Raw genomic sequence first — 67904 nt, 5'->3', positions numbered from 1 at the left:
ATCCCTCTACAAGCCAGTGATGTTTGTGCTGCTGATGTGACCTCTCTCACTGGGACAGCTGGTAGTGTAGTGGTAAGAGCTACTGTTGTCGTTGCATGGAAAGATGGGAGGTTCAAATACCCCCTCCTGCTGTAGTACCCTTGAGAAAGGTACTTACCCTAAATTGCTCCAGTGAAATTACTCAGGTGTACAAGGAGGTAAATACCTTGTAGGTAGTTTTACACTGTTATTTCAGACAAAAATATGAGCTCAATGAATAAATGTAAAAACTAATTCCTTAAGTCCAGAAATGCAGGGTAGACATAACACATCTAAAAATCTGTACATTTTACTCCTCCTACTGAATCCTTTCATCCTTCTCAACTGCAGAGAAAAAAAAAAAAATCTAAATATTGCTGTAAGACATGAGCTCTCATCTTTCCATAAAAGTAGAAAAACTGAACAAAGCACAATTTCATGCTTTGATTCATTTGAAAATGTTGAAAATATGTTTTCGTTTAAGTTCATTACTACTTTGGAAATCTGTTAATTACTGTTTACTGGGTTATCTTGGTTCTCTTGAAATCTAATCCTCTATAATTTTATACAAGCACTTCTCCCCCTTAGAAAGTCACATTTTCCAGTTCATTTTAAATGGGTTTTCTTCAATTATCCATTTAAAATGCATTTTTGTTCCACTCAGTAGTAAAACGCACCCAACAGGAATACAAGTCTAACTCAGTTCCACAGTGTTTATAGTTGATGTCTGATGTTAATGTTGGAGAATGACAAATGTAATCAGCATTTAGCAGGTATTTATGGAGATATTTCATTTTCAGTCACTTTAATGTTATTTTTTTTCCAATGTAAAAGTTGTAATTTTAAATTAGCTATAGCTACAACAGATTTTTAAAAAAGCATTAGCTGACAAATAGATTGAGGGAGGTCTGTCTTCACCTTTTGAATTCACACAAACAGACTTCCAGTCCAAATCGTGCTTGTAAACTGAGGAGCCAATAAATTAGATCACATCACCTGGTGTTTAAGAAGTAAATCTGGAAAGAATCCACACTTTTTTCCCCGTTGATGACGTGAACAAGGGTGTGGACAAATATCCACAGACTTCTTTTCTTTTTTGAAATGATGACTTTGAATAAGAACTCAAAAAGCTGTATTAATAAATGGAATACAAATATTTTATAAATTATAATTCTACTGAATAATTCAATAGGTTTGACGGGTTTATTAGAATATGCAAAAGCTATGTTTAAAATTGCACAGAAATAAATTCATATTAAGATTACTTTTTGTATGTTTGCACACTCATTGATTGTAGTAACAATTCTGCAGTTTTCAAACTGTACAAAAATATATGTGAACAAACGCTGCATAAAAATTACTTCAAGGATATAAAAAAATTAAAAAAAAACCCACAAATGAAACCAGGGTCTGATTGTAGTGTACATGTACTTCATTTATTTCTAGCAGACCATTTACACACAAAACTCCCCTTTTAAGTTACTGTTGTACAAGGGCTCCTGACAAACAGTGCCCATGATCCACTTTTGCGTGGCTGGGGTTCCAGAATGAGAAAAACCATGGCTAAAGTTTAAAAAAAGAAAAAAAAAAAAAGAAAAGAAAAAAAAAACCCAAACAAAAGAAATAGCTAACATTCCAACACCGGTTCATCTTCGTTTTCCTTTCATAAATAAAAAGTGATGTTTACACATGTAAGTTTGCTACCTCTCAGTGCTTAATACTTCTTCATTTGAGACATCTGAAAAGTGTTGCTTGAAACCCTCTTGCTGGCCTTTGCACACCGTGCTAGTTCACTGATCTCCTTTACATGATCCGCAGCCCTTGGATGGAGGTCTCCAGAGTCTGGGAAGTAGAGTGGGATGACAGAGTTAAAAATAATAAAAGTTCCACAGTCTGGTAACTGAACACCAAGGAAAAAATTCCAGACATCAATTCATCACTGTGGGGGGGGGGGAGTATTGTCAGTAATCTGTTTACCTTGAAATCCCAAATGGTCATCGCTCCATCGATACCTGTAGTGCAGAATTTACGACAATCTCTTTTGTCTCCTTCAAATATAGACACTTGGCTGAAAGATTAAATAAACAAAACAAAAAAAAAAAAAACAAAAACAAATTTTCTGCTGTTAGTGAAGAAAATGCTATAATGTTTACTGCAGAAGTCTATGGGCATAATCGTTATAAGTTTATTTTTATAATATCCATAGTCATGTTTGACTACATTTGTGCTTTCAGATTTCTTTTAAACAAATGTTTATGGATAACACAAAAATAAGCAAAATGAGTAAACTGTGGTTGTTGATAACGTGCAGGGAGCCCTTACTATACAGTAACACATTAATGAATAAATGTACTTTTTCCAACCAGTGTGAAAACTACATTGTCAGACACCAGTGTCCTCAGATCACAAACTTTTCAATAAACATTAAATAAACACCTCAGTACTACTCTACACACCCACTTGGTAAAACACCTACCACACTTTTGTTTACCCACTTTAAATTTACCATTCTGTGAATTGGTGTAAAGTCCACTTAGTTGAAAGTTTACTGTTTTGTTTCTGCAAAAAGCACTTAGTGTCATTTTAATAATTATTATAATCAATACAATCATGGTAACCAGATGCAAGCACTAGTGTGTGTTGTTGTGTGTAGGCTCCCCCCCATGTGCCAGACAGGACCCATAACTATGTCATCAGCAAGTATTACTGATTGCAAAATTAACAGCACATGTAGGAGCTATTTCAGAGTGTTGTGGGTCTTACGTGATGCTGTTCTGGTGCAGTGTCTCCAGGGTAGTGTTCCGGTCCTCAGTGGTGGCTCTCTTGTCCATATTGCGAAAGCGCTCCATGGCGGAGATATTGCGCTGAATGCTTTGTTTCGGAAGGTCCAACTTCGAGACAAACGTTAGCGTCCCATGGTCATCACAGTGGAACAGCATCGGACAGCAGTCGTGACCCTGTGCAGAAAAGACGCCACGTGTGACTTGAGCGTACAGCTCTTTTCAAACAATCAATATTTGTAACGATGCTACAGCCAGTCCAAATGCCAACACTTCTTAAAAGAATTTCAGTTCAAGCACAATAAAATAAACAGGGTTTTTACAAATACATTCAATACAGTGCAAAACCACATTAACAGGATGACAGACGAAACGCAGGCCAACGGAGTCTAAGGATTCTTGTCCGTCAATGACTTAAAAGTGAAAACAAGGGACCAGGTTTGTCCCTGTATAACATTTCAAAACAAACCAAAAAGTAGGGCTTATGGGTATACTGGAATCCATAAATGTAGTGTTGCTGTACATTGCAGAAAAGAGCAGTACAAAAAAAAAAAAAAAAAACACACATATACAGGGTATATACAGACTATATATCCAGTAATAGATACTGTATATTTTAACAAGTCAGGGATTTAGAACAGGTCAAATGAAGGACCACTAATGCAAAAAAAAAAAAAAAAAAGCAAGTGAGAGACCAGGGATTTACATGGTTATGAAACACAGAACATTGCAGACAGTACGTGCCCAGAAAATAAATTATAAACTGAGCATTTTGATGGAGAATGTGTTTGCACATTTGGAAACCATCCTTGAGAATGGAAAAAAAGGTTCACAAATATCTTGTTTCTGAGTACTCTTTCTTTGGAAACTGGGTGTTGTCTTGGATTATTATGTTAAATAGAAAGATAATTCTTACATCATAAAAACTGGAACTCTCTCTTTTTTCTCACTCTCTCTCTCTCTTTTCAAAAAGATTTGCCTTGATCCAAGGTACCCTTCAAACTACCAGCAAAATAAAATCGATCATATCAACAGAATGATTCAAGGAAAATGTTAAATTTAAATATATTCTTACAGCTGCCACAATGCTGCTCTCCGAGACGAACACGACGCTCAGGAACGGAAGAAATTCTGTCTTTAACTGGGAAAGCCTACAAAATTAAAAAGACACAAACAAGCAGGCTTTTCAGATTTATTACACAATACTGTAAATTAATACAGTTTTACTATAAATTTTGGGCTACCACTTTAGTTACAACCAAGTAGTTTCTCCTCTATCACAAAACTGGAAAATAAAAATACCAAAAATCATGATGGTAATCATAAGCATAAAAAAATGTTATGGCAATTTGATTAATATCTCTCTCTCTCTCTCATATATATATATATATATATATACACACACACACACACACACACACACACACACACAGTATAAAAAAATATATAAAAACCAACTCCAGTACTAATTATCAGATAAACCTTACAACTATCTTGCCACTGTGTTTAATTTTTTTTTTTGCTTTTATCTGCACAAGGGACACAAGCAGGTTCACACTGAGCTGTACTCACGTGGACCCTTTGGTGGCGTCCACCAAGGTGACGGTGCTGTCGTGGCTGACCCAGGCCAGTCTGCTGCCGCTGGCAGAGAAGCAGACGCTGTGAACCCATCCACCACTACCTGCCCCTCCAAACTCTGCCATGACCTGTCCAAACGGCATCTTGGAGCCCCACGGAGTGGCTGCTGGCTTCTCGTCCACTTCCTTGATGTAAGCTGAAAATACCCTATTGAAAGGGGGTAAGGAAACATTAATCCACCTTAGACACTACTTTCATTCATAACCTCTTCCTCTTCTATTTACACTGATTTATTTGGAAGACACTTTTCCTAAAAGCAACTCACACTGAGAAGCTACTTACAATGATCTACCCACTTATCTACATTTATTCGTTTAGCTGATGCTCTTCTCCAAAGCGACTGACCACGTTAAGCTATTTACAATTATTTACCCATTTATAAAGCTAGGTCCTTTTTTCCTGGAGCAATTTAGGGTAAGTACCTTACTCAAGTGAACTACAGATAGAGGTGGGATTTGAACGTGTCTAACGTGCTCTAACCACTATGCCACCTGCTGCTACAATATTCACTGCATGCAACTGCACCACAAGCTTGATATTTAACAACACACAGCAGACCTGACATGACGTGTAGAAGAGTATTAGAAATAGATTCTTTCTTTTAGAATGGACCATTATGTGAGAATAACTGAAATGCACGTTAATTTATTAAAGGGAGCATCTGCGTTACAAGAATCGTCTGTAATCATTTTGTACTAGTTTTTCAACTGTAGGGGAAGAAAAAAAATTAATTTTGGCTACTTTTTTCAATTTTCAATTAATGTTTAATACATCGAATTCCCTCATACAGAAAGCTGCTCTCACCTGCATTTGAAGTCGCAGGACCCAGCAGCCAGGAGGACGTTGTTTGGATGCCAGTCTAAGCTCAGCACAGTCGAACGGATTGGTTTCTTGATGTGTTTGCTCACCCACCTGATGGGACGCATCAGCAATGATGGCTTCGTAACGGAGGAACGACTGACACAACTACCCCACTTAAAACAAAACAACAAAAAAAAAAAAAAAGAAACAAAACTTTTTTGGAAGCTGTACACCAGGGTTTTTTTTCCCTTCCACAAAGACTCACCAGTCATTCTCGGACTCAAAATAACAGACGGAGATGAGCCGAGCCCCACTGCCCACTGCAAATTTGTTCTCCAGAGGGGACCACTTCACGAAGGTGGCGGCACGGTTGATCCTCAGGATCACCAAGGTGGGCTTCCAGACGCCGTCCTTCTGGCTCCACACGTAGGCGTTGCGGTCGGCTCCGCACGTCACGATGCGGTCGCTCTTAGGCGCCCAGTCGATGCCTGGGAATCAAGAGGAGGTTTAGGCCGAGGTTAATTTCGCTCAAAAAAGTCCAAGGAAAAACAGAGGAACATGTGACAAGGTCACCGGGCTCTACTGCAGCAGCAGAGCGAGACTTCAAATACCCGTGATGTGTCCGTTGTGCTCCTTCAGTTCGTGGGTTTTCACCCACTGGTTTCCATTCTTTTTGTAGATATGGACCTCATGATTATTCGGGCTGATGGCGATTTCTGCGCAAAGGACAAGAAGCCAGAGACTGAGACGGAGACTCCGTGCACCGGGGGAGAGCAGGGGTCCTCCACGGCGCTTCACTTACGACTCCTGTCGCGGTTCCAGGCATGACAAGTGATGGGCTCCAGGAGGAACTGATGCAGAGACATCGCAGTGGTCAGGTGTCCTCCGGCAGGACTCTAGGGGAAAAAACACACGGTCACGGTGCGCGTACAGGCGGCGAGCGAGGACCGAGAACACACCAGGATGCACGCTCGCGCGGAGCCGATGAAGATCACGCCGAATTTCCTTTCCCGCGTGGTCGAAATTGCGCAGCCATTACTACCAGCTGCGCCAAACAAACCTCGCAGTCAGATTAGAATGAAAAAGCTCTATACACCATACGGCAGCACGTGTCATCCGGCTTAGAAGATGATCCTGGGTTTGAGGAGCAGGTACTTACCCTGGCTGGACTGATACAGTAAGAAGAGCCTGGTAGAAATGGGTAAATCATGATGACATCGATCAACCATCTCACACTAAGTGACTAAGTATGCCACAGGTGTCCTCTAAATAACAGCTATTAATAGTAACCACAACTATATTAATATCGAAATGTGTACAGTAACGGATGCTAGTTAGCTAGCTAAGCCTAAGGCGCTAAACTAGTTAAAATTGCTTTTTTTCACGAGTTATTTTGCGGATTTATAAAAGACCCACAACAGACAGAGTGTGTGGTAGTTGTGGTCAGTGAGTGAAGAAACCTGGTTGGCTAGTTAGTTGGTGAGTTAGTGGCTTGATTTACTAAATCATTTAGCAGTGCACGTAGGTGAGTGACATGATGATATTTATTTGTGTTCCCGGCGCTCGGTCCGTCCATGGCATGTGTGAGGGAGGCGGCGCTCGCTCGCTCGCCCTCTCTAACACACAGACACACACACATAATATATAACATACACACATGATACACACATTCGCGAAGCACAAGCAGCAACCCGCGCCGTTTCCCGTGAAGAAGCGCACTCCCCGCCGTGGGGACGCGGTACGGCCCAGTGCGCCGAGCCGGTCCCCTCCGCCTACACCACCACCACCACCAGGCCCTGTCCCCGCTTACCTGCGCTCAGCCTCGGTCGGTGCCGCGGCCCGGACGTGGCGTCCTTGGTCGGGTCGAACGCGCTCTCCTCGGTTCCGGCGGAACTGAATTCGCGGACTCTGGGCAGTCGACACGAATCCGCCGCGTGCGCTCACGACCGTCAGAGAATCCGGCGAACGGTGCGGAACATGGGTGCCGCGCCGACGGGAGCTGGCGCTGGCGCTCGAGCTGGGACGCGCCCGGGAACGCGCTCTGCACTGCGCAGGCGCACAGCGCTCCTCGCCCACAACCAGGACCGGCGGCACGTAGCTGTCCTCGCGCCTTTGAACGTATATTCATATTGTACTAATATTCGGTATTTCAGGGCTTTAGGAACGCCACTTAGCACCAGCCAAGTACATGAAGGCACAAGTAACGTTATTTCGCATTAAATTATAACATGGGAGAAGCAGTGCTGCGTGTTCGGCCAATCCAAATTGTTGAAACAAAAGCGAATTAACCCCTCCTGTCACGGAATTCGGAGTTTTAACCTTTTCTGCAGAATCCCAGTGGGATTAAGAAATAAGAGTATTCTGTAGTGAAATTAATCATTACCTGAATTATTAATTTAAGTGACAGTAAGTTAAATTTAAGCGGTTTTATACAGTGTTATATGGTAAGTAGTAGTAGAGGCCTACATGGTACGTTTCAGATTTGCTCATATTTTAGTGCTTCACAACACTTATTATATTAATCTATTGCTGTTCGCAACATCCAAAAGTGCTTTCGTCTTTGACAGTCACTTACCTAAGTGGTTTGGAGCCGAACTTACGCTTATGTTCCTGTCATTGTGGGGAACACACTGACTCGTTTAATTCAGTATTGGAGTCCTAACTGCTAATGACACAGGAAGTTTGATTTTAAAAGGTTTGCAACTAAGGGGGAGGTGCGATGGTGTGGCAGGTTTGAGTCCCGCTTGGGGTGCCTTGCGACGGACTGGCGTCCCGTCCTGGGTGTGTCCCCTCCAGACCCTTGACCTTGCGCCCTGTGTTGTCGGGTACGGCGCCGGCTTGCCGCGACCCCATATGGGACAAGCGGTTGGTGGTTCGTTGGGTGAGGTGGGGGATGTGGTGGTGCAGCGGGTTTGGCCGGGTCCTGCTCTCTGGTGGGTCTGAGGTTTGAGTCCCGCTTGGGGTGCCTTGCAATGGACTGGCGTCCCATCCTGGGTGTGTCCCCTCCCCCTCCAGCTTTACATCCTGTGTTGCCAGGTTAGGCTCCGGCTCGCCACGACCCCGTTTGGGACAAGCAGTTTCAGACTCTGTGTGTGTGTGTGTATGGTTGGGTTGGTATTAGTTTTCCAAAGAGGCCAACTTGAGGCATTTCACCTAGAGGAAATCTCCCCACGATGTTTCAGGTCTGGAAAACTCAACATTTTCATGTGCACACATGCACACAAAGGAGTAATTTTAATTCACTGATTTGCCTGAAGATCATGTCTTCTAAAGGAGGAAAGAAACCTCCACCAAAGGTAGCAGTTCATATTAACGTAATGGTCTTTATTTGCATAACCCTGTAGCTATAGTGCAACAGGACGATGCATTGAGCTAAAGTGACTGACCAGTTGCCTTACTTTAATATGCATCTGTGTGTGTATATAACATTTAATTTCTCAAATCTATATTTAAAAAGAAACACTGATACATGAACAAAAGAAGGAACCACATGAGCTTGCCTCATACTTTATTTAACACAAGAATATCATTACACAGCAGGGTGATACACTGTGGTGCGCTCTCCATCGTTGATATGAGAGCGAAGCCATCCCAATCACCTCCCATCATTTAAACCAATGCACAGATAATCACGCTTACTTGAAATTATAATACCCATATACATACAAACTTACAACAACATTTGCGCTTCAGTAGTACTTCAACATTGATTTTAAAGTTACATGTAAAACGCTTTTAACTTAGCATGTAAATTCACAAACACAACATCACATTCTGCATTTGTACGTAGCACACTGTTGTATATACACAGGCGCAAATCCAGTGGAGGACTGTTCAAGACATCTTCAGTACAATTTTCAGAATTTCTTAACTGTCCTTGAACCTTCTTTTTCAATGCAAGAACCCAGGTGGAACATGAGTGGGATGTTCTGTATGTCACCCTGGAACAACGAAAGAAAGCAAGTATTTTCAATTGCGCGTCTGGGGTCATTTTCTTTTATGATAGATGTACATGTTTTACCAAGATTTTTAAACTGATGATTTGAGAAAGTTATTAAGGAAATTTTCATTGAATGAAAAACAGGATGGTAGATAAGGACACTAGCCAAACTCCAGCTCACCAGCAATGTTCAGAACACTCTACTCCTCAGTGGTCGTCTTGGAGGAGGATGACTTGGACACCTGAATTATCTCCACGGAGGTAATGCCCTTCCCCACTGAGGCACGATTCCTCGTGCGGAGTTTATTCAGGGCAGCCTCTGCTATACCGGCCCTCTCCTCAGCATCGTCCAGCTCATTCACTGTCTTCCTGTACTTGGACAGGGTAACAGTGGCTTGCTCTTCCTAAAAGCACAGGATGCAGAAACAGAGCTGGGCTGTTAAATCTGAATTATGAAACAGAATCTGATATATGAAAATTACTGTGTATTTAGCAGCAATTGGCAATATTTATGAAGTTTTTCTTCTAAGTTCTATCTTTTTGTTTCGGGATTTTAACGCAACACTAAATGGTCCATTGTATGAAGCTCTACACTTCTGGGAAAGGCTCTGGGCCACCCCTGCCTTTGGAATAACATTTATCAAGTGTGTGAGTGATTGAGTATATGATCCATCATTGCTACATTATACTCACAGCCTCGTCAATCTGTCTCTTGTATGACTTTAGTTTGCTCTGCAGCTTCTCCACCAGCTCTTGCATGCGCTGGTTGGTCTTGTGTTCCTCCTCGGTTTGAAACACCAGCTCTTTAAGACGGCGGTCGTTCTTGTGCAGGGTCTTCGTGGTCTCGACATGACGTTTCTGCTCTGCATCCAGTTCACTTTCCAGTTCCTTTACCTGCACGTAGTAGAGAAAAGCCATTTAGGCCATGTGTGAGAATGTAGATACACAGGTGCTCACCAGAGGTGTGCAATGGCATGAACTCAAGTGCATGGGGAATGGTTAGGAATCTCACCTTAGTCTCCAGTTTCTGGATTGTGCGTTTCCCAGCCTTCAGTGCCAGCTGCTCAGCTTCCTCCACCTTGAGCTGCAAGTCTTTGATAACTATCTCATTGTTCTTCTTGACCTTCTCCAGGTGGAGGCAATGGTCCTGTTCCTGTCTTAGCTCCTCTGCCATGCGGGTAGCCTGAAGATGCAAGGAACCATCAGTCATACATTATTAAGTTTACCATACACACAACTGATATAGTAGAACCTTGCAGGGCAATGGCTACTCACATCAGTGACCGCCTTCTTAGCTCTTTCCTCAGCAGAACGGAATTCGCTGATGAGCTCTTCGTTTTCATTAATGATGCGTGTCATGTCTGACTCCATTTTTCGTTTGATGGTGATCAAATTGTGATTCTGATGAAAAAGAGCTTGTGTTAGTTCCACTAATACTTCAGTGCTCTTATTAAAGGTTACAGCTTTTGGTTTTTTCTTCTTCAGTAAAATTAAGTATACAAAGTTATTTCATATCAGTATGAAATATGTATCAATACAAAATATGAATTCAAGTAAACTGTACTTGTAATAAGCTTTGGCTCTAACACGCTTCCCAGACAAAGTGCATACCTGGATGTTGAGCTCACTGTGCCGCTCGGTAATCTCCACTAGGTCCTGCTCGATAACCTTGCGGGAGTGCTCGGAGGCCTCCAGCCCACTGCGCACCTCCGACAGCTCCGTCTGCAGTAAGCTGAGACGACGATCCTGCAAGGTATACTTCTCCCTCAGCTCCTCATGCTGGCGGGCGTCCTCGTCCATCTGCATCTGCATGTCCTGTTGGCCAAGGAAGGGGACCATTCACTAGGTCAGAAGACCCTAGCTTAGAATTAGCCTCTTTAGATGACAGCTGAATAGCTTTATTGAAGTATTGGCATACTTTGATCTGCTGCTGCAGCTTCTTGAGAGTCTTAACCAGTTCAGAGTTGTTCTTGTTGGCATGGTCCAGCTGGATCTCCATCTCATTAAGGTCAGACTCCATCTTCTTCTTCAGCCTCAGAGCCTCAGCCCGACCTTTGGCCTCTGCTTCCAGGCTAGCTTGGAGGGACTCCACAGCACGTTGGTGGTTTTTCCTGTGGTGTTATCAAGATTATTCTGACATCATCAAGGTATGCCCACAATCGAAGTTTTAATGGAGAAACAAAATTCTAATAGAATTTCTTGCATCACTTTTAATGTACATTCATTACTTTAACAACACATTAATTTATTTAGTCAAAGTCAACTTTATTGTCACTTCCACAATATGTTTAGAACATACATTGGAGTGAAATAGCATTATAATCCATAAAATAATAGTTTGCTTAGACTATAATACTTTTTTTTACCAAAGAAGGAGAGTTAATTCAGCTGAACTTTCGCTTAAATAATGAACATTAAGTAATGTACAGCACAATGTGTTTTCCTAGTATTTTAATCAACTGACTTTTGGCTCAGTGACTTAATCAGTACACCACTTGCTTTGTGCAAGGATGTAAAATAATTGTATTTAAATATTTTTGTTGTGAAAGTTCCTGACCTTGTCACTTCAAATTCTTCTTCCTTCTCATGAATTCTGCGATCAATGTCAGCTTTAACTTGAGCAAGCTCCAGCTGGATGCGAATGACTTTACCTTCTGAAACCTGGGAACACATAAGAACACGTGTTTATTCTGAAAGGATTTATGGTAATTGAATAGAATATGGTTTAAAAGTTTTAATTAAGTGCTTTTTGAACATCACTTTATAATATGATTTTGTGATACTTCAACAATTTTAACTTAAATTCTTTTATTGGCTTTCTTGAAGTATCCCAGAGGTTATCCATGTTACCTCATAAGAGGCTTCAGCCTCCTCTAGGGCCAGCTGCAGCTCATCCTTCTCAATTTCCAGCTTCTTCTTTGCCTTCTGCAGCTCATGGACACTTTTTCCACCTTCACCCAGCTGTTCCACTAAGTCCTTGATCTCATCTGCAGGGAACATATTATCACCGAGCCGTTCAGTCCAAACAGCATGGTCTTTGTCAAAGTTCAAGACAACTCATATGATGTTTACACATGAATCATCCTTAAACTGACTTATCAAGATTGAGTGAATATCAAAATTTTATTCTACTGAAATGTATAATTACGTGCACGCTTTGCAGAAAATTTATTGCAATTTATATGTGGTGCATATGATTAAAATGCACATTTAAAGTCCTAATGTGTGGGAAAGACTCCCTCTACATTTAGTTATCACACCTGAGAGGTTTTTATTCTCCTTCTTCACAGTCTCCAAGTGATCTACATTCTCTTCATAGACAGTTTTCAGTTTGTAGATTTCCGTCATTTGGGTACGACAGTCTTTTTGGGAGCTGTCCAGCTCTAACTGCAGTTCTTCACACTTCTGACTCCAGTCTGAGATCATTTTGTCAAAAGTGCGCTGCTTCTTGTCCAGGGCTGCAGCTGCAGCATTGGCCTACAGGGAGGAGCACATCTCTGTTACATGTCATCTCAGCATCACGTCAGATAAGTATGAATCAGGAAACCGCAGGATCAGCAGAAAGGTGCCAGATTGCCACTAAAAAGTACCTTCTCCAGGTCAATGGTGAGGTCCTCCACCTCTCCTTGCAGCCGCTGTTTGGCCTTTTCCAAACTGGCTGCTCGAGCCTGTGCTGCTTCCGCAGTCTCCTCTGCCTCCTGGAGCCTGGCAGCCAGTTTGCGCCTGCAAGGAAAATTGGTGAAGTTCATAACTCTGGTCTGATAAGGGGTCTCAGAATAATGTGCTAGTGAGGCACTTTTACCCTGTAACTGAAACGATTACAGACATGAGAATCCTGAGGCGGAGCTTGGTGGTTTACTCTAAATGTTTTCTTAAAGAATACAGGGGAGGCTTACTTTGTCTCTTCCAGTTCCTCAGTTTTCTGGATGGCATCTGTCTCATATTTGGTCCTCCAGGTGGTGACCTCGGAGTTGAGCTTGGAGATGAGACGTTGCATTTCAGCCTTACTCTCTTGCTCCTCCTCCAGCTGCTCCTTCATCAGGTCTAGGTCATGTCGGGCATTGGCAAGGCTGACCACTGCTGCACTGCGAGCCTACGAGTAGTAAAAGGAGCCTAAGATCAGTTATACTGTTCATAATATGAACTATTACCATAGATCTTTTGGTTTTTTTGGGTGAGTCACTGCTATAATATAAACACGAAAGATATAGCCAAGACTCACCTTAGACTCTTCATCCATCTGCCTCTTGAGTTCATCCGTCTGAGAAGTGAGTGTGGTCTTCACACGGACCATCTGGCTCAGTTTGCTCTGCAGGTCCTCCAGCTCACGGCTCTGATCGCTGTTCTCAGCTGTTCCACAGGATAAGAAGGTGTTTTTCATTAAAATGCTCACTGTTCCCTTGTTTGTAGCTTGACACCCATCATTTCAGTCTGTATTTTACCAGAGAGACGGATTTTGATGGCATTCAACTCTGTTTGGCTTCTCTCCATCTCTGCAATCCGGGCATTAGCCTCAGCTAGAGCATCTTCCAGCTTGCGAATGTGAGCTTCAGAATTTAACTGGATATAAATGAGAGTGTAGTATTCATTTAATGCATATAGATCTACAGTTCAAATTTCATTTTAACATTCAAATGTGAAATCAATATTAAGCATGAGTAAAGTCGCCCTTTCCACCCATTTTACCTTGGACTTCTGAACTGATTCAATAGTGGCATTGAGGTCATCGATCTCGGCCTTCATCGCTTGTTTGTCTTTTTCTAATTTGACCTTCACACGCTGTAGGTTGTCCACATGCTCTGCCATCTCAGCCATGGCATCAGAGTGCTTCTTACGCAGAGCAGAAACAGTGGCCTCTGACTGCAGGGCTGCCTCCTCCAGCTCGCGTCGCAGTTTGAGCAGTTCGGCTTCCCTTTTCCTGTTCTGCTCAATCTGGACATACGTGGCCAAAATTTGCATTAGGGCAAAAGCAGGTTGACCTGTAGAAGACCATCGGCGTGTGCTGTACAAAGGTTAATAAGCTCACCTGTGCAACAGTTGCACCACCTGCTTCTTCTAGTCTGTCTCCAAGGTCTTCCAGGTCTCGGGAGAGTTCAACCCGTTGTTTGTCCACCTGATCAGAGTAAAACAAACAGAATCATGTCAAAGATCTGCCTCAGATATGAAAACATTATTAAATAGCCCCTTACACTTGGACCCTGTTTGTAGTACCTTGGCTCTTGCAGCCCTCTCAGCTTCCAGCTCCTCTTCAAGCTCCTCAATGCGAGACTATAAGGCAGTAAAATAGGGTGAAAAGGTAATGAACAGATCAACAATAATACAACAGAAGACAATAAATAATGACTTCTACCCCTTCACCATGTTTCCTAGTACCTGGTGTTCTTTGAGCTTCCTCTGTAATGTGGAGTTCAGTGACTGTTCATCCTCCCACTTGGTATTCAAGCTGTTGATCTCAATATCTCTCCTAAAGAAATACACCGTTAACTCGATTAAGAAATTGATTTAGTTTAGTTCCACTTAGCTTGTGCTTAACTGTGTGTATACCGATAACTTGTATTTCTAATACAATATTAACAATTCTGTTTTGATAGCATTCAGTAATGTTTTCAGATTTCTTTGAAACTCTGCCTACTTTTTCACAATTTCCTCCAGATCAATTTTAGCCCTCTCCATCTCGTTGAGGTTTTCTATTGTCATTTTCAGGTCGGCCTCTGCCTTGCGGCGTGCTTTCTCCACCTCGGCACGAATTTTCTTCTCTTGCTCCCAGTTGTCCTCCAACTAAAAAAAAAGAGTAATCAGTAAGCAGAAAACCCTGCCTCAGCTAATGGAATCCCTAGAATACAATTATATATATCTTTTTTTTTTGACGTACACACTTTTTCCATACTCACCTCATGAATCTGAGTGGTAAGTTTGCTGTTGTTCTTGTTGAGATGGTTCACCTTATCTTCCTCAGCCTGAAGGTCATCTAAAGTTTTCTGTAGACAAAAATCCCATAAACTACATAGTAAACAGGGAGCCATGGTAATTATCCAAACCATTTCACATATTTATAGTTGACTATAGGTAGGGAAGAGTAAGTGCTGATAAGTCAAGGTCTACTTAGGCTCCTTTGACAGCTCAGTGTGAACAGTGGAGGACTGTAGTGCTGTACGCATGGCTGTTCTTAGGTCCCTGGTTCAAATTTGGTTTGAAAGAGAACCCATTATAGGGGACAGGAGATGGTATATTGGACATAATTTCCGCCTTCAGATCTAATGATTGTAGGTTTGAATCCCACTGTAGTATGCTTGGGCAATGTACTTACCCTAAATTGCTCCAGTAAAAATTGCCCAGCTGCATAACTAAGTAAATAACTGTAGGTAGATTAATATTGTAAGTTACGTTGGAGAAAGCCATCAGCTAAATTAATAAATGTACGCATGGCAACCACTCCTGTGATTTTCATGGTTAGGACAGGTGTGGAAGGCGTTTGCCATTGCCTTGTTCTGCGCATCTTTGGACTGCAGACGAAGGGAGAACATGCACATTCTGCATGCCCTGAGCTGGATTCAATTCTATGCCTGACAGCACAAGTTAAGCACTATGAAGTAGCAGTGTTACCCACCGTGCTGTCATTAGTCGACTGTAAAGAGTTCTGCATGCTTAAAAGAGCTCAGTAGGTCGTTACCTGATGGACCTCCTCCAAAGCCCTCTTCTCCTTTTGCAGCTTTGCAATGCTGTCATCCCTTTGGCCCAAGTCTACAGTTTGGCTGCGCACCTTGTGGTCCAGAGCCTGAGATTAAATGATGCAAAAATGTAATGTTAGCTTTCCACTGGATTTTGTCTTGTAATATTCAAAATTTCATTTTATACTACATTCACTGTATAAATTTCCTTTGTAATATTTTAGAGAGAGAGGGGGGAACATGGTGGTGCGGTGGGTTTGGCCGGGTCCCACTCTCTGGTGGGTGTGGGGTTTGAGTCCTGCTTGGGGTGCCTTGCGTCGGTGTCCCATCCTGAGTGTGTCCCTTCCCCCCTAGTCTTGCGCCCTGTGTTGCCGGGTTAGGCTCTGGTTCGCTGCGACCCCGCTTGGGACAAGCGGTGTCAGACTGTGAGTGTGTGTGTGTGTGTGTGTGTGCGTGTGTGTGTGTGTATTTTAGAAAGAGAGCAGATTTATCACATTAATGTTTGCTACATATGCTGCTTTTCTACTGATGTTATCCTTCACAGTTTAAAACACTTACAGTTTTGAAGCTCTGGTACTATGTAATGTGGGTCCGTCACCTGTTTTTCCTTCTCTGTCTTGGCGAGGGTAGATTCCAGAGCCTCAAGGTCCCTCTTGAGATCGTTAAGTTCCCCCTCCAGTTTGCGCTTATTTGCGCCCAAGCTGTTGGCTGCACTCTCTTCCTCCTCCAAGCGTTCTTTCATATCCTGGATCTCACTCTCCAAATTGACCTTCTGTTTCATCAGCTGTGTGCAGCGCTCTTCTGCGTCTGCTGTCGTGTCTTGCTCCTGTGGGACAGCAGAGAAAATGTTAAATGCTCGTTCTGCGAAGAAATAAATTGAAGACTTCTCAAGGTTTGTCACGTTGCATAAACTGAAAGTATTGTTGTCATTGTTATCCTTTGAATATGCTTTTATCCACAGAAATTAATTCATTTATTTACCTGAATAGTGTAGTAATACAAAGCAGTTTAAGTATCTTGCTTACAGGTACTTCAACAGGACTCCTTCCAGGATTTCAAATTGTAACCTTCAGGTAATGTCCATGTCCTTCAGTACAATGGCACCTGTTGTCTAACAAGGTACCTGTGGTGTTGTGCCAGACACTCACCGCTGTCAGAGCCAGGGCCAAGTCATTTTTCTCTTGAGAGAGAGAAGCCACCTTCTCCTCAAGCTCCTTGAGCTTGTTGATCATGTCTTGTGTCTTCTCTGCTGCTTGTCGCAGCTCTTCTTCCTTGGCCTTCATCTCATCCTCCTGGCGTGCAACATTCAGCAATGGCTTGACCTGAGGAGGTTCAAGTGGAGAATGTGATCAGTAAGAGAATGTCTTCCACACATTATCCTTTCCATGCAACCTCATTCAAGGACATTCGCCATCACCAGACCTACCTTGGTATAAAGCTTCCACCATCCCCAGTAGCGGAGCTGCAGAAACTTACGCACATTGCGCTGGATAGCAATGAGACCAATTCTAAAAAGCACAAGTGAAGTCCAGAAGAGAAAACCATTACTACCTTCCAGTTTGGATCAACCTACATGTGAATCAATAAGGCAGATATTTAAATGTATTTTCACAAACCTTCTCTCAAGCATTTTCTTGAACTCAATTCTCATGAGGAACCCACGTGCACGTGACTGAAGCATAGTCATAATTTTTGCTAGTCTCTCATCTCGCATGTCCTCAAGTTTGGCCAGCACACCGGCCCGGAAGAATACCTGCAACAGATAAACATCTTCGTTCACCGAATTCATCAAGACGAAAGAAGACTAAATGGGGATATTACTGAGCAGAAACTTGTGAACCGTAGGATATATATATATATATATATATATATATATATATATAATATATGACTCTGGGTCTTACCTTTGTGTGCCCTATTTTGTACTCAGAACCATCCAAGCCGCTAGAGCCCAAAATCAGCTCTGAGGCTTTTTTGTTGTCGACAAATCCCTTAGGGACGACGTTGGGATTTAAGATATAATACCTTTAAGAAATAATTGAAACGCGAATCGTCTGTTAAAATTGAGAAATGTAGATGTTTTTACTGTTTTCAATTCTAATTTTAATATATTTATTTAGTTGACATCTTTGGCTAAGGTGACGTACAGTCACAGTTAGTACAAAATGTTACTGCTTTTTGAAGTAGCACAGCAGTGGCCACATGATAATAATCTTAGATGAAATATAATACAGTCAGCCTTTTAGACATGAACAATGACAAGAAATTAATGTGCAAGATTAGCAAACTACTCATTCAGATTGCCACAAACTATTAGAAACTATTAACCTGAGCACAGTGAGACACTGTGACACCCTTCTATATAATAATCAAAGTATAGATCAATGAGAAATGAATGTCAAGGTTTTGAAAGCTTTACCTTTGCTTGAACTCTGGGTACTGGAGTCTGTTTGGGAAGCCCTTTCTACAGATGCGAATTCCTTCCAGCACACCGTTACATGCCAGTTGGTGCAAGATTAGGGATGCATCACACACACCTGAATACAAAGCTCAGCATAGGTGACTCAGTTTAAAGAGACACGCTATACAACTTGTGTGCACTTTATTCAGTAAACCGCAGGATATAGATTATTGAGTAGAAGACAATTCCATACCCGATTGCTTGAACTCATTAGGTACAATGCAACGCACAAAGTGTGGAGCAGTGCTGCGCAGGGTTGTCATCAGCTTGTTCAGCTGCTCCTGTGGGAACAGAAATAAAAAGAAACTCAGTTTCAGGAGTTGTTACTAATACTTTGGTTTGATGGCGCCTATGGGATGTCTCATACCCTGTAGAAAGCAGAGACGGTCTGGAAAGATGAGCCCTTCTTCTGCTTCTTGGTCCCTGCAGCAGCCTCCTCCTCTTTGAAAAGGAGACCCAGAAGAGGCATAGCAGATTTCTGGAAAAGGCCGACTACAGTTTCATTCAGGGGATCCTTGTTCTTTTCCAGCCAGCCTGTGATGTTGTATCCGACCTGGTTTGGGAAAAACTTAGTAAGCATCAGCGAGTGACACATCAGAACATTTGTAGTTGTAGCATAATTTTTTAGACTTACAGTGCCAGCATAGTGGACCAGTTCAAAGTGAGCTTCTGGGCCTTTCTTCCCCCCCTTGGGCTTGAGAAAGTTGTTGGACTTGCCTAGATGATTGTCATACAACGCAGCCTTGAAGGTGGCATCGGTAGCTTTGGGAAACACACACTGCTCTTCCAGGATGGAGAAGATTCCCATTGGCTAAAGTTTGGGAAAACCAAATTAATGAGATCTCCCTTCATTTCAGCTTTCAGTGTCATTATTGCAAATTATATTTTTTTGGTTTGTTGAAAACTGCTGATATACTACGTGTGTGTGTGTGTGTGTGTAGTCTCACCTTCTCTAGAAGCTCAATGCAAGCTTGAAGATCCAAACCAAAGTCAATAAAGACCCAGTCAATGCCCTCCTTTTTGTATTCCTCTTGCTCCAGCACAAACATGTGGTGATTGAAAAACTGTTGCAGTTTCTCATTGGTGAAGTTGATACACAACTGTTCAAAGCTGTTAAACTGTGAAGAACCAGAATGAATGCATAAGGGAATAAATGAATGAATGAATGAATGACATTTATGGATTTATAAAAATACACTGGTAATGTCCTGCTCTTTAATAAAATCATGTTTACCTCAAAAATCTCAAAGCCAGCAATGTCAAGCACACCAATAAAGTACTGGCGCTGCATCTTGGTGTCGAGGGTCTTGTTGATCCTGGTGACCATCCACTTGAACATTCTGTCATAGACAGCTTTTGCCAGGGCTCCAATTGAATACACACATTGGTCTTGGTTCTGACCTTTGGTCACAAACTCATTGCCAACCTTCACACGGGGCCTGGTGATGCCCTTCTGCAGCTCACCAGAGTTAATCGCCATGAGATGGGCAACTTTGTCAGCCACTGCAAGAACAGGATGGAGAAAAACATTAGCCACCTGCTACCACATCACTCTCCCTACTTGAAAGGACCAGCATTCATAACTGCACATGATTGTTCTGTGTTCATTTTCTGTATGTCTGAACAGCTTGCAATTTAGTATGAACAACTAACTAGTATTAACATGGATTTACTAAGATGAAAACTCAGTGAGATCGTTAAGCTAGGATTGTGCGTATAACTCTCACCCTCAGTGGTGTCAACTTCAGCCTGCTCCTCTCTTGGCTTCTGCTTGAATTTCATGTTTCCGAAGTGCATAATGCCTCCAGTTAGCTTATAGATACTGAGCTTCTCCTCTGGAGTGAAGCCCAGCACATCAAATGCAATCTTGAGAGGCAAGCAGAAAAAGTACATGACCAGTGCACACCTGGAACGGCATAGAAATATGATGGAGAATTTTTATTTTTCGATTTAGTTCTTCCGACTTACATCGGTGAGCAACAGTTCTTCACCATCATCCATGTTGTCAACCACAGTCACACCTTGACAGACCCAAACATATTGACTGGGGTCTGGTGCTAACAGCAATGTTTCTGCAAATAGAAATGTGTTACTGAAGGGCAGCATAACAGATCTGTCCATGCTGTAGCTTTCCACAACTGACAAATGACAGTCCTCTACAGGACTTGCATGTCTGAAAAACCCTAAGAAGTTTCCATCTAGGACACCTCACAGAGGCATAATGACTAAACGAAGAAATAAGTGATGATATCGTTTACAGCACATTTCTCATTTCCTGGATGAAGTCATCATGGCTTTGAATATAGCATACCGATCAGCTCAGGCTTCTTCCCAGAAAGCAGCTGATAGAATATGTGGTAGCCACGCTCTGCTGCTTGCTGAGAGATGACACGGGACTTCTCCAGCAGGTCTGTTGGTGGATAGCATCAAGCAAGCCACTTTAAGAAGTACCTTAAAGCATTAGCCCTTACTTAATGCATTACATGTAAAACCTATAATATGGCAAGGATGGCTGCGCTTCACTGCTTAACGGTCTAATTTTGAAGTTAATTATCCTTAATATATGATACCACGAGCCTTCAGCACGTGTAACAATCAGTTCCTAATACAAAAGAAATAGTATCTACTTATCAAAAAGTTTGTTGTTTCTTCAATGCACATTTTCAGCGAATTGCAAATGCTTTCCGTGTGGAGTACAGGTGGATATGCTTAATATTTAATTTAACATAAGGTAACCCAGCTGATTATCAAATCAATAAAACTACAATCAAGAACAATATACTTACAACTCTCAATGTCAGCACCAGCCAGCTTAGCTGTTGGCCCAAAGTGGATTCTGATAAATTTCCCCTAGATTAATTATGAAAGAAATGTGTCATTTATTAATAATATTATATTTAACAAACCAAATTGCTTTGTAAGTTGTTTCGTCGAAGGCAGACACATGATCTTCTGTAAAAAAATGCTCCTAGTTTTCTATCTAAAGTGTAACTGTATGCAAAACATCTTACAAATCTAGATGAGTTGTTGTTCCTGGTGGTTTTGGCATTGCCGAAGGCTTCTAGTACAGGGTTAGCCTGGATAATTTGATCTTCCAGGGATCCCTACCAAAACATGACACATTCCCATTAATACATCTATTATGTAGGAAACTGTAATGTGAACAGGGAATTGGGATTAATACACACCGCTATGAAATCCAGAGGATACAGCCTATTTATGATTTTATTATAAACCTAAACATCTTATACTCATTAGAAATCTAGTAAATAAGAGACTGCAAACATTTTTTTAGCATATGGATTTAAAATTATGACGAGGCTTCATTGAAGATCATAACAAGATCAACTAATTATGAGTCTGCTAACAAATGGAGTATTTCTGGAAGCAGGACAAATATTTCCTTCACTCGCCTTAGAGTCGGAGGATTGCTTTCCTCCTGTGGCCCCCACGTTGGCAAAGTACTGGATGACCTTTTTTGTGTTCTCAGTTTTGCCGGCACCAGATTCTCCACTTTAGATTAAAACACAAATGCAGAAATTGCTGATATTTTCACGCCAACTGTTTGACTGAACCAAGTATTTAAAAATTAAATATACTTACGTGATAAGCATAGACTGATTTTCATGCTCTAGAAAGGAAGGGATAAGAATGTAAATGTAAAGCTCTATGTAGTTTTGTCTTGAACACATAACACTGGAAATTATGAATGGTTGCTTTACTGAAAATACTGCAGATTTGCCACGGGGCAACAACATCTAATATCTGTTGCTAAATTACATGGGTTATTTCAGCACTTGTCTTGACATTTTGGTTATCAAGATGGATTTATTTATACCTCTCAATTTCCTTATGGGTCAAATGAATGGAGGAGTCAGTAGTGGTGTAGGAAGCTACTGATTTGAAAAGCAGGAGGATTGAAAAGATGTTCATGGATGTGGACATCCATGACTCATCCATGAGATCCAATCACTTTATGATTCTCCAAGTGTTATGCTAAGCAAGAGTTACTTTCGGCAATCTTGCTTTCTGTTGCTTGACTTACCCATCATCATGTCATGATAGGCGTTGTCAGAGATGGAGAAGAGATGGGGAGGAACCTCATTGCGCTTCTTCCCTTTGAACATCATGGCCACTTTTGAACCATAGATGGGGAGCCATTTGTAAGGGTTGATGGTCACGCAGAACAAGCCTGAGTACGTCTGGAGAAAGACAGGAAAGACTCTACACATCCGTTTTACAGCTTTGTGGTCAATTGTACTCTACTTACAGGGAAATCTCAACCAGATCGTGGATCAGAAATTAAATCGTAATATTATACATCACATTTTTTCCATTAGGTCAGACAATGTTTTCATAAGATTGTAATAATAAATTTCAGTATCTAGTCAGTGCTGAAATGAAAAATTGCTGTTTTTATTATATTTTTCTTTATTTGACAGCTTAATAAACAAATGTGTTTTGTACAGTAATAAAGTAACTAGTAGATAAGTATAATTTGTTCTGAAGTTTTTGCCTTTTACTCTGTGAACTTGATGTTACTTAGCTTCTTCTTCTTCTTGTGTCGAAGGTCGTCAGACTTACATAGATTCTCATGCAAATATATCGCTGGCGAAGGTTGTCCAAAACGCTGGCCTCGTTCAAGAAGGTCAGGTTAGCCATGTCGCTGGCCTGATAGAACTTTGGAGGGTTCATTTGCTGAACGTCATCCTTCTTAATTGTGACCGTCTAAAGAGGGAAAGAGATAGGAGGAAACGTCATCCGTTGAGAAGGACATGAGAGGTTCATCTGCCAGCGAAACGTTTAAGCGTGTGTGTGTTGAGGGTGTAAGCACTTTCGCTCAATTAGGTAAAATCCCTACGGAAGTGTCTCCCTCTCATAATTTACACATGAAATCCCACATGAGAATCATAGTCCCTTATACCTGAAGGGTATTTTTAAAACTATGCCATTCACCTTCAAGCTGAACTTAAAATCAAACAAACTTGTGTTATCTACCTTTGCTTTGTATTTATTTGCCTGCAAAATGATTTTCCTCAAAAAAGCTGCAATCCAATACATGTGTATGTCATATAAATCAGATATTACGTGTCAAATCAAGTTATTACACACGTATATATAGCTGCATTGTGAAATTAAATCAGAGGAGGCCTTACAGTGTTTTTAACGGTCTTGACAGTGACACGTTCACCGTCGTCGGTCTGAACCTCTCCGGCTATGAAGCCTTCTTTTTCATCATGCACCCAGCAGGATTTCTTAATGTCATAGGGCTTCGCCACTGCCTCGAGTTTCTCCGACTCGGACGGGTTCAGGAACGGCATGGGGTCCACATCATCCCCACATTCACCCTTATAGGCACCTGGCATTGTGGCCTGATGTTTTTGAACTATTAACCTGACCAGAGGAACAAAGACGTATATACATAAGGTGGATATGAATTACTGGAATACAAGCAGTCATTCAGTGTATTAATGCGAATGGACTCGGTGGATTGAAGAATTCATTAAATATTATAATTGAGAAGGTTTGTAGCTTTTTTACTAATTAAAATAAAGATTGATAATGCCATAGAACTGCAACCTGCCAGTAGCATAAAAGTATATATTGAAGTTACATGGTGGCTTAGCAATGAAATAATAATATTAATCATTATTAATCATAATCACACCAGGCCAATACCGTGAAAGAGACAATCACAGATGTGTACTTACCAAAGGGAAGAGAGCACAAGAGTGATGATTGGGGTGTCACCACAAGCTTTTATATATGTGCTTACAGAATTCCTGACTTGGCAGTAACTATTAAAAAAGTTTGTTCCAAAAGGTTGGAATAGCAACACCAGTCCACCAGGGAAGGATCAGTTGATGTTTTGGGGTTTGGGGAATTCTGCAATCCACTTATGCCCTTTTAAAGAGCCTAAAGACAGACATGTGCTGGCAGTGGATGAAACTGTGTGCTGTGATATAATAACTCTAACAGGTCACTCACATTTCAACACATTTTGTGGTTATTGGTGTTGAAGGAAGAAGCAGCCGTGTCCAGGCACACTGCGCTTTTAAATTAAAGTCAAAAGTTGTCTGTGACGATATGTTGTCTGGACTTTTATTTCTTAGGTAACCTTAACCAGATTGGATAGTTATGCGGGCAACGAAGGGGGAATGTTAACGGAGGAGAAAGAATAAAGCGAGAAGCCAGAATATCTGGATCTTGGAGGAATGCCGTTTGCTCAGACGATAAAACATGTGGAGACCAAACATTCCACATAAGTGAGCGCTGCCCATGGGAGCAAAGCAGAAAACATTGTTGGAGCACATGTTTTTCTGGACTAACATGGAAAGAGGGTTGCACACACCTGCTGGGCATCTTAACTTGCCGCTGAGCTGTGGAAAACCTAAAACAGACTGCACAATATGGGCATGTGAGCACGGGGTTTATTCCCCTTAGGGACAATGGCAGATGAAGATAATATTACTTACAAGTTGCCAAATGCTGAGTGAAGTAAACCAACAAAATAGCAGACACTGCGTTTTGCATTAATTACCAACATGCAATTTTACATTAACCGTAATCATAAGTGAATTGTTCATTGTTAAAAGAGCATAGTGACAACTTAAAAATCAACATGAAATATAAAATATGTCTCTTCCAGGGTGCTCTGAATACTGTTTCAAAATGAACAGGTGTAGGGTGGAAAAGTAGTTTCAAATTTCTTCTGGCTTCCAGTTTTCAGCAGAACATTTTCCATATAATTTAAGTGTATTTATTAGATGTTGTTGTAATACATTTAAGAGCTTCTCTGTTCTTAACCTAAATGCAGACACATGTATACAAATTCTATACAAGCATAATATTTTTATTAAAAATGTCACAGTAATAATATCAGTGTTAGAAAATATTAGGCATGCAGATCTTTACATTAAAATGTCAAATTTATGATATATTGGTATTGTTTAAATTTTTTGTCCATCTTTTTATGTGACAGAGCTGTTAACTTTATTTAAAAAATACAACACAAGGAGCGGCATTTGGCATTAATGAAAACACACGGCGAGTTTTAACTGTAATGTAACTCCCACATTTTTAAATTACTTTATTTAATTAATTATTTTATACCTTTAGGTGCATTTTACTGAAAGGTCATTGTGACTTCAAAAAAAAAGGTTTAATTTATGTAACTGATAGAATTGGTTTTCATCAAAACCGCATGGTCCCTCTGTTACTACAACATTTAAATGATTTAAATCTTGTGGATCAAAAATATGTTCAGGTTTTGATTTCTATTACTCAAGCTCTTATTTTAACATGAGAAAAATTACAACCAAATATGTTTTGGAGACAATTTACTGTAAAACAATTAAGGGATTTTTGCTGCTTGAAAGTGTGTGAACCCCTTGTGCCCCTTAGTTTTACCACAAAATGGTTATTTGTTGAAAATCAGTGTTTCTCATGTGACATAATAGGTGTGTAATGACCAATTCCATGTGTTGCTTTAGAGGAAATCATGTGTGTGGTAGAAACACGAAAGCAGTGCAGGTGTAAAAATATGTGAAGCCCAAGTTGCATTGGTTACACCATGTAGGTAAGTAGAATCAGGAGTGTAACTCACAATCCTTTATTCATTTTATAGATTTTATAATTTTAATTTAACATTTTCCACAAGAATGAAAGCCATCCCTACAGGGTTCACATACTTTCAAGCAGCACTATATGTTGCCACAGTTAACGGCATGCTGTTGATCACAGATCATCTGAAGTGAAGTGCAGAGATTCTTGGTAACCGTACTTAGTCCTTCCTGCCACAATAAATGTCCATGGAAGGGATAGTGGTGCCAGCAGGTGGTAGAATTGAGGCAAACCAGTAAACATTTTTTAAATATACTGCATATTTTTTGCACTGTCCTGTAAAAAAGCATAAATTCTTCTAGATTCCACAGGTAATAATGTGTCAGTCTACTGTCCCTGTTTACCCCATTGACAAAACCATAATACTGGGTTAATTTTTTTCCTATGTGCTAACATTTAATTAAATTCTGCTTGCTCTGCTACATAACGATAGATCTAGATGATGGATGATAGATGATAAATATTGCCCTGTTCTTATTAAAGTGCTTTTCTAAGCAAATCAAAACACATGAAAATGTTGAGGTTCCACTGAAACTCTGGTTGTGGATCCATTTCATTATTTGAAGATACAGATTATTCAATAATAATAATAATAATAATAATAATAATAATAGTTAGGAAATACAGTACTCAATCTTGCTCTGTGAAGTAGAAATTAAAATATTGGCTGTTTATGGCAGAGGGTTCTGAGACCTGAGGTGTATTATACACTTATAGTTTTATCAATATCATCATAATGCAAATATCATTAGCAGTTGTGGTTTTTACTGTGGTTACAGTCCAAGTGAAGTAGTTGTTTGCAATCTGGGTTGGGCTTGAATTCCATGCTACTCTGAAAATAGTTTTACTGGAATGGCAAGGAAAAAAATATTTTAAATCAGTGGTAGTCCCAGGAAGCACAGGAAATTTTGACATTGAAATTAAACTGATCACAGGTGTATTTTAATTAAAAAAAAAAAATTTCCCCAGCAGCTGAAAAGTCGTTACACACACTGCTTTTCACCTCTTTCGCCCCGACTTCCTCAGTTATGTATCTGAAGTAATGTTGAGTAATTAAAAGATTCAAAATTCTATTTATAAAAGTCGCCCCAGTTTGAACACCTGAACATTTGAAAAAAATATGTGCAACCAAGTATCTCGCTGGATTTCATTGCAGTTTCTATACAATAATAAAACATCAGCGTGTGTGATTCACGGCTGAAAAGCGCACCGCGAAAACACACCCTTCGCGGTCACCCGGAAGCCTCGGGCACGTGGACGTTGTTCGAGAGCGCGCGCGCGCTCGCGCCGTGCAAAAGTGACGTCAGCACGCCCTCGAGCTCGAAAATGTTCAGCAGGCTTGCGCTCGTAGTGGGCTTTTGTACGGACGGGAAAGCACGCTTTGAGGCGCGGTAAAGCGCTCGGAGAGAGCTGCCTCTCGGTGCGGTCGCTCGCTGGAACCTGAGGAGAGTCTGAGCGGGAGGGAAGCGGACGAGCCACAACAGCGGGAGTGATGTCAAATCCCGGGACTCGACGGAACGGCTCCAGCATCAAGATCCGACTGACAGGTGAGCGCGTGCCCGCCGCGGCAGAGCCAGAGGAGAGGAGCGGGAGGGCTGCTCGCGCGCCGGTTCCTCTGGCAGCGTGCGAGCCGCTGCATTGTCGTCGCGAGGCGTTATTTCGTCCATTGACTGAGGCGAACAAGCACTCCCCCCGCGGGACTGCGGCTTTTCTTCGCGGTCGAACACTTTTAACGCGCGTTCGCGTGGAAGCGGCTCTTGGAACTGCGGCATTTTCGCGTCGCGAGCACGACCTCTCCGGGGGCGCTTTCGTCGGCGACAGAACCGCGCGCGCACGCGACTGCGCGTACTTGTCTTGTGTACTTGTGTGCTTACCGTGCTTACCTCCCCCTTTTTTGCAGTAAAATAACCGCTCGTGTGGATGAGACTGTTGGCCTGCTTTGTCCCACATTCGCACACAAGTTACTGTTAAAAAAAAAAAAAAATTGCCTCAGTTCAGTACTTCTAGTTCTACTGCAGCTGCCTGGTCGCGTCATTGTAAACCTGCATCCACTGACCACTCCTCCCTCCTAAACTGACTTTTTTTTCTTTTCATATTACTTGTGTGAGGAGATTATTGTCTTTCTTGATGGATTCTTGAGGACTGCCTTCACACACACACACACACACTTGCAATGTGTGTGTGGTCTGTGTTGCTGGTCACTTTCTCTGCCCTGTTCCTCCACACACACACACACACACACTCCTCCTCACCAACCAATGGCTCTTTGGAGAATCCGCAGGGAGCCGCGTTGCCCTGCACACTGGTGTAATATTAACAGGCAAGGTGTTGCTCAAGCTCTTTCAGACTGTGTGTGTGTGTGTGTGTGTGTCACTTCAGCAGGTCCAGACTTCACCCGCCAAGCATTTCCCCATCACCTGTTTACCTGGTCTTTCCCTGCCAAGACTTCACAGTCAACCATCAAGACTCTACCTGTCAAGTCTTTGCATTTATTCATTTAGCCCACGCTTTTCTCCAAAGAAAAAACATTCCAAGTTTACAATAAAAGGTACTTACAAGTATTTACCCATTTATACAGATGGGTAGTTTTACTGGAGCAATTTAGGGTAAGTACCTTGCTCAAGGGTACTACAGCTGGAGGTGAGACTCAAACCTGCGACCTTTGGATCCAAAGGCAGCGGCGCTAAGCGCTATGCTACCAGCTGCTCCCTTTTTATGCTCTGAGACTTTACCAACCCTACCCACCTTCGCCATCCCCTTCTTTAACTGATGTGGGAATGGTTTCCAAGCAGTGTTGCTATCGCAGTTGTTTGGCAGCCACCTGTCTAGCTACCTTTTACGCTTACATTTACATTTATTCACTTGGCAGATGCTTTTCTCCAAAGCGACTTACAATAGTAGCGTTACCAGCCCATACATCTTATTCACCAAGGTGAATTACACTGCTAGATACACTGCTCACACTGGGTCGCTCATCCATACATCGGTGGAACGCACTCTCTGTGTCGCTCACGCGGATTTTGACTGAATGGGGAGAATCGGTTGATTGTGGCCGAGTTAGTCGTCATGATAATACTGTAGTCTAACAGTCCCTGGATTTTAAGTCTCTCTCATATTTTGATCAGAAATCACAGGGGCAGCTGGTAGTGTAGTGGTTAGTGCTGTTGCCTTTGTAGCCAAAGGTCACAAGTTTGAATCCCACCTCCTGCTCTAGTACCCTTGAGCAAGGTACCTCCCTAACGCTGTTTCAATAACCTTTCCCAGCTGTATAAATGGGTAAATAATTGTAAGTACCTTAACACTGTGAGTTGCTTTGGAGAAAAGCTATCTGAATAAATGTAACGCCAAACCGCAGCTTTGAATTAAACATCAGACTTGTATCTGATGGTTTTTGCAAACCATCTTGTAATGACAACTGAAATGTTGCTTCTCAAGTAAAACACGATGGTTTTACTTTTTGCATGACCATATAATATGAAGCATCGCTTGAGAATTTCTATTATTGCCCAAAATTCCAGTAAACGTAAAGGAGGTTCACTTTTAATGTTCCTTCAGTGTTCTGTTGTGTTTCCGTGCTCGTCATAAATTCGCGAGATGTTTCCCAGATTTCTTATAACACTATGCTTCTGTGCTTTGTCAAAGTTTGTGTTGAAACATGTTCGCATGACGGCGCTCCTTCACCGTGTCACGTGAAAGGAAGTGCAACCGTCGAGAGAACTGCGATGACCTTTTTCCAGAGAAGTGTTGCTATGGTGGAATTGCACCTTAAACCGTTTTGTGCTAATTTTGTAATAAAGATGATGTAGCTATTGGAACAATAATAATATTTTTTTTAATTATATGTAGATTAAAATGGAATTTTATCCTAAAATGTGCTTCAAATAGTCTTACGTGTTAACCGTTGACACCATATACTAAGTTTTAATTAACCACACGCTCGAGCAACAGGTAGCGTAGGGGTTACAGCCTCTACTTTCTACCTTACAGACCCACGTTTGAATTCCACCTCCTGCTGTAGTACCCTGTAAAAATTACCCTGCTGTATAAATGGGTAAGTCGTTGTAGGTAGCTTACCGTACAAATCTAAGGTGCTTTGAACAAAGGCCTTAATAACTAAAAAGCTACCAGAACTGTTTTTGGTAGTATATTGTATGGTCAAGTTGAATACTTCTGCCAAATGGATTCGTAATCGATTTGATGCTACTTATTTTAGCAAAGTACTTGTTTAGCATTTAGGGCTTGGTTTCTTAGTCCTTCGTATGGGAGCATTTTTGCGTAAAGGTGAACCGGTTGTTTTTGGGGATCAATTGTTATTTCGTTCGAGCAGCGGTAAACATGAGGTATCCTATCTACTCCTGCGTTCCCGAAGCTCACTGTTAGAGCTACGGTGTCTGGCCTTTGTGTCTGCGGAGAGGAATACCCTTCTGGCAGGGGAGGCGCCACCCTCCCGAAGAGCGTTTCCAGTGACGCAGACCAGCAATCGCAGCAGTTCCAGCTGAGCTCTAGCCCTGAGCATGTGAAGGAGATTGAAATGGCCAGAGGAATGTCTGCGGTGTCGGGTAACAATGGGCATTAAGCCATTTACTCTGGCGGCCTGACTGCTTTGTCTGCTGCATCTTGTACCTCATCGGTCCCGAGACATGAGATGCCAGCAAATGCTTTTACCGTCTACATTTGGGGATACGAGTCCTTCATAATAACCTTTTACACTCTAGTGCAGCTGTGGGAAGAGGCTAGTTCTATTAAAGAAAATAAATAAAAACACTACCTTCACTCTGTGTTCAAGTTTAAAAAATGTTAGGATGAGGTGTATTCTGTTACTCTAGTATACTCAACAGCTGGTGGCCAGCTTCACAGCTGCTTTGAAATTTAGAGCTGTTGACCATGGTTTATGACTTTTTCAGTAGGTTGTAATGTCAACATCTAACACTCTTGTTGCTAACCTGTTGCTTGCATTGTAAAAGTGCGCGAAAAAGGAATGAATGCTCGTTGCACATTCTGCTTTGGGCACTTTTTATAGAGCCTGAGAAGACGGGGGTTCGTGTTTTCTTCAGAAACATTAGAATTCTGGGAACACTGCATCATTCAGAATTACTCATCTCCTCAGACAAAAATTTGTTGCGGTTATAAGGGTTTCATCATGTCAGACTGCAACAGGAGGCTCATTGTGTACGTGCTTATTTTAAGTGCTTCATCGGGATAAAAATAACATTTCCCTCCCTTATCAGTGAGTCCTGGCCCAACTATTATATGCATCATGTATTGATCCTGAGTTTTATGCCATTATTAGAATTGCTCTGTTTTCTGGGATAGATTCACAACCATTTTTTTTTTTTTTTTTTTTTTTTGCATTTTCCAATCATGGAAATAGGATAAATACAAAAATACTGCACGTTGTACTCAGGTGTTTGATGCACATTTATTCGGTCTTCTTGCCAGACGTTTCTGGTCATCAGGCAGCAGGTAACGACGTGTTCATCGCTGTTGTCTTGTCTCAAGGTTCCAGTTTTGAATCCCACTCCTGTCATAATGCCTTTAATCAAGTGCTTACCTTGAATTACTTCAGTAACAATACCTAGCTGTACAAACAGGTAAATAAATTAACAGCCTGGAATACCCTTTAAGGCACTGAAGACCCAAAAAAAAAAAAATCTCAACCTTGACATTTATTTAAGGAACTAATAGCTGAACTGGTAGCATTTACTAACTGGTAGTTGCTTTTTTGCTTAATAGAATATGTAAATAATTGTAAAAACATTCTAGGAAGAGTTATCTTTAGTTGTCTGGATCTGTCTTTTCCTGAAAATGTTCCTGTTCGTACTTAAATCATCATATCTATACCTATGTCAGATGTGTCGATGAAGCCGTTTACAAACGGCAGAAGCTTTGTTCAGCCAGATGTTCCTGTTCTCAGCGCTAGTGATGCTGTCATGTTGGTGGATCCAACAGATGGACGAAAACAAGGAAGCTTGTTCTATTTGTGGTGGTTTTTTTCGTTGAACTGTCATTTTTAGTCTTTCAAGACAAAACACTTCCTGTGTCCATAGTGTAGATCTGACAACATTATTTATTGCTTCTAAGTGTATCCCTAGCCAGAATTCTGAATGCAAAATTTCAAGCTGTATGTGGGGTTTTTTTTTTTTTTTAAGCATCTTTGAAATTATCTGGCCAGACAAATGAAACCAAGTTACGTCTGATTTGAAATGTTATTATTTCTTCTAGCACAGAAAGCCCTGACAGAGAATTGAAGTATAAGCGGCATACAGCGATTGGTAGGGAGGATGTTTACTTGGACCTCAGAATTAATATGTTGTCAGAAGGCCTCTTTTCATCGCAGTATATCGATATGCACACGTCTTGCCATCAGTCTGAAAAATAAAACCAGGTGGTCTTGGGGGTTTACTACTTAGCTGAACGACAGGCCAGGCTTATTTGTAAGCTGTTGTTGCTTGTGTTGTTTGCACGGACATTTCTGTAACTAAGGGAGCATGGATTATTTAAAAAAAAAAAAAAAAAAAAAGAAAGCTCCTGTACTTCAACGCAGACTCTAATAGAATGGATTTTTGGCAACGTTGCCAGCTATTAATATTGTGTGCAATAAAACATTGAATGGATTCCAGGTTTGTATTAATTTTGCATATTGGATTCAGGCTGGTGTGTGTAAGTGCACTTGTGCCAACAAACTGGGGTGTGGGCAGGGGGTGGGGGTGGGGAATCCTGCTTAGTCAGTGAAGTGCAGAGGCACAGATCCAGTTTAATCCTTTCAGCACTCAATAGTGTCTCATGCTGTCTTCTTGCCTTACCCTTTATCATTCCCTGTTTGTGCCAGAACCTCTCCTTCCCCGAGTGCAAGGAGGAAGCACAGGAGGAAGCACAGGAGGAATGCCTGGCCCATGTGGGGCCCTGCTGGCTCAGCGCAGGCGTGCCAGGCATGCAGGCTTTTTGAGAGCTGCGCTGCGCTGTGCTGTGCTGTGCTGCGCTGTGCTGCGGGATGTGGTTAATTACGCGGGCTTCTGTGACCATCTGTAGAACTGTTCTTTGCACACTGACACTATCGATCAGGCTGAATTCATTAACCTTGCCGTTGTGGAGAAGGCCCATAGGGGCGCACTCGCGCTGGGGCACCTATATCGGTGTGTGTTTGTGTGTATTTACACTGCTATCCGTTGTACTACTGATGAGCCCAAAAGGAATTCTGCCATGTAGACTTTATGTGAAAATTATCGAAAGACTTAAGTTACATTATCATATTTATGTATTTCAAATTTTAGATAACAGTACATATTGTCTGAAATCCTGTTATGGGAATCGGTAGTGAGAGATTTTAATGTGATTTGAACATTTTCCTCATATAAAGCCACTCCATACACCCAAATGTAAGTGCGCACGCACACACACACACACACACACGCGCATGCGCACACGCACGCATCATCTGAAACCACTTATCCGATACGGGGTCGCGGGGAGCCGGAGCCTAACCTGGCAACAGGGCGCAAGGCTGGAGGGGGAGGGGGCACACCCAGGACGGGACGCCAGTCCATCGCAAGGCACCCCAAGCGGGACTCGAACCCCAGACCCACCGGAGAGCAGGACCCGGTCCAACCCGCTGTGCCACTGCACCCCCTTCCAAATGTAAGCTGTAAGAGGGGGGGGAATAGCAAATAATTTAACTCTGTTCTTGAATTTAGTGTAGACAGGTGAAATCTCTCGGGAAACATACACTGCTGAACTTTCCTGATGGCACTAACAAATACAGATGTGCAGATGTGTTTTAGATTTACAGTTTATTCATTTAGCAGACATTTTTTCCAAAGCAACTTACAGTTAATAGTATGTAGTATTTAACTGACACCTTTCCAACCGAGGTGGCTTGTACTGGTTAATAGACTACCTTTAGTCAGTCACTCATCTGTACACCAGAAGGTCTCTCTCCCTCTCTCACGAATACGCATGCGCGCACACACACACACCGGTCAATTTAGTCACCGATTCACTTGAAACACATGTCTTTGGACTGCGGGAGGAAACTACAGACAGCTAGGGTCGAAGCCGAATCGTCTCCCACCACCCAGGAGCTGTAAGGCACCAGTGCTACTCGCTGCACCACCGTGCTTTGTACTGTTTGTTGCACCATATATACCAAGTTTTACCATGTTTGCCAGTGAAAAGTGCTCGTGGGTTCACATAAGGGAATGCGGAGAATATCGGTGAGACAACAGACAGTCCTGCACATGGTGCACTTATGCAGGCAGGCTTTTGAGACGAGCCCCTCGGATGGTTGGTGCATCGGGGTCACTGGTGGCTTTAAGTTGATGGAAAAGGCCCCTCTGTAAGCTCTCTGCATCTTAATTGCGCCGGGTGCGGTAATCCCTGCGTCTGTCTTGTGTAACGGAACAGAATGCAGTCTGCGGTTAGAGCTTTATCTGGACCCAGGTCGCGTGGCTCGGGGAATATCCGCTCGCCGCAGGAGCTGCAGTGATAAATTGATTTGGTTTCTGTGCAGGAGCCAAGTGTAGATGGAAATAGTCTGCCCAAGGTCTGCTTGGTCATGGCGGGACTTGGGCGGCGCAGACTCCTGGACACAGGTTGCCATAAATCACTGAAATGCGTCACTCTGGTCACAACGCCATTTAACCTTGGACGCTTGTTGTTGTGGCATTTCAGTACGGATACAAAGATTGATGTCAAACTTGCGAAGGTCCATTTGATGAGCGGTACTCTGTGACCTTGCCCACTGTTGACAATGACCTCCATGCACCTAAAGTGCAGCGTAATTTAATATCCGGTTTCCCCCCCCCCTCCAGTGAAAGGAACTGAGAGTTCAGAAGTATCGATGGACAGAAACAAGGTTTATTGCTGTAGCCTGATGTGTCTGTATCCTGAATAACTGCAGCATAGCCTTGTTGATGCCCTTCGATTAGTACCGAGGTAACCGTTTGGGTGCTGTCATGTTCACGGACAGCCTGCTCATTCCATCTTGCTCGGTCTTGTTTTTATTTAGACCCCCCGAAATGCACGTTGCTCCCTTTTTAAACATTCATAAGCGTGTACGTTTAGCTTGTTGCTGCGATAAAAGCATTTCTGTGTGCAAATGACAGTCATTCCGTGCAAGGAATTCCCTGGGCAGCATTAAGATTGCCTCTTGCGTGAAGCGAATTTGGAAATAACAAACTACCGATGTTTTTCAGGCGCGTTCCACGGTGTGTAAATGGTGAGGGTTTGAGATGGGCTGCAGCTGGAGGGAAGCAAATCTGCTGATGCACACAAAATATATTTTTGCTTTTACAGTTTGCTTCTTTGACACTGATTTAGGATACGCTGACATTCAGAGCACGTTCCACACCAGCGGGGTAGCTACAATAAGTGACAAAACCAAAGAGGAGGGCGGTCTAAGGTCAACAGTAATGGAATGAGCGTTAGCACAGCTTCTACAACATTGACGAAGGTGTCATTTCAGCATCCAAAACATCTTTTATTGCGTGTTTTAGAGAATACAATGACAGTTCAGTAAGATGTTTTACAATTGAAATCATTTCCAGCACTTATAAGTAGCATATGGGTGAAGTAAATAGACTATTACCAGGAGCCCTTATTTACCATGGAGCACAATACTGTACATCCATACACTAGTTTATGAGAATTCCCTTTTTAAAAGAAGTGCTGTGCATTCAGAAAATTTTACCTGGAAAATTGTAATTCTGTGGTGTGTGTGAGGCACATTTTTGCCACCCTACAAGCATCTTTCTTGTGTCTGAGTACCAGCGTCATCCTGTTTAAGCCCCCCTGGGGGGGGGGAAGAAAATGTTACACACACACACACACACACACACACACAGAGAGAGAGAGACCACTTTATTAGGTACACCTTACTAGTACTGGAACGGACCCCCTTTTGCCTTCAGAACTGCCTTAATTCGTCATGGCATAGATTCAACAAGGTGCTGGAAACATTCCTCAGAGATTTTGGTTCATATTGGCATGATAGCATCATGCAGTTGCTGCAGATTTGTCGGCTGCACCTCCAAGATGCGAATCTCCGGTTCCACCACATCCCAAAGTTGCTCTATTGGACTGAGATCTGGTGGCTCTGGAGGCCACTTGAGTATAGTGAACTCATTGTCATGTTCAAGAAACCAGTTTGAGATGATCTGAGCTTTGTGACATGGCACATTATCCTGCTGGAAGTAGCCATCAGAAGATGGGTACACTGTGGTCATAAAGGGATGGACATGGTCAGCACCACCACCACCAGCCTGAACCGCTGTTACAAGGCAAGATGGATCACTGCTTTCTTGTTGTTTACGCCAAATTCTGACCCTACCATCTGAATGTTGCAGCAGAAATCGAGACTCATCAGACCAAGCAAAGTCCCCCCCCCCCCCCCCATCTTCTGTTGTCCAATTTTGGTGAGCCCGTGCGAATTGTCGCTTCAGTTTCCTGTTCTTAGCTGACAAGAGTGGCATCCAGTGTGGTCTTCTGCTGCTGTAGCCCATCTGCTTCAAGGTTCGATGTGTTGTGCGTTCAGAGATGCTCTTCTGCATATCTCGGTTGTAACGAGTGGTTATTTGAGTTACTGTTGCCTTTCTATGAGTTCGAACCAGTCTGGCCATTCTCCTCTGACCTCTGGCATCAACAAGGCATTTTTGCCCACAGAACTGCCGCTCACTGGATATTTTCTCTCTTTCTGACCATTCTCTGTAAACCCTAGAGATGGTTGTGCGTGAAAATCCCAGTAGATCAGCAGTTTCTGAAATACTCAGACCAGCCCGTCTGACACCAGCAACCATGCCATGTGAATCGAAGTCACTTAAATCACCTTTCTTCCCCATTCTGATGCTCAGTTTGAACTTCAGCAGATTGTCTTAACCATGTCTACATGCCTCAATGCATTGAGATGCTGCCATGTGACTGGCTGATTAGATATTAGCGTCAATGAGCGGTTGAACAGGTGTTCCTAATAAAGTGGCCTGGGTGTGTGTGTGTGTGTGTGTGTGTGTGTGTGTGTGTGTGTGTGTGTGTGTGTGTGTGTGTGTGTGTGTGTGTATATATAAATTAAAAAAAAAAAAAAAAAAACATGGGGTCGATTCAGCCAATGGAAATACTGGGCAGTAGTTGGCAAAATCATTAACATTCACAAGCAGTTTTTCAGTTAGTATGTATGATGGCTCCTTTTATTGTGAATGTTGCACTTTTGTGTTTTCAAAGATTTCAAAAAAATTGCTAATTTCCCCAATGAGTTTTAAAGAAATTGTTTAAGATTTCATTTTGTAACATAATAGACACGACCTGTGTTTACTCACATATCATGTAGATGGCTGTTTAAAATGCTCTCCAATGGAACGGAACTGGGACCGCCTTAAACATGCTCCCACAGTGTTTACAGGTTGTGTCTGGTCTTTGTCTTGCTAATCAATAACAAAATGAAGAGCATTTTACACGTTTCTGATAAATCTGTGAAGAATTGGCATTAAATAGGGGTTTGTGGAGAATGGTTTTTACTTTGTCATTTCAAATTAGTTTTAATATTAACATAACTCAGAATTAATCAATTATAATAAAAGTTTTGCAGAAAATGTATGCATCTAGTCATTGTGAGAATCCCCCCCCTTTTCACTGTGTTACTAAAATCCAGGAATATTTGCCAATGTTCAGGATGATAAAAGCCTTTTTGCCCCACTTACATCACATCCTACATCCAGTATTCGTGTATGGACTTTACAGTTGCCTGGGTTCTTCAGCATCCTTTGGAGAAAGAGCTCAACAAAGGCACGTCACAAGCTTTACTGACATCTATGTAAACGAAGAGAACCGCCTTTGTAGGCTGCATTATGAGAACCCCCACAGAGCACTGAAGCAATTATGTCCTTGTTTATGTAACCTCACAATAACTTGCCATTTTTAGGTGTAAAATCGGTGAATTCTTGACCGTAATTTTTTGCACTGAAATTTATAAATATGGATTTTTACTGTAATTTAGCAAATCTCGAAAAATCTGTTGTTGCAAGATGTGTTCCTGTGATTGAAATGGATTAATCATTACATTTTACATTTATTAATTTAGCTGACTCTTATCAGATTTTTAAAAAAAAAAAAAAAAAAAGAAAAAGATAATGTTAAGCTGCTCACAATTATTTACTTCTTTATACAGATAGGTAATTTCAGCAGAGCAATTTATGGTAAGTACCTTGCTCAAGGGTACTATAGCTGGGATTTGAACCTGCAATCTTAAGGTCCAAAGGCATGTGCTCTAACCACTATACTACCAGCTGTCCCTGACAGTGTAATTGTAATATTTGAGGGGGGGGGGAAAGTCAGTTATTTCAGCATTGGCCTTCTATTTTCCCTAAAACCTATTTTATATTTAATCGGTGTTGAGCTGATGAACGTGACCAATGTATGTCACCATGCAGTGATGATGGGGGGTTTTGACTGCAGGGCTTTGGACAGGATTGCTGACCTCATTCTGCGAGTGTGACGGCTTGCGCTGAATGGGCTCAACTCGCACCCGGGGCCGGGTCAGGACATGGCACGGCAGGCAGTCCCGGCTCACATGTTCTCATCTGTTGTCAACGTGGATTGTTCCCAGCGCATACAAGGGAGGGTCACACTCTTCCAATGCTGTGGAGTTCTCGTGGTCTGGTACAGAAACAGGTTGCTGCTGTGTTGTGAACAGGTGCTGGAGACAGACAGGACAGCTTTGTAACCACTTAACATTCAATTAGCACGGAGCCAAGAGATTTCATACCACTCACCAGTGTTTGGCATTAAGAGGCATATCCCGATACAGGACATTAGGGTTTTACTGCTTCAGGGACCATTGTAATCTTCGCAGCAGCCACGTCGCACCATGCTGGCCATGGCATGTGTGGGAAAAGACATTTTCAGTGCCATCCACCCAGATATAACAGAATGCTGATGTGGAGGGGGCTTTACAGGGGGTAAAACCTTTCTCAATCCTCTTCAGTAGCAATAACTCCTATGCATATGGATGTTGGCTGGTGTGAAAGGACTTAAGGAAGGATTGTTTTGCTTAAGCATGATTGTACTCTGGCGGCAGGTGGTGGAGTCATTAGAGCTGGTGTCTTGGACTTGAAGGACCCAGGTTTGAATCCAGTCTCATGCTGTTGTACCTTTTTGTCTTGATAGATACAGTGAGAATGACCCAGCTTCTGCTGATGCCATTGAGTCAAACCTGCCCCGGAGGGACCACCCACGTGGTTTTCATGGCAAGGAAGGAACACGAGGGGGTTGCCAGTGCCGTTTTCTGTATGGTGGAGGTGGCACACGCAGGGAGAAACGCAGAACCGTCACACACCCCAAGCAGGGCTTGAACCCCATACCCTCCAAACAACGAGGCACTGGTCAAACCCGCCGCATCACCACATCCTCCTACTCACCTGTTTAAAAAAAAAAAAAAAAAAAAAGGGGGCGGGGGTAAATAATTGTATGCAGTTTAAAGGTGTAAGTAATTTTGGAAAAAAGTGTCAGATAAACACTGTAAGGATAGTAAATTGTACTTATTCTTGCTGCCTCGGTGAGAACTCATTTTAGAGGCCCATAGAGACAAAGCACATTGAAGCTCCAGTCCTTCAACTGTAAATTATTACCCTCCAAAAACATTGTACGGTCGAGGTGATGCAGACTCAGTAGCGGTCTGATAGTTTAGATTGTTCTGGTTAATACTGAGCGCACTGATGGCGGTAGACGATTGTACAGCTGATACATTGTGATGCTACGTCTCATCAATGAGTCATTTTTTGTTATGTGGTGAATATGGAAACTCAGGAAATCCTTCTGTGTTGGTAGTGTTCCTCCTGGTTCATTATGCCAAGTGACAGTGACCAGTTTCGGAAGTCCGTTCTGCAGCTCGTTTGCTGTCCCACACCCGCTATCCGGATACCTGGGGGGGGAATAGTGGTCCCGCTATCGTTTGACTACTGCGTTGAAGTCCTCTGCGGCTGCTTTGGGAAAGGCCACACCCATCCGTGTGCAGAGATGTCATGCGAGTTTCGTAAAGAGCTTCTTTGCTCATTTTAACACAGGTTGTCTGTAGCTACCGCATCGTTGCTGTCTAAAAAAAAAAAAGGGGAAAATGTTTTTTTTTTTCTTTTTTTTTTTCTTCCTCCCTTCTTCCAAGAGATGTGAAGCAAAGCTTTTCTTGTTTTGTGATGAGGAATTTAATATGCTCCATTTCCAGTATCCTGTATTTCACAGTGTCCCATAGTACCAAAGAGCTGTCGGTGACAAGGACAAAGCTGCGGAGCCCTTGTGCATTTCCTGCAGCTGTAATTTACACTTTGACACTACAGGAAGTGTTGTGTTATCGCTGTCCTCTGTGGCAAACTAAGAAAGGAAACGGTGGTGCTGTACGTGGGATTCGTGAAGGGTTGCTGTTTAAATCTTCCGAAATACTGTAAAGGTGCAGCTTAATATGTGTAAATGCAAGGTTAGCAGTGCAGCTGCTAGTGTAGCAAATTCCAAATTTTATATTCCTTTGCACAAAATTTGGGTAACTGATTTACCCAGGTCAATTACTGTTACTGTGTTTCTCTGCAGGGATTAAGAAAGTGCCATCCTACTTTGTCTTCTCCTACAAGAATCCTGCTTTTACCTGCTCCAGCTGTGTAGAAGCACGGCAAAAAAGGTCCAAAATTTCCGGGCGCCCTTGTTTCGCAGAGCGCTCACACAGATGCGGTGGCGTGGAAATGTACCCATCCAGTACTAACCCTGCGCTGTCACAGGGCATGAATTGAAGAGGCAAGTCATGCACGTTGATGGCCTTGCAGACCAAGCAGTGTGTGAGACTGTACTGGTGTGTGCCTAACCCCGCTTGTCCTATTCCTCTTTCTCTCCACACTGTTCTTAGCCAGTGAGCCTTTCTTCTCAGTGTCCTATTGGTGCTTGATCAGTGAACCATCGTGTTTTTTTTTCCTGTATGGGGGAATGCCACCCATAGTGCCCCAGGGCTGTTCATTGGGAAGGCCATGCATTGATTAGGACATCTTTTTTTTTTTTTTTTTTTTAAAGAATAATAACAAGGTGTGATTAATATAATTCTTTTATATTAATAATGAGGGGGGTGTGGTGGCACAGTGGGTTTGACCAGGTCTTGCTCTCCGGTGGGTCTGGGGTTCGAGTCCCGCTTGGGGTGCCCTGCAATGGACTGGCGTCCCTGCCTGGGCTATTTGGACATAGGTTTAAATGGAGCTCACTCTCTGTGGACTTTGCTTGTTCTCCTTTCATCTGCATGGGTTTCTGCTTATACTCCAAAGACACGTATTTCTGTTAGATTAATAATTAAATTGGTATTAGAATGTGGATGTATCTGACTAGCCTGTAACCGAATGATGTCCCCTCCGTGGTGTTACCCTCTTAATCTAGTGTCTAGTGATTCCAGGATAGGCTCCGGACGGCTGCGATCCTGACAAGGACAAGTGGTTAAGAAAAATGAGTGACTTTTTGTTTGTATTAAATATTATTTCTTTGGAATTTTTTGGCTCTATATAAACTGAGGGGGACATGGTGCAGTGGGTTGGACCGGGTCCTGCTCTCCGGTGGGTCTGTGGTTCAAGTCCCGCTTGGGGTGCGTTGTGATGGACTGGCGTCCCGTCCTGGGTGTGTACCCTCCCCCTCCACCCTGACGCCCTGAGTTGCCAGGTTAGGCTCCGGCTCCCCGCGACCCCGTATGGGACAAGCGGTTCGGACAGTGTGTGTGTAAACTGAGCATGACTCTTAGATAATATTTAGAGGCAGAAGTCATGGGGATATCATGTTGTCTTTTTGGTGCTGGTGCTCAGCCCACACCAGACACCAGGCTTAACAACAGCATTTCATCGGTGTTGCCTGCGAAGCCCTGCAGCCCTCAGGATGAGCTGAATGCGAATAATATCGAACCTCTGGGTGGGGTGGGGGGGGGGGGGGTGGCTGCTTGATCTGGCAGCGGTGTGTTTGTATGTGTCTGGGCTGCTTCCCCGTCCTCCCCTTGAGAAATGAACACTAGCAGAATCGGCAGAAAAGGCAACATTTTTAGCTCCTCTGAATAATGCAGTCTTTCATAGGTTTATGGGAGGTGAACTCAAAGAGGCGTTTTTTGGTTTAATTGAAGAGGCAATTACTGTGAAAGAAGCTCGAGTTTACACAATGGCTGGCTCGCCTGTGGGTGGTCTATACTTACATTCAGCAGTGCTCCTCTTTGTTCGCTGCTTGTGGACACACTTGATGGCTACAGGCGTACTGTTCCTCTAGTCACTACCGTTCAGATGGACGTCGTTTTAACATGCAAACGTGAAGAATTACCGCGCCCACATCTCGGCACCCAGATAGCTTGCATCAGAATCCACGTTCCGATTAGAGTGAAGTTTTGCAAGGGATCCCTTGGGTGGCCTTTGGGTATTGTTTATTCTCAAACAGCAGGTGCTGTAGAGGTTACAGCTGTTGCCTTGGAGTCACAAGACCTGGGTATGAATCCCACCCTCTGCTCCAGTACCCTCAATCAATGCTGTAAAAATTACCCATCTGCATAAATGATTAAATGATTGCAAGTAGTTTACTATACAAACCTATAGTATATAAAGTCTTTCTTTTTGGATAGAAAGCATCAGCTAAATGAATAAATGAAGCTTTAATTTGCTATTTGGGTATTCTCAGCCATCATAGTACAGTATGCCGTTCTTGTGCACCCTTCTCTCTCTTTATTTATTTTTATACTCACATGACTCTTTTCTTAAAGCAACTTAACAGCATTAAACTACCTACAGTGTTTACCCATTTATACAGCTGCATGATTTTACTGCAGCAATTTTAAGGGTAAGTTCCTTGCTCAAGGGTACTATAGTTTAGAGGGGAGATTCGAACCTCTGACCGCTGGTTACAAAGGCAGCAGCTCTAACCACTATGCTACCAGCTGTCCTGTAAACTTTTAGTTTCCTGCCACCCATACTTTTTTAGATCATGAAGCAAGTACATAGTTTAATTATTCTGCTTTCCAAAATACGTTTTATGTGGAGGAAAGCAATGCATTTGTGCTCTTAACAGACCAACATCTATTTACTGTAATGTGGAGATAATAGAACTTTTTTTGTTCCAGTCTGCAGGATGAGCTGACTGTGATTCATCTATATCTCAACTGTTGCCTTATCCTGGAAATGTAATCAGATAACATCTGCACATGTATTGTGTGACACATAATCCATTCTTCTCATTCCATTGGCTTTTTCTTGGATGGATTAGCATTATTTAGTGAGATACTGGTTTCAGTAAGGCTTTCGGCCTTCCATATTTAGTCATAATTTATTATGTCTGCTTTTTAAATCTGCATTTGTTACTAAACGACTTAATGCGTATGTTTTCGTGATGCACTTTCCAAGTAGTTTGATAGATCAGTGTTACAAGAGTTTTCCATGGGACGTTTTTAGTAATCGGGACGAGGCATTTTTTGTCAGCAGTAATTTTACTTATGAAGTGTGTGTCAGAAGTGAAACATTTACATTTATTCACTTAGCAGATGCTTTTCTCCAAAGCGACTTAGAATGGATACCATGTAGTGTTACCCGCCCGTACACCTTAGTCACCGTGGTGACTTACACTGCTAGATGCATTACTTACACTGGGTCACTCACCTATACATCAGTGGAACACATTCTCTCTGTCACTCGCACACTATGGGGGGAACCTGACCAGCATGTCTTTGGGCTATGGCAGGAAACCAGAGCACCCGGAGGAAACCCACGCAGACACGGGGAGAACATGCAAACTCCACACAGACTGAGCAGGGATCGAACCCACGTTCTCTCGCACCACCCAGGCGCTGTGCTATTGTTGATTTATCAGGCAATCAACAGGAAAGGTGGTTTCCCTCTGCAGGTAGTTTCCCCGGTCGTTCTGAAACGCTACAGGAAGAGGTACGGCTTCAAGTGCTACGCTCAAGCGTTTCGTTTGTACCTTTTAACGGCATTTAACGCTGTTTACACCGAGAGTTATACCCCAGTACATCGTGATGTCTTAGAACTACACTGCTGTGGCATGTTCATTTCCACGTTTACAGCTGTAACCTTTATTAATTACCGCTACACTGGGTGTTCGACTCACAAACGCAACTGGGACAAGTCTCTTCCTAACTTGATCTGCTCATTACTTCAAAATCACCTTTAGCTAAATGATTTAGTTGATCATTTAAAGCTCAATAACAAATACATCTTCTACTTCTTCACAGGTTATGTTATTGCACATAAAAATGCTCGTAAGGCTTTTTTGACATTATTTTTGAGCTGCATTAAGATTCAGACAAATTTAAGATGACAATGTAAAGTATGATCTCCACAAACCCCTTTTTACTGCCGCCTGCTGACTTATTCATCCCATGAACGTATGGAGCATTCCTCATGTTGCTCATCAGAAGCAGCCCTGCAAGAGCAGTTTACTTGCTGTTAACCTGGATTGCTGACAGAATTATCCAACGAGAAAAACTCTTATACAGACTTGCTTATGGAAAAAGCAGCACTTGCATCTTGGTAAGCTCACCGTCTTGCAATCAATTCAGGGTTTCTTGCACGGTTGAAAGGGTCAGCATGCTCGATCAGCTGCAGACACAGCTGGGGTACTTGGAGAGAGCTGGCGTCGGCGTAAACGGACACACGCGGTCGACGAAGCCTCGACCCGAGGAGGTCCCGCCACTTGGTGGCTTCCTGCTACGTGCTGATTGCCCACTCGGCATCAGGAAAGGGGGCCTCATCTCGTTCACTTCCATGGCTTTCATGACTTTCTGCATCCACCTGTCTTTGGTGCGCTGGCCTCTGCTTCGGAGTGATCTAAAGTGTCATTCTGAAAGCCCCGTGATGCACAATCTGTCGGTGCGGCTACTGAGGGGATTCACAGTGTTAGATTTTTCAAGTTGTTAGACTAAAATAACATGTTCTAGCAGCCATTGGGCTTTAGGCTGAAGTGTAACCACAAACAAATGCCCTTATTGTCTGGCATCCAGTAAACCAAAAAAAAAAAAAGTCCCAAACTCCTGCTATATGTCCATCACAAAGTTACACGTTTTCTTAGGTTTGGTGAAATCCATCTAACGGATATCTGGAAGGTTTTTGACTGCGTCTTTTGCAGATCAGAGTTGATGCCGTCAAAAGATATTTCACCTTACATTATATATACATAGAATATCAGCTTGGATTTTGACCCCGACTCCTTTTATCTGGAGAGCAAAAGATACAGTACAACTTTGTCCTATGGATCATTGTTAATATTTCGTTTCCATGCTCTGCCGTGCAAGAAAACAGCATTGTTTTTAAACCACGGATACTATACCTCCTGAAATATGTGACCGCTACCGACTAAATCAGTTTTGCGAAAGCATCAGAGCCGTGGACCCGCAGCTGGGTGCAACTTGTGAAAGACAGGGTCACGCTGTTCTCATATTTAAAAACCAGCTTTGCTCTCTCAGATTTGAATATAAATGTTCTTTTGCATATATGTACAATGCACACTGCGTTACTGTCATGGTGAGATTTAAATCCTGAAACGCCGCATTCCCGACTGAACCGTGTCGGTCATTTTCTCTCGCACGGATTGTGCGAAGCAGTTGCGAAAAGCACTTTCGTCAGAGAAATCCTCCTGTTAGCGCTTTCTGTTGCACAGCACCACAGTGCCCCTCAGGGGTGTCTTTGTGCCAGCGGCCCTGTGCCGAGGGGCTTCGCCAGGGGTTACAGGGAATACCGCAGCTAATGTCTGGACGTCCCGTATGAAAGGACCACGCGCTTAGCAGAGGGCCCCAAGCGCTAGATCGGTTTCACTCAAATCATGGGCTGCTTGCTTAGTCAGCCAAGTGTGAGCAGAGCAGACCTTTAACCACTTTAACTCTTCTTTTTGTGTTCTCCAGAATGTTTCAAAGCTTTCATAGGATTATGGGAAGTTCTGTAGATGTTAAATTCCATAGAACTAAAATAAATGGCGTTGTAGTTACAGTATAGAATGCATATGTCTTTTAAAGTCAACCTTTGAAATTCACACACACACACACACACACACACACACACACACACACACACATTTTCAGAACCGCTTGTCCCTTACGGGGTCACGGGGAACCGGAGCCTACCCGGCAACACAGGGCGTAAGGCCGGAGGGGGAAGGGGACACACCCAGGACGGGACGCCAGTCCGCCGCAAGGCACCCCAAGCGGGACTTGAACCCCAGACCCACCGGAGAGCAGGACTGCAGTCCAACCCACTGCGCCACCGCACCCCCATCTTTGAAATTCAAAGACTAAAAATTCTATGGTTTGATTCAGTAATGATCATTTTCACTAATTTAAGTTTTCACCCTTCACTGGGAGGTAGTGAAACTAGCAGCCTTCGCACTTATGTGTGGTATCACTTCTCCAGCACATCGCAGTTGGACTATAGCCATGTGTCTACTTGACAGCAAATCTGAACTCTCCTGACTCTAACACAGTGTGAAAACCTTCATCTATTATGATTATGCACCCTGAAACAAAAAATTAAAGAAGGCGACTTTAAAAAAGCTGAAAAGGCTAAGGAAATCTTTACTTACTAGGTTTAAAACTTAGAGAGAAATGCATAGATTTCTCTGGAAAGGCAATATCTTTACAAATTTCTTTGTGTAATTTGTTGTACTTTTTTCTTGCAAATATTTCTGAATAGCTCTTACAGAGAAGGATTACAACTGATTATGTTAAATACATTGAGAAATGCTTCATTTTGTAGGATTTAAGTGTTCTTCACAGAAATGTTTAGAAGCAGCTTTTCAAAGCATTTTACAATAAAGTATGCATTACAACTCTAAAGCGAAGTGGGGGAGTAACTCAAAAAAATCAACATTTTAAAAAGAATCACACAAATAAAAGCATGCAGCAGTATTTAAAAATATATATATAAACCAAACAGAAGAATCCATCCATGTTTAACTCAGTTTCTTGTCTAGTGCAAGGTTGCAATGATCCAGATCCAGATCCAGATCCTATCTCAGGAGCATAGCAGATGAGCCAGGGTATCCCCTGGATGGGACACTACGCCACTACAAGGCAGTCACACACAAATAGCAATTTTGGGTGGCACGGTGGCACAGCGAGTACTGCTGCTGTCTCACAGCTTCGGGGTGGTGCGAGAGGACATGGGTTCGATCCCCGCTCAGTCTGTGTAGAGTTTGCCTGTTCTCCGTGTGTCTGTTAGTTTCTTCCGGGTGCTCTGGTTTCCTCCCACAATCCAAAAACAGACTGTTCAGGTTCACCTATAGGGTGTGAGTGACTGTGTGTTCCACTGATGTATGGATGAGTGACCCAGTGTAAGTAGTGTATCTCGCAGTGTGAGTCACCTTGGTGAATAAGGTGTGTGGGCTCATAACACTAGAGTTCAGTGAAAGTCACTTTGGAGAAAAGTGTCTGTTAGGCAACTAAATATAAAGTTAGTCAGCAGTTTACCTGTGGTATGTATTTTAAAGTGAAAGGAACCAGTGGTATCTGCTTTGCCACCTTTCCACCCAAGAACAACGGGATAGAACAACAAAAAGAAAAAATAGTAAGGTCAAGAAAACTGAAAGGGAAGGGGGATAAAAAAAAGGAGCACACAAATCTCCGTTAATGAGTTTGAAGATGTGCGTCTTAATCTTGAATTTAAAGGTGTCCAGACCAGTTGTGATGTTTTGATCTTTGCGTTAAATGTACTACATTTGAAAGATACAGCAGGAATTTTTTGTTTGGTTTGGGGAGAAAAGTGGGTGAACTTCTTGTGGCTCAGGAACGGAATTTATCCTTCCTGTTTAAATTGACGAGGGGGGCGCAGTGGTGCAGCGGGTTTGACCGGGTCCCGCTCTCTGGTGGGTCTGGGGTTTGAGTCCCGCTTGGGGTGCTTTGTGATGGACTGGCGTTCCGTCCTGGGTGTGTCCCCTCCCCCTCCAGCCTTGTGCCCTGTGTGTTGCCGGGTTAGGCTCCGGCTCACCTCGACCCCGCTTGTTTCAGACAGTGCGTGCGTGCGTGTTTAAATTGACGGTAATTAATAGTTTGTTTTACCAGAATGCACCTCTTTAGCAGATCCTTTGAAAAAAATTGCATTTGTGCAAGAGAACCAGGAACCAGTGTTGATAGGATCTGCTAAATGATTGTTGTATGTGTCAGTGTAACATCTTTCTGGTGTTTTCTTATGTATGACTAATGTATAGTTGATATGCAGGGATCCAGAATTTCATAAAAAAAACGAACATTTAAAGATTTTATACAAAGTGTATAGGCTGGATCTACTACAGGATTGAGCAGCTGTGTACAGTGAAGACCTTGAGGCATCTTCTCACAAAGAATAGTATCACCTTTGTCTTAGCCCCTAGGAAATGAAAGGGAATACCACTGCAACACAAGCTGAAACATGCATCGGGCACCCAGCGCCAAACTTAAATGAATTGTAAAACATTCTGGCTAAGTAGTAATAGGCATTTCCTGTATTGCCGAGCGTTTTTTGTTTACTTTATAAGTTGAAGGGGGGAGAATCCGATAAAACAACTGAAGAATTTGACTAATGAAGCTTAATATAGTACCTGTAAGCATTTCTCTCATTCTCTTTCAGTCTTGTGTGCCAAGAATCTGGCAAAGAAGGATTTCTTCCGTAAGTACATACCTTATCTTTCCCTGGTTCGTAATTATTTGAATGTTTAAGTGGGATGATGCAGATTCTCATGAGAAATAAAGTAACTCCTTCTAAACATTTGCCCAGTTTGACATTTGGGCAGAGACCTTGAGAATCAGTCTTAATGTTTTAAGTAATAAATATTGAGTAATAATTAGCCAGTCATGGCTTTCTGTTTTTGTCTGTACCAAGAGAGCAGTTCCCCCCCCCCCCTTCCCGAGGGCACATGTTGTAAGTAGTTACATATAATTTTCCTAATAGCCTGTGGTCAACACCTGCAGCGAGCCTTAGCAAATCAGTGCCGTTGGATTGCAGCTGCTGAGCTCACAGGATTGACCTCAAAACAGCCACTTGCTGGACATTGCTGTAGATGTAGACTGATTCTGTCAGGGCTGAAACTGATGAGGATGTCCTGCATGGCATTCTGTGACGAGCACTACCTGCTTTAGGATGCTGCTCTTATGGCCTTGAGTTAACAACATCCCCACATGTTCAAGAATGTGTAACCTTCATCATTAGTTTCTTCTGTTACTGAATTCCATCTTGTGTTTTTGTACAAAAAAGTTGTACTTTCACTGTTTGATGCACTATGACTTGTATTTTTCCCCCCTGCTTGTCATTGCTACTGATAACTTACATTTTCCGTGCTCCTGTCATAGGGTTGCCAGACCCCTTTGCCAAGGTGGTAGTAGATGGATCGGGACAGTGCCATTCCACAGACACAGTCAAGAGCTCACTAGACCCCAAGTGGAACCAGTACTATGACCTGTGAGTGACCCCAACCGTAGAGCCAGGGACAAAAGGACCGTGCATCTCATGCTCTATCTCTGGTTCCAGGTATATTGGGAAGAGCGACTCTATAACCATCAGCGTGTGGAACCAGAAAAAGATCCACAAGAAGCACGGAGCAGGCTTCCTGGGCTGCGTGAGACTGCTGTCCAACGCTATCAGCCGGCTGAAGGACACGGGCTGTACGTGCGTGCCACAGTGACACACAAGGCTCACAGTTAAAAGCTTCCGCTGTGTTTAGGTTCCGTTATGCAGCTTCTGTTATTTTCATATCTGACTGGGGTTATATAGACTTTGTTTTGTCTGGATTCATGGAAACACAGAGATAAGGACTTGGGACCTGATATAATTTCAAATTCAGTACCATATCGTTTCAGTCTAGGCTGAATTTTTGCAGATCCAGATTTTACGTACTGTCACATTACTTATGCTTAGCCTGTTTGGTCAAAGAGGGTGGTAATATTTGTCACTGTTTTTGAAAAATTAAAATCCAAAGTGCGCTTTATTTTCTAAAATGTTATGGCATGCATTGGGTCTTTTTTTTGCAGAAATTTGATTGGATTTTGAGGGGGAAGAAGTTTTAATTACAGAACATTTTGAATGGGATTCCATACAGGGTAGGGTATTCATTTTCTGTTTTGGCAGCAAACATTGTTACCCAGATTTTCTTTTATTTTTTGCACACAGACCAGCGGTTGGAACTATGCAAACTTAACCCCACCGACAGTGATACAGTGCGTGGCCAATTAGTTGGTAAGGGCATGAAGACCCCTCCACTATGCACATCCCTGCAAAGACCTTTACAATGGCCCTCTCTCTATCCGTGACAGCTTGTGATGCGGCTCTGTTTCCTTGTTCTCAGTGAGTTTACAGACGCGAGACCGTACAGGAAATGGGGGACCTGTTGTGGACTGCAGGGGACTCTCAGAAATTGAAGGGTGAGGGTGTAGAACTGACACTATAATATATTGGCATTTTGCTGCTAGTCCGGCTTGACTAGCTGCTGATCTAGAACTCCACTTGGATGTCGTTTCTTTCTGCTTCGTTCTGTCTGCTTTTTAAAGTGCAGGTGGATTTTTAATGTTTGAATCTATTGAAGCTCGCTGTGTTGAGTTGGATGGTCAAAGTCACTGTTTACTCGGTGTGTGCGCTGCAGACCGGTATGTGAGGATTCTGGGCCTGGGAGGCCGCTCAGCTGCTACATGGAGGAGCCCCTGCCCTACACAGACAGCACGGGGGCTGCTGGTGGGGGTAACTGCCGCGTTCTGGAGTCACCCGGTCAAGAGCAGAGGCTCCAGGTGCAGCGACTCCGGAACCAAGAGCCTAGAGGTCATGTGCAAAGCCCTCAGAATCGAGCACACGGGCACCAGTCACCTGACCTGCCGGAAGGCTATGGTGAGTCCCCCGTTCGCTCCAGCCCAAGTCCCCCAGGTGCAGTTTGGATGTGTAAACGGTACATATTTGCAGTCAGGGAAGCAATGCAGAAATGGTAGCAGCACAGCACAGTGGCTTTAGCCATTGTCTTGTACTCTTAAGGACCCAGGTTTGAATCTCAGCACCTGCTGTAGAACCCTTGAGCAAGGTTCTTATTCTGAATTTTTCCAGTTGTGTAAATGGGGAAGTCATTTTATTTTTTAGAAGAGTCTGCTAAATGAATCAATAACAAGCATCAGTAACAAATGTCATCTGTGCTGTAAGAAATGAGGCTCGAGAGCTTTACCTGTTACAATAGTTTCATCTGATCAAAGCACATAAAATGCATTTCCTTTGCTCGAGAGACTGTGTATTCCTGTTGAAACATTAGGTAAAAAGAGAAATTTATACTTTTTCCTCATACGAAAAAGGCACATTTCCTTCTTGCTTTGTTGTATTTTTACTTGCCTTAAATGTGTTTGTCTAAACAAAAAGATACCAGCTTCTTGTTTAAAGTTTTACCCATTTGTTTAGCAAGATATTGTTTACATTTAAGTAAAGTATTTCTCAACAGAACAGAGGAGCCGTTCCTGGGGCTGAAGTCTGTTCCTCTGTGACTACAAGGCTCTATTCCCTTATCAGGTCCCCAGCTGAGCTGTAACTTGGCCCTACGCTGCGTCAGCAGTCGACTGTGTTTTGGCGCAGATGCCATGAATTGTAGCTCAGCCCTTTGACCTTGACCACCAGGCCCTGTTTTTCTGTCTGGGTGGCAAATGAGTGGAATCAATCCTGGTGGGAGTTCCCTGTTGTAAAAACATTTCAGCACTTCATGTGAAATGTAATAAAGACAAAACTGCATCTCGGAGGCTTTCTGTGTCATTCCGAAGCTGCGATAGGAGATTCTTTATTACCCCGTATGGGTGCGATACTGCTGTCAAGTGTATGGATGGCCATTTCTGAGAATCAGTTTTGTTTTTCTGGACAGAGCAAAGGACAACAGTTCAAGGCCAGATTTATTTTCTACACACACCGACCGGTGTAAGCACTTGGCACGACCCAAGAATACCGCGGTAAGTTGTGGACATGTATCCTTGAACTACATTTCTGAAGTTTCATTTTCTTGTTTCCTGTGGAGAGCAGTTTTTCCTCTTTGTGTTGAGATGTGTTATCCGTAAAGTACGTTGGTGGTAAATTCAGTCTAGGGAGGAGTTTATAAGGAACTGTTTGCAGTATCTTTTGTTTTTGTTCTTTGTATTTATTCACCCTTTTCTCCAATTGGCTGAAAAGTTAAGTCATATTAAACTGACACCTGTATCCAAGATGACTTACAGTGCTGGATACTCTCTAAACTTCCTAGAGCCGTTCACCCATTTATACAGCAGAGCAGTGCAACACACACACACACGCGCACGCGCACACACACACTCTGGCAGTTTAGAATGTGCTTTCATACAGAAAGTCCATCTCTACAGGTGGGTGTTTTTCTGTTCAGTGTTACAGCAGCAGGATCCCTCCTTAGTCCTGAACCACCACTGCTACATGGTATATCAGTTAACCCCCTTTACGCTACACAACAGACCAGCTCTTGGTCTTCCCTTCATGCGGTGGAGTCCTTAGGTGTTACGTACTTACTCTATTGGACAGAGCAGCAGCACTGCACTTCACTGCTGTCCCCCCGCCTTAGGGACCTCAACAGCATGAGTTGCGAAGACCTGGGGCCCCTCCCCCCAGGCTGGGAGCTCAGGAGCACGGTGTCAGGGAGGATCTATTTTGTTGACCATAATAACAGGACGACACAGTTCACAGACCCCAGGTTGCATCACATTATGAGGTGAGAAAACTATGATTTTCCACTGAGAACAAAATGCGAGTGCAGTTCTAGTGAGTGGGGGAGGGTGACTATAATGAGTGTGTTGCAGAATAATCATTAAACATGACTTTCTTTTTTTTAAAAATAGTTTATGCATATACCAATCAATATATGCTCATAAAAATGCATATTATAATGACTGGCTGCCCTCCCGGAGCTCTGAGTAACGCACTGTCATATCTCTCGTGTCTCAGCCAGCAGTATCAGGTGAAGGACTCCAACCAGGCCTTGCTGGCTTCATCGGATGTGCCAGTGGAGGAGGGTGGCAGTGGAGGCGAAGGAGAGCTGCCTGTTCGCTCCGAACGAGACCTTGTCCAGAAGCTCAAGTTGCTGCGGCACGAATTGTCTCTGCAGCAGCCGCAGGCAGGCCACTGCCGCATCGAGGTGTCCCGTCAGGAAATCTTTGAGGTACGTCGCCTTCGAGTTCCCTTACGGCTACCCTTCACCTCCGGCTCCCTCTCACACACGTTTAAAAAGAGCTCCTTCTGGCATCACCATTTCTGTTTTGTTTTTTAATTTCTTGGCCAACTCCTGTTCCTGCATCCCTTTTATTTTGCCAGGTAGTTACTTCTCCTTTCTTTGAATCCTATTTTTAATTTATATTATGGAATTGTGGTGGGAAAAATGGATGAGACCATGGAAAAAATATTAGAATATTTCCTGTAGATGTCAGTATTGGGCAGTTTTGTTCATGTTGGTGCAGAAGTGTCCAACTTCACTGCTTTCTAGTGCAGGCCTTTATTTTCACACGCATGCTCTTCATTTGCCTTAATTAATACAGGAGAACTTTAATGAGGTGTTTCAGGTGATGTGCAGTCACGGGGTTCATGAGCTGTCTGGATTGCAGTGTTGAGTTGCCACAGTTCTGTGTGTGTGTGTGTGTGTGTGTGTGTGTGTGTGTGTGTGTGTTCGTGTTCAGGCAGTGCTTTTGATTTTGCAGTGAGTTTTTTCTTGATTTTTTTTTTTTTTTCCTCCTCCCCCCCCCCCCCCCCCCCCTTTTCCTTTATGTTCAGGAGTCCTACAGACAGGTCATGAAGATGAGATCCAAAGACCTGAAGAAGCGTCTCATGGTGAAATTCCGTGGAGAAGAAGGACTTGATTATGGTGGAGTAGCAAGGCATGTTCAGCCCTCTAAAAACAAAGTCCCTTGTACTTGATACTTGGTTTTTCTAAATTGATGTCTTTCGTGTTCTAAAACCAGTACGTACCCAGTTGTAAGATTAATTTTTGTTTATTTTCTAGGGAGTGGTTGTATCTTCTGTGCCATGAGATGCTGAATCCATACTATGGCCTCTTCCAGTATTCCACAGATAACATATATACTCTGCAAATAAATCCCGACTCCTCCATCAACCCTGTGAGTATCACATTCCTTCCAGTTCAAAAGATATCTCGTGATTTATTGAGAGGTGGTACAGTGACAAAGTATAATCAAAGTACATTATTGCAGAGATCCAGCAACCTTTCTCTAAATGTGGTTATATGAAAAAGTAAGTCGGTGCTATTTGAATTGTGCGGTTGTGCATATTGGGATGTAATTAACCATCTTCTAGTCCTTATTAAATCATAACAGCAGAGCAGTCTGACCTCATGTGACCAATGTCGCATAAAAGATTGTGCTTTGTCATTGTACCACCTGTAAATAAATCGTATATCTTTTGTTGTTGGTAACACAAAGTGAGACTTGGTACTAATTTATCTTGACTCGTGTAGAAGCAGCAAAGATGCACTTTTTCACAAATTTCTTTTGTGCTGTGACTTATTTTTGGCGCTTTATTTTTGTAGTTTTGATTTAGTGCAGATTAAGTAAGAGTTTTGTCCTATTATGAAAGGTCATTTCAAAGAGGGTTTACCTTTTTTTTCCTCTTCTCCCCTCTCTCTCTCTCCACCATTATATGCTTTTAACAGTTATGCCACCTGGAGTTCACCAAAACTGGCAAATGTGTGTTGTCGAATCCAAGTTAAATTGTCTAATTAAAGCTGCAGATTGCGAAGTGTGGTAAAATCTGTGTGTCTGCTTCCAGGATCATTTGTCATATTTCCATTTTGTGGGTCGGATAATGGGTCTGGCCGTCTTCCACGGCCACTACATCAACGGGGGCTTTACCCTGCCCTTCTACAAGCAACTGCTTGGGAAGCCCATTCAATTGTCAGATCTGGAGACAGTGGACCCAGAGCTGCACAAGAGCCTGGTGTGGATCTTGTAAGTCCCCCCACCTCCCTTTTTTCTGGGTGGGGGGGGGGAGATTTGGCAATCCTCATTGTCATGCTAGATCAGCCAAAAGGAATTCGGAGAACTCAGCTAGACCTCAGTAAAATGACTATGAATATAATATGGGTGCGCCCAGTTCCAAAATCTTGCAGCTAATGCTAAGTAAATAAACACAAACGCATAACCTGTGGCTCTCAAGGGCAAATTCTGGCCACCTGTGGTATTCAAAAAAAAATTAAGAACAAATCTACATATCAGTTTTGCTACAGCACCGTACTGGTTAAATCCACCACCTTGTAGTCAGAGGACCCAGGTTTGAATCCCTGCTCCTACTGTGGTACTTCTGACCACGGTCCTTACTTTGAATTGGTAAAGTTCACCCAGCTGTAATAAACAGCTAAGTAGTTGTTGACACTAAATCACTTTTGAGAAAAGTGCCAGCTGAGTGAATAAAATCATAACAGAAATGTTTTACGTGATTTTAACGCCTGGCTTTCATTTATCCTCGGTGAATGTATTAAGACCTGTTTTCTGTGGTAAATTTACATCCTTCATTGACCGAAACTTATTTTGTCACTTACAGAGAAAATGATATTACAGCAGTCCTAGATCACACGTTTTGTGTCGAACACAATTCATTTGGGAAATTTCTTCAGCATGAACTGAAGCCTAATGGTAGGAATATTCCAGTTACGGAGGAGAACAAAAAAGAATATGTAAGGTAAGACGCTTCACCAAGACATTATGTTACGAGATTTCAAACCGAGCCACTAAATGTTATGACGCTTAGTTTTTGTCTGCAAGGCCTTTGATGCTGACAGCTGGAGACGATACATTTCTAACCTTACCATTTCCAGGGAGCTGCTTCATCAGTACAATGACTGTTTTCGCATATAAAATGTAATTGCTCCGTGTAATAGTTTCCACTCATGTTCCAGTCTGGACTGTTTCGAAATTTTAAAGAGCTTAAGTCATGGTGTTGTATAAGCGTGATGCCGACAGGATGAGTGTGAAGAAACAAACACGTTTCCTTCCCCCTTTAAACAGGCTCACAATATGCATGTTCCTGTTTTTAAATGTTTTGAGAAAATGAACCCATTTTAAAGAAGTGCCCCCTACTTTTGGAATGATTCCCAGTATGTTAAAAACAAGGTTATTTGTAATTTCCTTTCTGTGCTCCACCTTCAGTACAATTTGTCTGTTTTAGGCTCTATGTGAACTGGCGGTTTATGAGAGGAATCGAAGCCCAGTTTCTAGCGCTGCAAAAGGGCTTTAGTGAGCTAATTCCACAACATCTGTTAAAGCCATTTGATCCCAAGGAGCTGGAGGTAATGCCACTGATCTCATCTGCAATGCATGGAAAGCAGCTGAGTATTGATACAACTAAGTTAATTTGTTTACGACGGCCAGTAATTCCAGCCCATTTCAAACTGCTCAGTCTTGTATTGCTATGGATCTGCACCAGTTTCTGCCATCAGATTTGACTGACTTTTTCTTTTGAAGCTGATCATCGGGGGCTTGGGGAAGATCGACCTAAACGACTGGAAGGCCAACACACGGCTGAAGCACTGCGCAGCTGACAGCAATGTTGTTAAGTGGTTCTGGCAGGCAGTGGAGTGCTTCGATGAGGACCGGAGGGGCAGGCTGCTGCAGTTTGTCACGGGATCCACGCGCGTCCCCCTGCAAGGATTCAAAGCACTGCAAGGTGGCCGTGGGACACACACACACACACCCGAACTTGTCCTTGTTCAATACACCACACAACGTGCACACTAGCGCCACAGACCCACCTCACGTGCTTTGGAAACAATACATCTTTAGGGTATAGCGGTTAACCATGCCAAAATAAATATCCATCGCTACAATTTTACACCCTTACTCTTGGGTGTATTTTGCAGCTGTGGCAGACACTTTGAATTACCGGATTTTTTACTTCCCTCACAGACTAATTATATCATGGTGCAGATATTCTTGACAGTTCTGAGAAGTTCTTTTAACAGTTGAGTGTTTGCCTTATGTTTTCTGCATGCAAAACTATGAAAATATTAACAAGCTTCTTTAACAAAGTTTGATGCAATGCACATCTTTTGTGTCTGAAATATAAATGTCGTATTTCCGAAATGGTACTTTTTGTCTTTGCTACATTGAATTTTTTTTGAGCTTCTTCCAGCACAGACTTTCTCCTGCTGAGCAGAGGAGACAAGAGACTTGTTGTGTCTTGTAATATCTTCCCTAACAGTGTCTTTATAAACTGCGATGTTCAGCTAGACCTCTCCCCTTCCGAGAAGAGTCTCCTGCCAACTCTACTTGTAAAATGTCGTCATCTGCATGCGTTCTTTAAAACTTTGTGGATCAGTGTTGACTAGAATGTATGTTTGTAAGGTTCTACAGGTTCTGCAGGACCAAGACTGTTCACTATCCACTTGATAGATGCCAACACAGATAACTTGCCTAAAGCCCACACTTGGTGAGTTTGCGAAGAATTCATAGCATATGGTATTACAAAGGGTGTGTTGTAGACAAATGGGGAAAGGGGGGGACTCAGGGTGCAGGTAGAATGTTTTACATGGAAGCCAGTGTTTTTCTTTTCAGATAACATATCCATTAATATAACATTGTCAAACAAAGCAGTGGCAGAGTGCAGTCGGTTGCAGTGCTCAGCATCCTACACTGACTTCTCCCTGCAACCCCAGTCTAGTAAAGATGGGTAAATTAAGAGATAGACTGCTCACTGACAGGAGTGTGTGTGTGTGTGTGTGTGTGTGTGTGTGTGTGTGTTTTGTATATATGTATGTATATATAATATATACACACACAGAATTGGTCTGCCCATCACTGGCTAGATTCTGCTGAAACAAAACGTGCAGATCATGTCTGCATAAAGAAGTTTTTCTTCCATAGTTCAGATCTAAAAGTTTAATGAAGCACTTATTTTTTTCTTAAATATTTGCGTGAAGGGAGCGTGTTTGAGCACGTGTCCTCTCTCATGCACATACGCTCTTTCTCCTTAGCTTTAACCGCATTGATATGCCACCATACGAATCGTATGAGAAGCTGTACGAGAAGCTCCTGACAGCGGTGGAGGAGACGTGCGGATTTGCAGTGGAGTGAGAACCCTGGCAGAGCCTGCGGTGCAGTGACCCGAGTACTCGAGTAGTGGGACGATGGTACGCGGCTACGTCAGGATGCACAGCTCAATGCGAGCTGCAGCTCAGAAACTGGAGTGTGACCACCAAGACTTTGGAACGTATGGACTGTGTCACAGAGTGTTTTCAATCTGAGTTGACTGTGGGGTTTGTGTTAATAGGAAATAACTCACTAACGAACTGCCAGAATGGCTCTTCTCAGTAGTCTGACCTGCACCCGACTGAGCACTGGGATGTTCTGGTTAGCTCTAACCACCACCAAGAAGTGTGAGCTGCCAGCCGAGAGCAAATGAACAACTGATGTTAACAAGTACTTTAATAACACAAATTATTAATTGTATTGTCTATTTTTTGTGCCAGTTCACAATATTTTTCTATAACCTGTGTAAATAATATAGGATGACTTTTTTACATTTCGGGCTTTTGCCATTTGTTAACTTTCAGGTCACTATTTTTCTGATATTTTCGCTTGGGCTCATTGCGTGATTTATTTAAGATGTGTAACTTTTTTTCTTTAACATTAGTCTTCTATCATGTCGATCTCAGTACTTTAGTTCCCTGTGGACTCAATGGGCGCCTAGTTGACACTGCTGCCGGTCAGACTGTAGGGCACAAAAGCAGCTGGCATCAAAGGAAGGGGATCAAGGGTCTTGAGGATATTTCTTCAGATAGGCACAATACACTCTCATGCACATTTTTCACATTTCAAGTTTAATGCTTAAACATTTCTGCCATTAGATTTCCTAGGAGTAAGGATACTGATATTCCCAAAAATCTGTTTAACCAGTTTTATGAAATATTTCAGCTTTTTGCTATGTTAAAAGTTGAAATATTTTTATAAGATGCGTAACATCACTTTCTGAAAGTTACTACATTTTGGAAAGATACAGACATTTTGCAATTTATACAACACAATTCCTAACGTTTACGTTTTCTAAAGAGGAAAACGTATACGCAATTGGATAGTCAGAAGAGTAGATGGTGGCAGTATGTAGCATTAAACGTTACACATTATGAAATTCTATTTTGAAAATCTGAAAACCTCATAACTTAAAATGTACAGGTAATCAAAAAAATCAGTTTGCTCTGAAATAAAACAGTACCTCAGTGAGATCAGATTTTCAGATTATAATATTTATAATTTCTTGTACAGGAGAGGAAATGGTAGTATGGTGAGTATTAAACATTTTTGAATACAAGAAATTAACTATTTTTCTAAGGTCTACTTACATTAATTTGATGGAAAATTCAACGGGGATTGTTTCATCAGCTAACTTCATTAATTTTCTATTCTTTCAATAAAATTTAAAAACAAGAAGCAAAGGTTTCTGTGGAAAGGGTTCCAGCTAGACACTGAAGAAAGTGATTTATTATTTATTTGGCTTCCCCATGACCTCCAGTTAGGCTTGTTTTAAAACTGGCCGAAAACAAATGTCACATTCTGTATGCGATGTCCGGCACTAGGTCTGTTTTTTAAGTGTACTTGAGCCAGATGATTTTAAATGTTTCACAAACCACTTGATTTTATTTTTTACTAATTATTTATTGATTTGTTTTTAGTGTTGCTGCTATTGTTAATCCATACTTTTTAAAAGGAACTTATTTTGTGAAAGCTGTACACTAATGTCTGTTTTATGTATCAATCAGTGTTTTAAAAACTGCTGCTATTATAAAGTTGGTAAGCTGATACAAGACCTTCAGGATGGGTGGAGCAGGTAATGACTGAAGCTAGACCCTGGAGGTCATGTTCTTGTTTGTTATATATGCAATAAAAATAGAAAACTTTTATATAATAGTTTGTCTTATTATGGCTTACTGAATATTTTACGTCGAATGGCTTCAAGACAACAACCTTCTCTTTTTACCCTGCATCTGTAAACCAGCTAGTATAGGTGTAAGGCTGGAGAGAACGTGCTCAGAGATATGCTAAACTGTGCAGATGAATCGCCGTTATATTTCACTATGTTAAAATGGACAGTTTCTTACATTTATTCATTTAGCAGACGCTTTTCTCCAAAGCGACGTACATCTCTGAGAACAATACAAAAAGTGCATCACGTCTTGGCAGCCTATGATGGAATTAACAGAAAATACATTCCTTTACACTTTAGTGTGGTGTTTCCTCCAAGTCTACACTTGTTTTAGCTTGTTTCCCTTGTTCTGTGCAAAAATCATGTAATATCCTTTTTCCTAACAATCATTTGAATGTTTCTTTTTGTAAATGACTTTTTAAGATAAATAAAAGTTTGCATTGGAATTGCACTTAGAGTTCTCATTTATTTTCAACCAGATTTTTTTATTATACTGTATATTAGTAGCTTATTTTCAGATACAGAAATAATACTTTTTGCCAAAGTATGCACAGAAATCCATGTTCATTAATTTTTAAATTTTATAAATTCATTTAAAATCCCCCAGCTTAAGACACTAGGGTAATTACTAGTGCCTCTTCACTTTAGCCCTGCCCTTCAACGTCTTGTAAAGCACTTTGACCAAAGACCAAGACAAGTAAACAAAGAGGAGCACGAAGAGGGAAATGAAGCCAAGAACATCCAGCAGGCAGTACTGGTAGAAAGGCAGGTCATTGCCAGCAGCTCTGAGATGTTGCGCCCCCTTGTTCCGTATAACGTACTCGGTCCAAAAGACTGCCAGCTCTCTGGGTGGGATCGGCGTATCCCGGTGCACCCGAGACAGCTTCTTCATGTTGTCCCTGAATTTAGGGTCCTCTGTCACTGTCCGCACAGCAGCCCAAACGTCCTGGCGACTGAGCCTGTTCAGGTTCTCAAGAAGGACAGCTACTCCCTTGACCGACAGCCGCAGAAGGTTTTCGTAGTTGTCCCCAAAAAGCGGAAAGCCCACGACAGGGACTCCGTGGTAAATGGCTTCGTAGATGCCATTCTCCCCACCATGTGTAATGAAAGCCTTGGTGTTCGGGTGGCTCAGGAGGTCGTTCTGGGGGAGCCATTTCAACAGCTTGGTGTTGTTCCCCAGCGTAGGGATCGGTGGTCCCGTGTAACGCCATACCACTCTTTGTGGAAGCAGTGCCAGTCCAGCTGCTATCTCCGTGGCCACAACTTCAGGCAGCGTGTTGACAATTGATCCCAGAGAGAGGATTACAACCCCATCTTCCGCACTGTCCATGAAAGCTTTCAGCTCCACGGGAAGGGATTTTGCCGGCTTGGTGTGGAAGCCTCCAATGTAAATAATATTCGGCATTCCAGGTTTCAGAAAATCCAACGCAAAGTCGAATTTCATCAGGTAAATGTCAGCTTGCGTGTAAAGAGTGTAGATGCTTATGCCAGGTGTCAGGTACCGTGAGCAGAGCTCGTCATATGTTGAGTAAATGAAGAAGTGATAGAGGACGTTTCCACAACCGTACATGAGGACGTTCTTTAGACGTTGGAAAAACGACATTCTGTCGGTGAGCCTGGAGTTTAACACAGGAACATAGGCCAATGGAGATGGGGCGATTCTGAAATGAATGTCTTCGGTGGGCATCCATCTGCCAAACAGAACGCTGGGCAAGTTCAAGTAGTGCGCCAACATCACACCCCCTGGGAAGAAAGGATCTGCTAAAACAATGTTGAAACCGCTCTCCCGGAGTTGTCTCATGAAAGCAGCGTTCTCGAACATAGTCTCAATGGCGAGTTTGTAGTCCTCGCTTATTCTTTTCGTGGAGACAAAAAGTTGCCAGAAAGCAGAGGTGCAGCAGCTCTCTTTGCTGAAAGCATTGTAAAATATCCAGGACAACGCAACCTGCGTCCTCTCCTCTTTAGTCCTAGCTTGACTGTCGGGGAGCTGCACTGTGATGACGCGGAAATCGAGAGACTCGTCGTCAATGTTCAAGTAGTTGGAGAATCTCAGGACGGTGACTTGGTGGCCTTTTGCCGCGAGCTCCAGGATCAACACTTTCATGGTGTTCCAGTGACTCCCATCCACAGGCACTGCAAGAATGTTGCTCGAACCCACAAATCCATGATTTGTAAAGAAGACCAGATACCAGATCGTCAACAAAGTCCCGTGTTTCGACATTGCTGGTTTGGAATCCGCAGTTTTGGCACGAAGCCCTCTCCAGATAACTGGTGTGCACGTTTCAGCTGTCTCATATGGTCACTGCTTCATTTATGTGGCTCAGCTTTTACATGCAGGAAGTTTTTTTTTCCCTTTTTTCTCTCACGTGGTTAATGTTTGAGCCGCTGCTATCAAGCCAGGGTTTCTTGAACGGCGAGAAGCGATTCGCAGTACGGTAGTCTCTAAGTGCTTGGTTTCAGCATCCCCCCCACTTCTTGTTTATTAACAGGAAACTGGCAGAACGAGTTGTGGTTTACTTTGTAAAGCTTCTCTGTCGCTTTACTGAAAAGCTGTATCTCACAGTTAGTCATTCTTAAAAGACTTCAGCAACTAACTCGGGTTTGAAACATGCACCTACACATGACCTGAACAAATAAATGTCAAAAATGCATTTATCATTAAAAACCTGGAATTTTACTGAAAACCCCATTCAGTGGGCTTAGAGTGGTAACCAACAAAATACCATTTTGAATCCATGTATAAATAACATCATAACTCACTTAATATTTTATAGGCAAATCAATGCATAAAATATAACCAAGTGTATATATTTGCAGGGTTCACTTCAATAGATTTAAAGCTTTAATGACCTCTTTCACATTGCAGAGTACAACACTCTTCAAAATAAATACGTGAAACTCACAGCATATTTATTAAATATTAGGGTGTTGATACTGGACTGAAGTCTGTAGTAATAATTTTTCAACATTGCGTAAGGAAAGCCTGCACTAATGGAGACGGCAGTGTGTGTGTGTGTGTGTGTGTGTGTGTGTGTGAGTGTGTGCAGAAAGTGGAGTCCAGCGCTGAAGCTCCATACTGACTATGAGAGGAAATAATCAAAATAAAACAAGTGAAAAACAAAGCCCAAAGTGACCTACAGTAAAACATAATAAAAGAAACATGACAGCACTGAAGATATTTTCCACTCCGGCAGAAGACTACTGTTTGCTTAGGAATGAAGAATCATTGATTCTGTCAAATGGTCTTAAATACATCCTGTTTCAGCTGGATGTACTCAGGAAGGGGTAACAGAATGAAACTTACACATAATGAGAAGAAACAACACAAAAAAAAAAGATTCTTAAATGTGAAGTCGTTCAGTTTAGGTCCTGCTGTTGGGTAAACTTGTCGGGTTCTTGCGGTGTTGTCATTAAGGGTAAAACAAGGGTGACGGCCATGGAATTGGGTTAAGAGTCAAAAGAAAGGATTTTTTTTCTTGTCCACTGCTGGCTGTGTGAGACATAGAGCCTGGGGACTGTTCTGCGGAATGAGCACACTGGAGGACTATGGACAAAAGCCAAGTGGAACAGGTCAAACCCGGTTGACGGAGAGAACATCGGTGAATAGGATGGAAACACTGCAACCCCCATCGCTTACCAAACATTCATATTCCCAAGGCAACTTGTGCGAAAACACATCTTCACAGCGATGTCTGCAGGGATGACATTTCACCGAGGAAGCTGTGCCGAGAGGCGACGAATCGAAAAGAGGATTGTGCTACGCAGCAAAACTCTAAACGGGTGGCTGATCTCAGATGTCTTGAAATTATCCCGCTTCTGTTGGCACCTTGATATAGATGTAGCCATGACATGACAAACCTCATAAACCACCTTTTGGGGAAATCAATTTGTTACCGATTTATGCCGTTGATTTAAAAAATAACCAGTTTTCAGTATCTCGCTGCTTCAAAGTCCTTCTCGATATGTGACATTTATCCAAACATTGAATGTCTTCAACTCCAAATTTATCTGGAAGTACTTAGAGACCATGAATCACACTCTCTGAACTTACTAAGCCTAGAAAGCTTGGGCACTTTAAAGAGTCTGAATCACAAACCCCACCCCTTGAAAAAATGACTCAAACTAATGGAGGACACAAGATGCAACAGTTGGTGGCAGGCGTCCAAATATTATGAAATATCCCACATCGGTAACTCAACAACTCTAAAAAACTGATACAATACACCAGAACACTTCACAAACATAAGTAAAGCAACAAGCATACGTACATACGTAGTCCTCACCCAAGGGGTCTGTTGTCCTCAGCCACACCGAAGTCCATCTGAAGCCTGCGGCCAGCATGGGTCGGCTCTGGGCAGGACGATCCGTGCATGGTCTTGACCCTCGAGGCTTCGCTGTTGACCTGAAACGGGAAGTCAAGCTCTGCCAGGCGAACCAACAGCAAGAGTTCCTCTGGAATAAAAAAAAAGTGCTGAGGGACATTTCCTGAAGGACAGGGGGTGGGAAGGAATGGTAGCCGGTGCCCCCGCTCAGAGTACTCCGAGTCCCTCGGATCATAAATGTGACCAGTTTCACTTGCATTCGTTGGAGAAAACTCACAACCAAACCCCCAGCACTAAACAGTACCCGGGCACTGGTATCTCTTCCACAGTGAAGCTGGACCGTGGTGGGACTACTTTATATACCAGCAGTGGGGACAAGTACAACTGCTGGATTCCAGGTCCCCTTTTCTCCTCCAGTGCTGAAAGTTCTTCTGCAAGATCCACTTTGCCAAGCCTTCCATTGAAGATTGAAGTTCCATCCCACTTCTGACACCAGTGTGATAGCAGAAAACTCTGAGAATGCTGGTGTGTTGGTGCAAACCTTGGGCTTTTCCATTATACTCATGCAGATTATACGATTAGGTACAAGCACTAGACATGCAGGACACCCACTGCTCCAAAACTGACATGAACAAAGGAAGGACATGAGACTCAACAGTACATATATAGGCAACCAAATATTGCAAACAATCAGATGTAAAAACTCACCAGAGTAACTCAACAACTTTCAACAGTAAAACTGTTTCATTTACTTAGCAGCTGTTTTCTCCAAAGCAACTTCCAATGAACTCTATGTAGTGTTAATGGCCCACGCACCTTATTCACCAAGGTGACTTACACTGATAGATACACTAATTACAAGGGGTCACTCATCCATACACGAGTGGAACACACACACACTCTACTTGTCACTCATACACTTTGGGTGGGTGCAGGAGGAAACCAGAGCACCCAGCAGAAACAGGGAGAACATGCAAACTCCCCACAGACTGAGTAGGAATTGAACCCACATCCTTTCACACCACTCAAGTGCTGTGCTACCCTGCCCCCCTTAACACAATGTACCAAAATATTTCAATTAAAACAACATATTCAGATTAAGTGGCAAGGGATGATGGGAAGGTTCACAAAACAATGAGTTGTTTGACTTAATTACACTTAAAATACTACCAGTTTGAACTATTTTAGTTTGCTTATAACTGCTATGGAAGAGTTGTGAGTGGCCTTTTAATTGTAGTACTAAGTTCTGTAAACTTTGGAAATAGGTTAATTAATGTTAATTGAAATGTTCGTTAATATGCTAACTGATGAGAGAATATGATGGTGATACACATCATACCAGAAGGAGGTTAATTTTATTTAATTTTAGTGAATTATCCATTCTATGCTAAAAAGCTACATTTTTGGATGAGTAATAATACTTGAGTAATGCTGCCGACCGCTGCTTACAGAATTTATACCTGCAGTCTTATGGTGACAAGCGAAATGTTATAAAATCAATTATATGTTATATGTTATAATTAGATGTTATAAAATAAGTTATGGGGATGGCTGATACCGTAGTGGTTAGAGCTTCTGCCTCTGACCCAAAGCTTGTAGGTTCAAATCCCACCTCTAGGGGTAGTACCCTTGAGCAAGGTACTTAGCCTCAATTACTCTAGTAAAATTACCTAGCTGTTTATATGGCTAAATAACTGTAAGTAGCTTAACACTCTGAGCTGCTTTGGAGAAAAGTATCAGCTAAATTGATGAAAATTTATTGAATTCAATATTAGGTCGTGATTCACATGTCATTAGCAGACTGTCTATCCCAGCTCTGTTCTGCAGTTCCCTCTTGTGGATTTTTACACAAATCACAGCAAATATAAAGAAAAATGCTTGTTCAATTACTAAAATCATATACTACGCTTAAGGCACAGTTCTGTAGCTCACCTGTATTAACTATGGATCACTGTGGGATGTTTCAAGTTCTGAGGAGTTTATTGAGCATTTATTTTCACCTTATTAAAAAATGTGCACCAGAATCAAATGTAAACTTAAATCATCTTGGATGTTTCATCACGAGTCCTTTCCATGAGGATTTAACTCCTCATCACTACTGCTATTGCCAGAAGCTTAGGTAGGTTAGGTGTATTAAATTCATTTTCGACTGACGATATTTTGGACTTACGATGGGTTTCGCGGAATGTAACCCCATTGTAAATTGGAGACCACCTGTATAGTAATCATGGTGATGTGGCTTCACTGAAACACGTGTGGTGCATCCCTGGAAGTGCATAATCCGAATTTTCCATCAAGAGAAACACACACACACACACACACACACACACACACACTTGCTGAAACCACTTGTCCCAAGCGGGGTTGCGGTGAGCCAGAGCCTAACCCAGCAACACAGGACACAAGGCTGGATGGGGAGGGGACACACCCAGGATGGGACGCCAATCCATCGCAAAGCACCCCAAGCAGAACTCAAACCCCAGACCCACCAGAGAGCAGGACCCTGTGAAACCCGCTGGGCCACTGCACCCTCCTCAAGAAAAACAGTTCTCCTTTAGTAAAATATTAATAAAACCTCAGACACCCGACTGCTCGCTGAACTAATATCTGTACAGCAGTTGACATGAGGTGCCAGGAAACAGAACCTTACCATGGGGAGAGCCAGAGCATGACGGGCTGCTGTCAGACCCCTGTGTCTAACGAAATCTAACAAATGCCGTTAGGAGTATGAAGAAAATTCAATAAAACAAAAGGCTGCGAGGGGGTGCGGTGCCACATCAGGTTTGGCCGGGTCCTGCTCTCTGGTGGGTCTGGGGTTCGAGTCCTGCTTGGGGTGCCTTGTGATGGACTGGCGTCCTGTCCTGGGTGTGTCCTCTCCCTTTCCAGCCTTACACCCTGTGTTGCCGGGTTAGGCTCCGGTTCGGCCTGACCCTGCTTAGGACAAGCGGTTTCAGCAAATGTAAAAGACAGCTGGTGTTAGGACTAAGGGAACGGGACCTGGGGAGGAAAGCAAAGACAAGGAGAACTGGGCAGGTATCAGAGGTGGTCCCTACACTGGAAAGCCATGTTGAAAAATGACTGGAATATAGATACTTGTTTGTGTTTTGATTTGTCCCTTTGAAGCTCTGTTATATTTGGGATTTAAAGAGGGTTGTTCTTATTTGGTCTCTGCTATTCAGTAAAAGCCTTGCTGCTGTTCTTCCCCACATGGCCATTTCCTCCCCGCCTTTGCCCACATCTGATAATCTTCTAATCCTCTGCCAGATACAATATTAAAGACAGGATGGAAATGGAAGTGGATAATGGTAGTTGGCAAATTGCAGCTTTCAGAAACATCTGAGCAATAGGTAAAATACAAAATACAACAGTTATTTTTAAATAATGACCTAGAAAAATAAGCTGCTCAGAGCCTGCACAGACAAATAAAAGACATGAGCAGAAATACAGAATAATGAGCCAGTGGCTTGTGAAAGAACTAATTCTTAGGTTATATATGTTGACTTTTAAAACAGGGTTTGTTATTTATTCAGGGGGAATGAAGACAGTTTGGACAGGGACGACACAACAGTTGGGGTTTGGGTTCAAAATAACTGGATTCAGGGATGGGCTCCAGACCACTAGGACCCTGCACTATACAAGCACTTACTGAGAATGAATGAATGAATGAATGAATGAATGAATGAATGAATGTTTTGTGTCACTCTTAAACATGCCTGAACTGACCAGAGGACCTTTTGGAATACATATAAAAATGCTAAAGTTATTGCATGCATAATGA

General features: G+C 42.5%; 3 protein-coding genes and 1 pseudogene across 6 annotated transcripts; 1 reads left to right on the top strand and 3 right to left on the bottom strand.

Annotated features, from left to right (window-relative positions):
• Positions 1 to 1432: 1432 nt before the first annotated feature.
• LOC108926932 (actin-related protein 2/3 complex subunit 1A) lies at positions 1433 to 7300 on the bottom strand. Its single transcript, XM_018739955.2, has 10 exons — positions 7048 to 7300; positions 6040 to 6133; positions 5849 to 5953; positions 5503 to 5725; positions 5241 to 5348; positions 4371 to 4583; positions 3874 to 3949; positions 2782 to 2975; positions 1996 to 2086; positions 1433 to 1860 (listed from the first exon to the last, which is right to left on the bottom strand). The coding sequence occupies exons 2-10, from the start codon at positions 6101 to 6103 to the stop codon at positions 1822 to 1824; spliced, it is 1113 nt and encodes a 370-aa protein (XP_018595471.1). The 5' UTR covers positions 6104 to 6133; positions 7048 to 7300; the 3' UTR covers positions 1433 to 1821.
• Positions 7301 to 9301: 2001 nt separating this feature from the next.
• Positions 9302 to 23672, bottom strand: LOC108926927 (myosin-16-like). The gene is made up of 41 exons (XM_029246902.1): positions 23463 to 23672; positions 22891 to 23034; positions 22352 to 22508; positions 21910 to 21937; positions 21720 to 21819; positions 21318 to 21410; positions 21093 to 21156; positions 20618 to 20716; positions 20275 to 20378; positions 20034 to 20172; positions 19541 to 19809; positions 19254 to 19424; positions 18941 to 19117; positions 18674 to 18859; positions 18500 to 18587; positions 18265 to 18382; positions 17750 to 17870; positions 17462 to 17598; positions 17272 to 17353; positions 16994 to 17167; positions 16444 to 16671; positions 15848 to 15952; positions 15069 to 15155; positions 14810 to 14955; positions 14551 to 14641; positions 14389 to 14445; positions 14204 to 14290; positions 13864 to 14109; positions 13620 to 13737; positions 13400 to 13527; positions 13074 to 13270; positions 12768 to 12900; positions 12438 to 12654; positions 12028 to 12164; positions 11735 to 11838; positions 11096 to 11288; positions 10789 to 10992; positions 10453 to 10578; positions 10190 to 10360; positions 9871 to 10071; positions 9302 to 9581 (listed from the first exon to the last, which is right to left on the bottom strand). The coding sequence occupies exons 1-41, from the start codon at positions 23670 to 23672 to the stop codon at positions 9378 to 9380; spliced, it is 5841 nt and encodes a 1946-aa protein (XP_029102735.1). The 3' UTR covers positions 9302 to 9377.
• A 3566-nt stretch (positions 23673 to 27238) lies between these two features.
• On the top strand, positions 27239 to 58216 carry LOC108926966 (E3 ubiquitin-protein ligase SMURF1-like). 4 transcript variants are annotated; one of them, XM_018740000.1, is made up of 18 exons: positions 27239 to 27476; positions 48504 to 48542; positions 49223 to 49331; positions 49401 to 49534; positions 50040 to 50105; positions 50215 to 50290; positions 50509 to 50747; positions 51751 to 51835; positions 52450 to 52596; positions 52830 to 53043; positions 53649 to 53752; positions 53878 to 53992; positions 54660 to 54838; positions 55431 to 55568; positions 56055 to 56175; positions 56351 to 56552; positions 57239 to 57314; positions 57859 to 58216. In XM_018740000.1, the coding sequence occupies exons 1-18, from the start codon at positions 27422 to 27424 to the stop codon at positions 57956 to 57958; spliced, it is 2199 nt and encodes a 732-aa protein (XP_018595516.1). In that variant the 5' UTR covers positions 27239 to 27421; the 3' UTR covers positions 57959 to 58216. The 4 variants fall into 4 exon arrangements, 3 of the variants coding, with proteins under 3 accessions (XP_018595516.1, XP_018595509.1, XP_029102428.1); XM_018739993.1 differs by having other exon boundaries at positions 57230 to 57314; XR_001965518.1 differs by lacking the exon at positions 57859 to 58216 and having other exon boundaries at positions 56351 to 56846; positions 57230 to 57244.
• Positions 58217 to 60426: 2210 nt separating this feature from the next.
• Positions 60427 to 62582, bottom strand: LOC108926982 (UDP-glucuronosyltransferase 2C1 pseudogene; annotated as a pseudogene).
• Between the last annotated feature and the right edge of the window lie 5322 nt (positions 62583 to 67904).

This window comes from Scleropages formosus, chromosome 20, assembly GCF_900964775.1.
Source record: "Scleropages formosus chromosome 20, fSclFor1.1, whole genome shotgun sequence".
Lineage (NCBI taxonomy): Eukaryota > Metazoa > Chordata > Actinopteri > Osteoglossiformes > Osteoglossidae > Scleropages > Scleropages formosus.
This window is presented reverse-complemented; position numbering and strand designations above follow the sequence as displayed.

What these genes read in the sequence shown, in the direction of transcription:
- LOC108926932 (XM_018739955.2), bottom strand. Translation starts at nt 6,103, where the DNA reads ATGTCTCTGCATCAGTTCCTCCTGGAGCCCATCACTTGTCATGCCTGG. An exon ending in GCACAACGGACACATCACGG is followed by an intron (nt 5,726 to 5,848) that starts GTATTTGAAGTC and finishes CTTGATTCCCAG; the next exon opens with GCATCGACTGGGCGCCTAAG. An exon ending in TGACCATTTGGGATTTCAAG is followed by an intron (nt 1,861 to 1,995) that starts GTAAACAGATTA and finishes TCTACTTCCCAG; the next exon opens with ACTCTGGAGACCTCCATCCA.
- LOC108926927 (XM_029246902.1), bottom strand. Translation starts at nt 23,672, where the DNA reads ATGCCAGGTGCCTATAAGGGTGAATGTGGGGATGATGTGGACCCCATG. An exon ending in AAGAAAATGCTTGAGAGAAG is followed by an intron (nt 17,354 to 17,461) that starts GTTTGTGAAAAT and finishes TGTGCTTTTTAG; the next exon opens with AATTGGTCTCATTGCTATCC. An exon ending in AGATGGATGAAGAGTCTAAG is followed by an intron (nt 13,271 to 13,399) that starts GTGAGTCTTGGC and finishes TACTACTCGTAG; the next exon opens with GCTCGCAGTGCAGCAGTGGT.
- LOC108926966 (XM_018739993.1), top strand. Translation starts at nt 27,422, where the DNA reads ATGTCAAATCCCGGGACTCGACGGAACGGCTCCAGCATCAAGATCCGA. An exon ending in GGCAAAGAAGGATTTCTTCC is followed by an intron (nt 48,543 to 49,222) that starts GTAAGTACATAC and finishes CTCCTGTCATAG; the next exon opens with GGTTGCCAGACCCCTTTGCC. An exon ending in TTGATCCCAAGGAGCTGGAG is followed by an intron (nt 56,176 to 56,350) that starts GTAATGCCACTG and finishes TTTCTTTTGAAG; the next exon opens with CTGATCATCGGGGGCTTGGG.